Source organism: Pleurodeles waltl, chromosome 4_1 (genome assembly GCF_031143425.1).
Source record: "Pleurodeles waltl isolate 20211129_DDA chromosome 4_1, aPleWal1.hap1.20221129, whole genome shotgun sequence".
Classification (NCBI taxonomy): Eukaryota; Metazoa; Chordata; class Amphibia; order Caudata; family Salamandridae; genus Pleurodeles; species Pleurodeles waltl.
The window spans coordinates 673,571,687-673,643,775 of NC_090442.1; positions in this window are offsets into that span (position 1 = coordinate 673,571,687).

Below are 72,089 nucleotides of genomic sequence, written 5' to 3' on the forward strand. Positions count from 1 at the left end.
CCTCGTTTGAGTGGACATGGTTTTTGCAACCCTCTTCTGCATTGTCCCACTTTCCAAATGTGGGCAGAACTATTGTTCTTGCTTCACCATTTGTGTTTTTGTTCTGATGATGACCCTTCATTCATTACTGGTCAAAACGCCATTGACGACTAGAATAGGAACTGACTGTGGTGTTTTGGTACCCAGAATTCTAGGACCAAAACATACAAAAAACAATTGTTGTTCCTCGGTTTAACTGTATTCTACACACTATTGCACTGCACTGCACTGTGGGGTCCCCTTACTGTGTGATAACTGAAGGGCCTAAGACCTTTTTTCTGTAAATACATATGTTTGAAAAGTCTACTGATAGTATTTTCTTCATTCTTTGATATTTTGTTATTTTACCGCCATTTATGAACTTGCTTAATTTCGCACAGAATAGCCTCATAGTCTAAGTTGCGCATACCACAGGGAACCTACTATTCTTTTTTGACACTGCATGCCCCTGGTTCTAAGTGTTTTTTGGGCAGCCCCTGTGATCAAAAACAATTAAATAAGAAAGCAACATTACCTGGAAAGCCATAAAGGGTTTTTATCAGGAGCACTGTATCAGACTGTGCCCTGTGTTTCCTTGTTCAAATTACTACTAAGAACCTGATTATGTGTGGGCCGGAGTTTTCTGTCTCCTGCACAAACATGTTTTTGTGCAAGTTGTGCAGAGTTTAACACGCCTGCTAATTACGCACCAAACTCAGCATTTATGCAATTTATCCCACTCAATAAATCCCACACACAGGTGGGAGTTGGATTTTAGCAATTGCAATAAATAGCACCTACCCCTCGGGGGCATTTGTAATCAGATCCTTAGGCTGCTATTTACAACATAGGCCCTGATTACAAATGTAAAATACAATTGTAGTCCGGTCTCAATTCTGATTCTATGCAAACTGAAAGTCGCACAGAGATTAAAATTGCAAGTTGTGTGATGATGATCACAACCTCATAATTTCCCTTCAATAGATTAGGACAGGTCAAACCTGCCAAAATTTACTGTGGTGAAATCCCCGAAAGAAGGCAAAATATGTGGAATTCGGTGCGCTGAATACCGGTTCTGAATGTTATCTCTCACCTAACAGTTAAGAACACTGAACAGGTTTTACTACACCTGGTAAAAATACCTTGCAACGAGGTAATGGTCAAGCATGGTAAATATCCACACTATTCTACCCAACTTGTAGTTAGTGTCATAATGTTCCTACATCCTCTTCATACTTTGGATCAAATAGTTGATGTTATGTTAAAGTTCAATTTATTTATTTTAAATTATGCACACGCCAAGTGACAGTCACATACAATTACATTTTCTTCAAAGTGTACATATTCTAAACATTGACATTGGACTGAAACGGTACATTACATATATATGCTTCCATCACATTGACTCACACTCATGATTTTTCCCAGCTCCATCTGGGTACTGTTTACATTTCAAACCAGACTTATCCATGGTATGAAACCATGCTGAATTTAAGCAGAACTAGAATGAAATATAGTTTTGTGTTTTCATTAAAGATTGTGAGGATTAGGGATCTGACACTGAACTCTGTACGAATGATCAGACATTTTATGATGGTGGATGTCAGACCCCTTTCAGACCGCCATGAAGCAAGCAGGAGTTACTGGGTGGTTGAGGCATTTTACTCCAGGCATTCCGGGGCCCCACTTAATAGACATTGGCCCAAGTACTACCACTTCAGCACTTGACTCTCCGTAGTAGCACAGTCCAAGGCTGCTAGCTACCGAGGTAGATGCAAGGTATATACAAACTCACCACTCACAAAATGCTCAGCAACCCTAGTATATGAATGTCCCGTAAGATACTTTCTTTTGTGGAAAAAATAAGTATTTACATATGAACACAAAGTGAAATAGAGTACACAACAAATAATATACAGTCTTTGCAAGGCCGGCACACTAGTATTGTCCCAGTAAGTACCTGAATGCCACTTCCCTGTCTAAGGATGGTGGTTAGTCCCCATTCATGTTAGACCCAACTAAAAAGTTTTAGAACTTCCACAATGGCTTCTTAAAAGTCAAAGTGGTTGTAGCTCTTTCAGTCAGGACAAATTCACCCAGAGGCTCGATGGCCCAGAAGTCTTACCCACTCTCGCTGGAGCTGCAGTTTGGCACTCCCAGGCAATAGTCAGTGGTCAAAAGTCTGGATGCTGCGGGCAAGACTGGAGGCATCCACAGTGCTCTTCAGATTGGGAGACAAGTCTTTCTGCGTTCATCGGTTGGTCTCAGGTGGTCCTAGGTTTGGGTAATTTAATTGATGCTCTTCTCCTGCAGGTCACAACCTTTATCTTCACCACAACACCCACCTGCCATATGGGGGTCGCAAACAGCTCACTTGGGTGACAGCCCTTTGGGTTACAAAACTGCATGATCAATGGCCTACTTCTTGTCACAGGGATGCCCTAGGGCAACAGCCCTTATCTTTGCCACAGCCCCAAACTAACATACAAGGGGTCACAACCTGTACACATAAGGGAGCAGCCCCTTCAGGTAAAAACACTACACGGATGACAGCAGCTTCTTGCAACAGCGCTGCACCAGGGTTAAGGTCCATATCTTCACCATGACCCCCACTTAGCATACGGAGCTTGCAACAGCAGCACTTGGGCAGATGGCCCGATCAGTGCCACTGTACTCAATCTTCACCGTACCCCCACCTGGTTGCACACAGCAGCACTCAGGCTTACAGTCTCATTGGTGCAACGGTTTTCGATGCTGACCAAGAATATCACATTCTACTTCAGGGATCCTCTCAACCGGATCCCCACTAGATACCCCTACCTTCAGGAGCTCTTCTCCTCCTCACAGGGTCCTCCAGTCTCAACAGGCAGGCAGATACTAGTGCTCCAGGGCGAGCCATCATGATTCCCCTGGATGGTGTCCCCTCTCAAAGTAGGGAGTCTACCAGAACTTAGCTTCCAGTCCTGGTCATAACAGGCATAAGTCATGCTGAGCTTCTCCAAGCTGCTAGTTCAACAATTTAGGGAGGCTCAAGCTCCCCTTTTCATAATCCATTTTCAGACACAGATGTGATTTAGGGCCTGATTTAGATACTGGCGGACGGGTTACTCTGTTACAATGGTGTCAATCCCATGGTGTCAATCCCGTCAATCGAAATCCAAATCCCATTATTTCCTAAGAAATTTAGATTTCCGCAGACGGGATATCCACCACCATTGTGACAGAGTAACCAATCCACCAGTATCTAAATCAGGCTCTAAGTGTCTTAATCTTGGAAGCTTGTGATGTGGGGGTTGCCCCTTCGAAGTGCCCAGGCCTCTGTCCTTGCCACACACACAGGCCATGGGAGTGATTAGAGGATCACACCTGGATGTTAGCCTCACTGATATATGCCTATCAAAAGGTTACCAAGGACCCTAGCCCTATTCTTTATGATTCTTCTATCAGCCTCATCTCCTTCCTGAGATATGCCCAGGCTCCAATGACCTTTTTAGAATCAAAGAACTCTTATGATGTGCACAAGAGAGCCTGGCTCTCTCTTCCTCTTGTGTGTCCCACCCAGCTCTCAGGAATGCTGGAAATCCGCAAGTCTGTCTGGCATGTCTCCTTAAAGGCCATGGGATTCCAAACTGAAATCCACAGGCCTCCATGTACTGTACCATATACCGTCACACATACATTATTGCACGCACACACAATCAAACTCACACTGCACGTTGCACACTGCACAGCGCTACATAATAGCATGATGTAGGCCCAGAGTGAGAAAGGAACATAGCAGCTGAAATTTACATGAGTGGGCCGGTAGGCTTCACTACAATGACACTGTTAAAAAGGCCAGTTCACTTTACCCATCACTGTCACAAATAAATGGTAGGCTGCGACCAGCATGCTTGTGCTGCTTAACTCTGGGTAAGGGTCATACCCCTTCACCACTACCAGGGTAATGGTTTGTGCGCCCCTACCGATCAAAAAAGACCACAGTCTTTGACATATGCCTAAATCATATTGCACATGCATGATGTGTGTCCATCCATGACAGAAAATCGGTACCAGGGGTCCAGCTATCACTGCAACTGGGGCACTCAGGGCAGGAGTACACGTCCAACATCATGCAGGGAACTTTTCTATCCCAACAGTGGACTAATTAGACTATCGTTCTGTGCCTCTGTTTATCTGACAGAGCTGGGAGGGTCTAGAAACAGTCTAGTCACCAGTATCAAGTGCTGCTATCACTGTTGTGCTTAGAGTGTACTCAGACATATTACTCTCCCTTTTGCTATTGTGTTCACTCTCTCTTTCAGCAACAGACACATTTTCTCCAAGTTTCTGAGGACAATTCCTGACAAGCTATGACTCAACAGAGGAGTAACGTTTTCCTTACTGAAACATTACTTGCTCAGTCCGGCTACTAACTCTGTGTGTTCACAAAGATAAGATGGATCTACTGCGCCAAGCTGCAGAACGATGACCATAATCACTGCAGGGTCCAAGCAGCACAGTCTTGTCTTGCTCCATAAATGGGTCAGACACCAGACTGAAGTCACTATAAGTCAGATCACAAACTGTTCTCCCACGATACATTCAATGAAAAACATATATCATTATATGCAATATTCACAACAGTGCTCACTGCATGTTCCTCCACAGTGGTCAGCAAGCATAAGGACGCCCACGTTGTAGCAACAGTTGCGCTTACAAATAAAAATAATGGCTCTGACTCAGTCGTTTTACTTGGTGCTATTTTGGTGCTATTAAAAGAAGCCAAGTGGTACTAATAATGGAGATACGTTTGCGTGGTTTGCCTGGCAGCGTTCTGTCACAGACCAAACCTGGAAAACAATATATCACTGGTTTTGAGAAACTGTGAAAAGTGGTGGCCAACTGTCCTGAGCTGTGAGACAGTCGTGCATTAAGAAAGATATGTGAGAACTTCCGCAGAGCATATTGCCTCTGCCTGGAATACTGTTTCTTTTAGGGATCCCTTCTTAATGAGATCTCTGGGAGATCTAAGAGCTCTCCCAGAGAACACCCTAACAAAGCTGACAAGAAGAGGCTTCATTCTATAGAAAAGGAAATAAAACACTTACCTGGGTCAAGAGGTGGTAGTCTGACACTCCATCTTACTTCATCCTTGTTATTCTTTGGTCAGATTCTTTGGCTGAAGTAAGAAGACAAGTGAGATATTGGTTTAAAAAAGCACACTTATATTACACAAAGTGGTTACCTGAAAGCTTGTCTTTGCAACGCCCAAAGGCATGGACCATACCAAAAAGTGTAACACTGCAAATAGAAAGCAGCGTAGAAAATATTATGGGGCACATTTACAACACCCCTGAGGCACAATAACGCAGCCAGAGTGTCACTTTTCTGATGCTTATGCGGCACAGTGTGCCCGCACATATTTACAAGGTCACATAAAGTCACTTTATGTGGCTTTTCATGGCCTTGTAAATATGGCCCCCTTTCACGCATAACTCTGAATGAATGGGGCATTCCATGGGTGGGTGTTTCCAACACCCATGGAATCTGATGCATTCCCAGATTTACAATGTTGTGTTAACCTGGGAATGCATCAGAGTCCTACACCACCCCAGGGGTGGGGTAAAAGTGGCACAACGAGGAGAAATACCTTTATTTCTCATCATTCTTAGCTCTATTGCTCTATGTGTGCTGCATTCAGCAGCACAAATAGAAGTTGGAAAACGTCAATAATGATTATTTATGTGCAGGAAGGTGTCCCTTCCTACACATAAACAATCATCACTGCAACACAGGCACCCTTGCACCACGGTGCAAGGGTGCCTGCGTTGGTGCTAGGTAGCCAATTGTGCACCCGTTCAGAGGAAGGTACAAGGATGCATTGTATTGCTGTAAATACAACGCAACCCTGCACTTTTCTAATAGCGCAGCAAGCTGGCTTGCAGCACCAGGCTGCATCATTTTCTTGTAAATATGGGCCTATGATGCAAACCATAATAATTTGCTATCAGCTACCATAAAAACACAATCATTTTAACACACTATCTTGAGAATGTTTTTTGGCCGTGAGACTGACACCCAGAGGTCCCTGGTAGACTCTACTTGATTTCAAGTAGATTTCTGGGTCAAGTCATCCAATTAAAATGGGTGACAATGTTTTTAACTCCAGGTAATACCAGGCTGTTAATAAACACAAAAGGGTATGGGGTTCACTAATGATAAGGAGCTATAAGCACGGGAGATTATCCACAGACTCCTAGACCTCACTGGGTGTCAAAACATGGAGTGTGAGTACTGTGGGATGGTGATGGATAGGGGGAGGAGGTATTTCCTTTAAGGACTAGGTGGTCTCACACACTATATAGTGTCATGCTTCATCATTTGACCACCTAGCCCCACCCAGGTAGGACAGTGCCACCTGGGTGATCCATGTTTTGACACCCAGTGAGGTCTAGGAGCCAGTGGATAGTCTCACGTGGGCATAGCTCCTTATCATTAGTGAACCCCATTCCCTTTTGTGTTTATTGGCTTTATATGCAGGGAGCTAGTATGGGTCGATTCCTACTAAATACTTGGTTCCAATCCCCCTAAACTCTCTGGTTGTGTTATGATAGTTAGAGCAGCTCTGAGCTGCAAGAGTTCTTCTATGATTTTATTGATTCAGGAAAGCCCTGGGACAGAAACACTAACTGAGGAATTCTTTAAGAAAAGCAGGACCAACGTCTCTCCCCCCCCCCACACTCGTGGGATTTCATTTAGACATAGCAGTTTGGGTTCCCCCTGACAATGCTCACCAACATGGCAGAGGGACTCACTTTTGATGATGAAGAGGTGACAGCACTTTTGGCAGCACCATCGCTTCTTGGTGATGCAGCCCTTTCAAAAAGCCTGTCCCAACTAGGGGACTGGTATACACTAGTAGAACTTAAACGGACACAGGTGAAGACGATTCTACACGGGGCCGTTCTAACCGAATACTTACGTAGTATCACGGCACCCAACGGTCTCATCGTTTCTAATGAGCCACGTATCTTCCTAGAGGACCTAGAATTAAAAAAAGACTGGGCTCTGATTGCATGGAAATTAAAACAGCGACCAGATTGTCTGAAGCACTCTTGATACAGATAAAAACTAGTGAGAACAATCTAAAAACAGGTGTAAGCATCCTCTCCTTTAAGAAAAAGCTGGAAGAAACTAAGAACAATATGAATGAATATAGGAAATATCTCACCCAGCAAAAAATCTCTAAATTCCAGAAAGACCTGAAACGGTTCTCACAAGAGAAAGTGTACCCATACACTAATCCTGAATATGTGTCAAAAAGTAACATGTCTGATAATTCCTCCAATAGGAATACCAGTTTGAACCGTGACAGTGACTAGTTAGTTCAGACACAACAGCGCCGTGGGTGACGCGGCCAATACCTGGGGGAGAAGGAATTATCCACCTATGATGCCCTCCTACCCCCCCCCATCAACCAACAATGGGGCTGGCCAGCTCAGTATGGACCCCCAACTAACTTTCAACCCCCCCCTTTTTTCAAAACTCGGCACAATGGTCTTTACCTGATCAGCCTCCCCCTTTTTTAGACAGAGGCCAAGGGAGGGGAAAGGGGAAAAGGAAAGGGGTACATTGGAAACCAAGAGACAAACCACCAAAGACTTAATGAGAGAGCACCCCGGGAACAAGCAAAACATATCAGCCTCTGAGATAACTAACGGGAGGGATAATATTGTGAATTTAAGCAATAGAACTATTGACTACCTTGAGTCTAAGGCACTAAACAAAGGCCTCAATTTTGTCCCTACCTCCAAAATAGACCTCTTCAAGACCAGAACGGAAATTGCCGAGTTGTTCTGCAAAATCCGCCTCAAAACATTTTTTTCTTGAAATAAATTTTGTTGAACCAGATCGCAACACAGGCCTGCGTCCTAAATCCACCTTTTGTTCAGCTACTGGACAAATGCCTCCCGAAGTATTAGCCTTCGAGAAATCGGTGTCCCGCAAAATCAACGGGCTCGCAGGATCTGTGAATGACACATTTCACGACATGAGCTCAGACGAACTGGCAGCATTGAAACGTCTAACTTCAGACCCCTCCATTATCATAAAACCAGCCGCCAATTCTACCATTGACAATGTACAAAGAAGAGTGCCAGTGCCTACTAGACAATGCACAGCATTACAAACGTCTATCTCAAGATCCTACCCCAGACATCCAGAAAGAAATGTCCTTCCTAGTGAATAGAGGAATCGACAACGACTGGCTGACCAGACGTTGAAGCAGCATTTCTGACACAATCCAATCCCAAGATACCTCACTTCTACATTCTTCCTAAAGTACACAAAGGGAAGATCCCCCTCCCGGTAGGCCTATTGTGTCCGGGATTGGCTCTATTCTTGAACCACTGTCCCAGTTCTGCGATTTCTTCCTTCAACCATTAGTGAAGCAGATCCCCACTTACCTGAAAGATACTACAGATGTCTTGGTTCTCCTAGACTCAATGCCCCTTGACAAAAAACGCTGTACTCCTGATCACATTGGATGTCGAATCACTCTACACCAACATCCCTCAGGGAGCAACTCTAGGGGTCATATGCGAGCCTCTGGAAGCTAACAGGAGTGACTCATGGACACCCCCTGAGTTCATACTAGACCTAGCACACCTGGCTTTGACAAGGAACTATTTCAAATTTGAAAAACAGTTCTACCTTCAGATACAGGGAACATCCATGGGTAGTACCTTCGCACCTAGTTTGGTCTGTCTATATGTAGACAACTTTGAGAGACAGATGGTACTCCATGAAGAAAATCCCTACCTGGAGCAGATTAAGCTATGGAAACGGTAAATTGATGATATTCTGCTCATCTGGACAGGCTCAAGAGAAGAGGCGCATACATTCGTAGCCTGGCTCAATACGGCAAACCTGTTTCTGAAATTCACTATGAGCATCGGCGATGACCAACTGCCGTTTTTGGATCTCCTAATCCGTGAAAGTAATGGTTCACTGGTAACTGAGGTATACCACAAACCCACAGACCGGAACAATTTGCTACAATTTAAGAGCTATCACCCGAGATCCCTGAGGGAGAACCTACCCGTGGGGCAGTTCCTACGTCTACGACGTAACTGCTCAAATCTCTCGGACTATAATAAACATGCAAGTAATCTGTCCACGAAACTACAAGAAAGAGAGTATCCTGCACACCTTGTCAGGAGAGCATATAAAAGAGCACAAAATAACAACAGAGACCAGCTATTACAACCCCAGACCGGCAAACCCAAGACGGAACAGATAGTGTGTGTAACCACATTCAATTCACTATCTAATAAAATCCAGAAGATCATCAGAGATGATTGGGAGATTTTGACATCAGGCGGTCTCCCTTTCCAGCAACCACTACACACCTTCAGAAGAGCCACCAACATACGTGATATGGTGGTCCATGTCAGACCTACTAACAAACTCCCTACCAAACAGCTGACCCTCTGGCACCTACCTCCACCAGCCGACCACCACCCGTGTGGCCACTGCAGTGTGTGTAAATTCACACAGAAATCCACCACTGTGGAACTCGGTGTAAAAACACTGTGAGTACTAAAGGCACTCACAAACTGCAACAGGAAGAATGTAATTTACATGATTAAGTGCCCCTGTCAGCTTAAATACATCGGGATGACAACAAGAAAGGTCAGCACCCTCATTTGTGAACACAGGAGCACTATAAGGTGTAAACAGGATGCCACAAAACTGACAAGCCATTATGTCGCAAAAAACCATTCCCCAGACGACATGAGATGGATTGTCTTAGAACAGCTGACACCTACAACCAATAACATGCCACAGAAGTTACTCTATTACGAACCACGCTGGGTCTGGAGACTACACACAGACACCAGCGGTTTGAATGACAACATACCTTGGTCCTCACTCAATAAATGACCACACCTTTACTACTTATACTAGCAATAATTTAGTTAGTTCTAGGTATTCGTGGGCATAGAATCTCTTTCCTCTGCTTGAGTATCTGTTGACATTCCCCACTTCCCTGTGGTTCCCCTCTCCCTTCTTTCCATTTCTCCCCCTTCATTTCCCGTCTTTTCTCACCCTTTTTTCCTGCCCCCCGTTCTGTTCCTCTCTTTCCCTTTTTCACCCTCCCCCAACCCCCCAGCCCCCAAACCCCCCCACCCTAAACCCAAAGAAACCCCCCCACCTCTTTTCCTTTCTTTCGTTTTTTTCCTCTTCATGTCATCTCCCCATTTCTGTATTCTGCTTGCTGTTTTCTGCTTTCTTTTTTCATTCTGTTTTCTGTTTTCCCCTCCCCCTTCTTTTTCTCTTTTTCTTTTTTCCCCCTTCTTCTTCTTCTTTTTTCCCCTTCCCCTTTTCCCCTCCCCCCCTGTTTTTTCCTCTTCCCCCTCCATTGTGTTTGTCTTCCCCCCCCCCCATTTTTCCATACTTCCACGCTATACGCGCCAGGAGGCTGATTTTTTATTTTTGAGACTGGGGACTACGTTCCCCAGCCTCCTTAGCGCCCTAATGCACCGCGTCACGTGCCAGCCTCAACGGACACTGTGAACTCCAATTCCCAGCGTCCTGAGCGCTAAACCGCGTCATCCTGACGTGCGCCCTGTCTGCCGGTCACGGGTAACCGGCTGGAGCCGGCCCGGCACAGGACACGCGGCAGATTTCGAGTATCTCCTCATCACCTACACTATTTAAACCGCCCCCACGCTGTACCACGCACCTCAAGCGGTCCAGCGAGGGGTCGGGCTAGGCGCACAGCAAGCGCCTCCTTTGATGTAGTAAGTGCAGGAGCACTTACTTACCGGTCGCTTTTGAGATCTTCAGCTTCTGCCACACCACAGATAAGATTTTGGTTGGCTGAGATAGAGTGTGTGTTGTTCCCAGTAGTGTGTGCATTTTATTGTACTTCTCTACAGCTTGGTTTACTTTATTGCATTCAACTGTAGTTCTTTCATTTTAATGTGCTCTACGTCGCTTAACCCCGGCCAGGGGCTTAGACGCCATGCCCTGACCTCTGTTCCAGATATTTTTTGGTTACCGTTTTCCTTGCCTTGCTTTAGAATTAGCCTCACTACAGGTTCTTATTATCTGTGTGGATATTAACTGTTATCCTTCTGGCCATTTTTACAGAGGTACTCCCCTATCTTTACCTGTGGGAGTACACCTACGGACCATGATTCTGTTTTCTGATATGAACTGCTGTCCCTGCCTATGTCTTTATCTTTCCTCTTCCCCTCAGAGTGTGACTATAAGGGGACACTCCCCCTCCTGGAATCTGAGGCCACTAGCCTTAGATGTTGGGGTAAGGTATTATATTGTCGGTAGATATATGTTTCACCGCATACATTGCATGACTTTGGCTTGCTGTGGCACCCCTCATTGTGTGTTTTGCTGTGCGGTGTTGTTGTTTTTCACATAACGTTATCCACGTTTCTGTTCCTCCAGGCCTCCGCTAGGTATTTCCTTGCCAAAGGTAGGCTCCTTCAATTGTTATATTTCTCTTATTGATTGTGGATGTTTGTTTGTGCATTGCATAACATTTAGGGATCCTAGGCCCTGAAGAATGCCCCAGACCTTCCTTGGCTCATTGTAGAGGGCATAGATAGGTGACCCAGTGAGTCCTTACTCTCACTTTGGTTTCCCACCCTTGTTTTTAATACACCAGTAGACACCACTATTAAAAGTGTAGATTACACACCAGTAACTGTTTAGGTGTTTTTATATCTTCCCCTAGCTTAGCTGGATCCCACTAACTCCAGATATATGATAATTTACGCACTCGCTCCCGTTCCTTTAACGGTAAGGTTGAGTCCGCCCAGGTGGCACTGTCCTACCTGGGTGGGGCTAGGTGGTCAAATGATGAAGCATGACACTATATAGGTGGTCATTCTGACCTCGGCGGTAAAAGGCGCCTACCGCCGGTCAGAAATCCTCCATAATCCCGCCGCGGTCGCGGAAACCCGCCACGGTCATTCTGACCCGCAGAAGGCAAACCTCCGAAAATCCGACCGCCACAACAGACCGCCAGACCAGCGGTCGGCGGAAAGGTGGAGGTGACCAAACCTCCACCGCCACGCCAACAGAAATACGCCCATCCCATTACGACCCACGAATCCACGCGGCGGTCATTCAAACGCGGTATTCCATTGGCGGGACACACCGGCGCGGTCAGAATACACACCAACGAACAAAACTCACCCACATTGGACGATTTGAATCCCACACACCTGATACACATACACACACCACTCCCACACACACAATACAATATAAAACACCCACCCACATCACCCACAAACCCCTACGCTTACAAAATCGTAAAGAAGGCAAGAGCGAGACACCAGCATCCAAAACATAACAGCCACAGCCACTCAACACCATCACCCACACACTATCCACACACAAAACAACACACACCACCACACTCAACTCACTTAAATACACATACTCCACCCCACACATCATACACACCACCCCATGGCACCCCAAAGACAACCCCGCTTCACAGACGAAGAACTCAGGGTTATGGTGGAGGAAATCGTTCGTGTAGAGCCCCAGCTGTTCGGCACACAGATACAATACACCAGCATTGCCCGGAGGACGGAGCTATGGCAGAGGATTGTCGACAGGGTGAACGCAGTGGGACAGCACCCCAGAAATCGGGAAGACATCAGGAAGCGATGGAACGACCTACGGGGGAAGGTGCGTTCCATGGTATCCAGGCACAACATCGCCGTGCAGAAGACTGGCGGAGGACCCCCACCTCAACCCCCACAATTCACATCATGGGAGGAGGAAGTCTTGAACATCCTGCATCCTGACGGCCTCGCAGGAGTCGGCGGAGGAATGGATACTGGTAAGTTGAAGCTTCAATACTGCTTCCCCCCCACCTGCATGCCAAATCAGACCCCAACCCTCACCCCCATCCTCGAACCCCACCCTCACCCCCACCCTCACCCCCACCCTCACCCCCACCACCATCCTCACCCCCACCACCATCCTCACCCCCACCCCCACCACACCTATTCCCCGCCAATGTCTCACCATCACAACCCACTCATCCCAAAACCTAGGCCTGCATGCGTCCACTAAGCATGGACACCCATCACCAAAGCATGCCCAATGCATATACACATCCCCCCCACAAGCCACCCTCACCAAAGCCCCCACACACGAATGCCAGCACTTGGGGACACGAGAACCCACAGATACACCCATATGCGACACATTGAAACTATAACCATACCTCTATACCCCTGCAGGACCCGACCGTCAACACACCGCGGCGGAGGGGCCAGAATTATCCACACCCCCCACCCAAGAGGCCGTCAGCGATGACAGCAGCTCTGTCGATCTGGACACCGATGACCAGCCCGGACCATCGGGGACCTCTGGACAGTCGGTTCCCCTCACACAGGCACAGGCCACTATAGACCCTAACCCCTCTGGGAACACCAGCACAGCTCCCACCCAGCGGGCCCATGCCTCTGTCTCCAGGGCGCGTCAATCTGCGGTGTGTCTACCACTACAGGGCACCCAGGATAACCCACCACCCCAACAACAACAGGGACCTGGGGGCAGTGGTAGTGGGCACACCGGCCAGGGGGCAGAGGCCCAGGGAAACAGGGCAACTCGGCGGGCAGCTGTGCGACAGGGGGGGGAGGAGAGGCCCAGGGAACCCACTCTCCACGAGGTCCTCACCACCATCATGGGAGCATACAACCGCTCCCAGGAGACGATGGCGACGGTACTGGCCCGGTTCCAGGAGATCCAGGTGCTGCAGGAGGAACACTATCGGGGGTACAGGGAGGACATCCGAGCCATCAACACCACCCTGGTTACCATGGTAGGGCTGCTGCAGGACCTCGTAAACAGCAGGGCGGACACTGAACAACACCCAAGGGCCCCTGCCACTAGCCGGGACCAAGAACAGCCATCCACCTCCGCCGGCGCTAGTGGACAGGAGGCCCCCGCACAGCAGCAGCCCACCAGACCCCCACCTCCTGCAGGAGAAGAACCACCCCGCAAGAGGGCCCTGAGATCTCGCAAGACAGAGTAGGATGTCAAGACCCCCGCCAGCAATGGATACCACCTGATGTCATCCCACTGTCCCACATTGTCACCCTGTCCATCCTCGAACTGCCCATGCTCCATCTCTCCACAGGCCTCTGGACAATGCACCTGTGTGACTGTTACTCTGGACTCTGCCATGGACATTCCTTCACCATAGCCCCCACCCACTTGAAACCACCCATCCCATTTTGAGCACTTCAATAAACACCTATTTTGCACCAAAATATCAGGAGTCTGGCTGTGATTTCAATAGATTGTAATTGACATGACAGTGCAAATATGTCCTTGTACATGGTGAAGTCAACAAACAGCTGCCACAAAGCTGTAGTCCATGGGGAAACGAAGCACAGGACTCGTAGTGGGGACCCCAGATCTGAAATAGGGAGGGAAAAGCCAAAACTCAGTCATCATACACTGGGGCAAATAGACAGGCAGCAGAGATGCTGCAGAGTAGTTAACTTTTACTAAATTATCTTTGAAATGTTACCTGTGTCCTATTGGAAGTACTGTTCAATGATTCTGTCCCTGTTGTCTGTTTCAGCCCCGTCGTCTTCCTCCTCGTCACTCTCCTCAGGTTCCACCGATGCCACAACACCACCGTCTCGACCATCCTCCTGCAGGAAAGGCACCTGGCGGCGCAAAGCCAGGTTGTGAAGCATGCAGCAGGCCACGATGATGTGACACACCTTCTTAGGTGAGTACATTAGGGATCCACCGGTCATATGCAGGCAGCGAAACCTGGCCTTTAGGAGGCCAAAGGTGCGTTCGATCACCCTCCTAGTACGCCCATGGGCCTCATTGTACCGTTCCTCTGCCCTGGTCCGGGGATTCCTTACTGGGGTCAGTAGCCACGACAGGTTGGGGTACCCAGAGTCCCCCACTAGCCATACACGGTGTCTCTGTAGCTGTTCCATCACGTAAGGGATGCTGCTATTCCTGAGGATGTAGGCGTCATGCACTGACCCTGGGAATTTGGCATTTACATGCGAGATGTACTGGTCAGCCAAACACACCACCTGGATGTTCATTGAATGGTAACTTTTTCTGTTCCTGTACACCTGCTCCCTGTCTCTTGGTGGAACCAAAGCCACATGGGTCCCATCAATGGCACCAATTACGTTGGGAATATGTCCAAGGGCGTAGAAATCACCCTTCACTGTAGCCAGTTCGCCCACCTCAGGGAAAATGATGTAGTTCCTCACGGATTTCATCAGGGCAGACAACACTCTGGATAACACCTTTGAAAACATGGGCTGAGACATCCCAGAAGCAATTCCCACGGTTGTCTGAAATGACCCACTTGCCAAGAAATGGAGTACTGACATGACCTGCACCAGAGGGGGAATCCCTGTGGGTTGGCGGATGGGGGACATCAGGTCGGGCTCCAGCCGGGCACACAGTTCATGGATAGTGGCACGGTTAAGATGGTAGGTCAGGATAATGTGGCGTTCTTCCATTGTCGACAGGTCCACCAGCGGTCGGTACACAGGAGGATTCATCCGTCTCCTCGCCCAACCCAGCGGACGGTGCCTAGGAAGGACAACATGGAGCACACAGTCAGGCAACCCACAGGTACGTACTCACAGCTAGCACAGTATACGATTCTCTATGCAGTGAATGGCGTGTATGAGTGGCTATGCAAGGCCTAGGCCTGTGTGACGCAGTTGAAATTGAGCCATGTGGGCCCTGGAAATGGCGGCTGCCTGACCTGTGAAGTGTGACAATGGGATGTGAGGTCAATGCGCTGGCGTGGCACACCGCGGCGGGCGGCGGGCCAAGACCGCGGCGCGAAGCCGCATTGGTTAACATTGAAGCCTATGGGTTTCAGGAGCCAATGGCGAAGGGCGCCGGCGGTGGCGGGACACACCGCCGCGGTACGCACCGCCGCGGACGTGACCGCCATTTTCTATCTACTTATCCACTTGCGACTTGAACTTTCACAGGAGAGGACCTATACTGCAAGTGTTGCTGTGACCTCGGTCTGGAAGGGACAATGGCTGCTGCGACTGGGGAAAGGGCCCCTGCCTTCACTGGAGAGGAGTTGGAGAAACTTGTGGATGGGGTCCTCCCCCAGTATGCGCTACTCTACGGTCCTCCAGACCAACAAGTGAGTTTAATTCTATCTGGATTTGGGGCCACTGGCTGGCTTGGGGGCCTGGCGGGGATGGGGGGCATGTTGGGCCTGGCGGGGGGCCTGGCGGGGGGCCTGGCGGGGATGGGGGGCATGTTGGGGCTGGCGGGGGGCCTGGCGGGGGGCCTGGCGGGGATGGGGTGCATGTTGGGGCTGGCGGGGGGCCTGGCGGGGGGCCTGGCGGGGATGGGGGGCATGTTGGGCCTGGCGGGGGGCCTGGCGGGGATGGGGGGCGTTGGGCCACTGGAAAGGAAAATGCTGAGTAACTTGAACGTGGTATTTCTCCCTCCCTGTACGTGTCACATAGGTCCGCGCCCATGAGAAGATCGGGATTTGGCGTGCCATCGCCAAGGAAGTCCGGGCCCTGGGGGTCCACCATCGACGGGGCACCCACTGCCGCAAGAGGTGGGAGGACATCCGCCGCGGGACCAAGAAGACCGCCGAGTCTCTGCTGGGGATGGCCTCCCAACGTAGGCGGGGTGCCTGCCGTCAACTGAGCCCCCTGATGTTCCGGATCCTGGCGGTGGCCTACCCTGATTTGGATGGGCGCGTGAGGGCAGCACAGCAGACACAAGGGGGTGAGTACAAGCATCATCTACTCTGTTGTCGTGCAGTGGAGGTGTCTGGGTGGGGGAGGAGGGCTGTGGGTCCCCCTAGGCCAGGGCGATATCTGTAGGCTGGGCACCCCCGTAAGCCCCTGTGTCCCCAGCCACCACCCTCAGTAGTGTGTCAGTACAGCCATCCCTGGGCCGTGTCATCCATGGGTGCAGTTGACAACTCTAGGCGTGAAGGGCATGTTCCACGGAATGCGTAGCGGACCCCAAGTGCGCAACTTAGTGCAGGGGGCATCTGTGTCTGTCATGTCCGCTAACTGTACCGGAGATCCATGTACTCAATATCCCTTTATTTCTCTCTCCCCCCCCCTTTTTGTTTTTCTTTCTGTGCTTGTGTGCATCAGCATCATCAGGCGGAGGAGAAGTGGCATCGGGGCAGGAGGGAGCTGCATCTCACATGGCCCAGGAGGGCCATGCCACAGAGTCAGACTGGACCAGTGAGACGGAGGGCGAGGGGAGCTCCACGACGGGGACGACTGGAGCCTGCAGCGACACGGACACGTCCTCGGAAGGGGGCTCCCTTGCGGGGGTGGCACCATCCGTGCCCCCCGCCATTACAGGTACAGCCGCCACCCAGCGCACCATCTCCGCCCTCCCAGCAGCCCCTCCGCGTTCGCCCCGTGCCCGCTCTGCCAGGAAGCCGGGCATCTCCTTCGCCCCAGGCACCTCAGGCCCTGCCCCTGTTACCCCCGCTGCCCTCAGTGAGGAGGTCATTGACCTCCTCCGAACGCTCATTGTTGGGCAGACTACCCTTTTGAATGCCATCCAGGGGGTGGAGAGGGAGGTTCATCGCAGCAATGCGTACCTGGAGGGCATTCATTCGGGTCAGGCTGCCCATCAGCGATCGTTCCAGGCTCTGGCCTCAGCACTGACGGCAGCCATTGTCCCTGTCTCCTGCCTGCCTCTACTAACTCTCTCCTCCCAGTCTCCTGTTCCTCTGCCTGTCCCACCCACACCATCAGACCAGCCTGCACACACCTCAACACCCAAGAGAAGCTCATCCAAACATAAGCACCACAGATCACGCAGACATTCACACACGCAACATTCCGATGCAGACATGCCAACAGTCACTACCACCTCTGTGACCCCCACCTCCTCGTCTCCCTCCTCCCTCCCTGTGACGTCTACACTCACACCTCCATTCACCTCACCATCAGCCAGTGTTTCCATCACCAGCACACCCTCCACTCCAGTCCGCACACGTGCAGTCACCATCCCCACTGCCATTTACACGTCCCCTGTGTCCTCTCCCACTGTGTCTGTCACCCCCTCTTCCACACCACACAAACGCAGCCACCCACCCACCCAACAGCCATCCACCTCACGACAGCCTATCCCTCCTGCACCTGCACCCAAAGACAGCAAACGTGACTCACCTACAACCACATCCTCTCCCTCCACTCCCATTCCCACTGTACCTACCACTCTCCATTGTCCCAAGAAGCTCTTCCTCGCCACTACTAACTTCTTTCCTGACCCTGAGCCCCCCCCTCCTTCTCGTCGGGGTAAGAAGAGCACCTCAGCCACCACCAGCCCTGCAGCCCCCTTGACAAGGGTGCAGGGGTATTGGAGCCCGCCAGCCCGCATGTCTGGATCTTCGCCCAGCAGCAAGGGGACAGCCAGCCCACCCCCTGGGAAGAGGAGCAGAAGGCGGAAGGGGCGCCGCAGGAGCCCGCCTTCTACATCCCCCCCGGACACCACCCAGAGACAGTCACCTGCCACAGCTCCAAAGGGAGGAAAGGGCCACAGGCCGACGACTAAGGAGGGCAAGGGCAGCAAGTTGGAGAGGTCAGGCAGCAGGCCTGCTGCCCAGGAGGAGCCCACAACCCCCATAGCCGCTGCCCCGGGAGGAACCGGCACAGCTGCCCCGGGAGAGCCCACCAGCCCCATAGCCGCTGCCCAGGGAGGACCCAGCCCAGCTGGCCAGGAGGGCCCCACCACCCACAGCCCAGGTGGGCAGTGAAGGAGCACCATCCCCGCTGCCCAGGAGGGCACCACCAGGCATTTAGCAGTTGGCCATAGACCGTCCGCCGTCTCAAGAACCGCTGAACTGGGCCCTTCAAGGCAAGAACCGCTGAACTGGGCCCTTCAAGGCAAGAACCGCTGAACTGGGCCCTTCAAGGCAAGAACCGCTGAACTGGGCCCTTCAAGGCAAGAACCGCTGAACTGGGCCCCGCCGTCTCAAGAACCGCTGAACTGGGCCCTTCAAGGCAAGAACCGCTGAACTGGGCCCCGCCGTCTCAAGAACCGCTGAACTGGGCCCTTCAAGGCAAGAACCGCTGAACTGGGCCCTTCAAGGCAAGAACCGCTGAACTGGGCCCTTCAAGGCAAGAACCGCTGAACTGGGCCCTTCAAGGCAAGAACCGCTGAACTGGGCCCCGCCGTCTCAAGAACCGCTGAACTGGGCCCTTCAAGGCAAGAACCGCTGAACTGGGCCCCGCCGTCTCAAGAACCGCTGAACTGGGCCCTTCAAGGCAAGAACCGCTGAACTGGGCCCCGCCGTCTCAAGAACCGCTGAACTGGGCCCTTCAAGGCAAGAACCGCTGAACTGGGCCCTTCAAGGCAAGAACCGCTGAACTGGGCCCTTCAAGGCAAGAACCGCTGAACTGGGCCCTTCAAGGCAAGAACCGCTGAACTGGGCCCCGCCGTCTCAAGAACCGCTGAACTGGGCCCTTCAAGGCAAGAACCGCTGAACTGGGCCCTTCAAGGCAAGAACCGCTGAACTGGGCCCCGCTGTAAGGAAATGCCTCCTTGGCATGGTTGCCCCCTGACTTTTTGCCTTTGCTGATGCTATGTTTGCAATTGAAAGTGTGCTGAGGCCTGCTAACCAGGCCCCAGCACCAGTGTTCTTTCCCTAACCTGTACTTTTGTATCCACAATTGGCAGACCCTGGCATCCAGATAAGTCCCTTGTAACTGGTACTTCTAGTACCAAGGGCCCTGATGCCAAGGAAGGTCTCTAAGGGCTGCAGCATGTCTTATGCCACCCTGGAGACCTCTCACTCAGCACAGACACACTGCTTGCCAGCTTGTGTGTGCTAGTGAGGACAAAACGAGTAAGTCGACATGGCACTCCCCTCAGGGTGCCATGCCAGCCTCTCACTGCCTATGCAGTATAGGTAAGACACCCCTCTAGCAGGCCTTACAGCCCTAAGGCAGGGTGCACTATACCATAGGTGAGGGTACCAGTGCATGAGCATGGTACCCCTACAGTGTCTAAACAAAACCTTAGACATTGTAAGTGCAGGGTAGCCATAAGAGTATATGGTCTGGGAGTCTGTCAAACACGAACTCCACAGCACCATAATGGCTACACTGAAAACTGGGAAGTTTGGTATCAAACTTCTCAGCACAATAAATGCACACTGATGCCAGTGTACATTTTATTGTAAAATACACCACAGAGGGCACCTTAGAGGTGCCCCCTGAAACTTAACCAACTATCTGTGTAGGCTGACTGGTTCCATCAGCCTGCCACACTAGAGACATGTTGCTGGCCCCATGGGGAGAGTGCCTTTGTCACTCTGAGGCCAGTAACAAAGCCTGCACTGGGTGGAGATGCTAACACCTCCCCCAGGCAGGAGCTGTAACACCTGGCGGTGAGCCTCAAAGGCTCACCCCTTTGTCACAGCCCAGCAGGGCACTCCAGCTTAGTGGAGTTGCCCGCCCCCTCCGGCCACGGCCCCCACTTTTGGCGGCAAGGTTGGAGGGAACAAAGAAAGCAACAAGGAGGAGTCACTGGCCAGTCAGGACAGCCCCTAAGGTGTCCTGAGCTGAGGTGACTCTGACTTTTAGAAATCCTCCATCTTGCAGATGGAGGATTCCCCCAATAGGGTTAGGATTGTGACCCCCTCCCCTTGGGAGGAGGCACAAAGAGGGTGTACCCACGCTCAGGGCTAGTAGCCATTGGCTACTAACCCCCCAGACCTAAAACACGCCCTTAAATTTAGTATTTAAGGGCTACCCTGAACCCTAGAAAATTAGATTCCTGCAACTACAAGAAGAAGGACTGCCCAGCTGAAAACCCCTGCAGCGGAAGACCAGAAGACGACAACTGCCTTGGCTCCAGAAACTCACCGGCCTGTCTCCTGCCTTCCAAAGATCCTGCTCCAGCGACGCCTTCCAAAGGGACCAGCGACCTCGACATCCTCTGAGGACTGCCCCTGCTTCGAAAAGACAAGAAACTCCCGAGGACAGCGGACCTGCTCCAAGAAAAGCTGCAACTTTGTTTCCAGCAGCTTTAAAAAACCCTGCAAGCTCCCCGCAAGAAGCGTGAGACTTGCAACACTGCACCCGGCGACCCCGACTCGGCTGGTGGCGATCCAACACCTCAGGAGGGACCCCAGGACTACTCTGATACTGTGAGTACCAAAACCTGTCCCCCCTGAGCCCCCACAGCGCCGCCTGCAGAGGGAATCCCGAGGCTTCCCCTGACCGCGACTCTTTGAACCTAAAGTCCCGACGCCTGGGAGAGACCCTGCACCCGCAGCCCCCAGGACCTGAAGGACCGGACTTTCACTGGAGAAGTGACCCCCAGGAGTCCCTCTCCCTTGCCCAAGTGGAGGTTTCCCCGAGGAATCCCCCCCTTGCCTGCCTGCAGCGCTGAAGAGATCCCGAGATCTCTCATAGACTAACATTGCGAACCCGACGCTTGTTTCTACACTGCACCCGGCCGCCCCCGCGCCGCTGAGGGTGAAATTTCTGTGTGGACTTGTGTCCCCCCCGGTGCCCTACAAAACCCCCCTGGTCTGCCCTCCGAAGACGCGGGTACTTACCTGCAAGCAGACCGGAACCGGGGCACCCCCTTCTCTCCATTCTAGCCTATGTGTTTTGGGCACCACTTTGAACTCTGCACCTGACCGGCCCTGAGCTGCTGGTGTGGTGACTTTGGGGTTGCTCTGAACCCCCAACGGTGGGCTACCTTGGACCAAGAACTAAGCCCTGTAAGTGTCTTACTTACCTGGTTAACCTAACAAATACTTACCTCCCCTAGGAACTGTGAAAATTGCACTGTGTCCACTTTTAAAACAGCTATTTGTGAATAACTTGAAAAGTATACATGCAATTTTGATGATTTGAAGTTCCTAAAGTACTTACCTGCAATACCTTTCGAATGAGATATTACATGTAGAATTTGAACCTGTGGTTCTTAAAATAAACTAAGAAAAGATATTTTTCTATATAAAAACCTATTGGCTGGATTTGTCTCTGAGTGTGTGTACCTCATTTATTGTCTATGTGTATGTACAACAAATGCTTAACACTACTCCTTGGATAAGCCTACTGCTCGACCACACTACCACAAAATAGAGCATTAGTATTATCTATTTTTACCACTATTTTACCTCTAAGGGGAACCCTTGGACTCTGTGCATGCTATTCCTTACTTTGAAATAGCACATACAGAGCCAACATCCTACATTGGTGGATCAGCGGTGGGGTACAAGACTTTGCATTTGCTGGACTACTCAGCCAATACCTGATCACACGACAAATTCCAAAATTGTCATTAGAAATTCATTTTTGCAATTTGAAAAGTTTTCTAAATTCTTAAAAGACCTGCTAGGGCCTTGTGTTAGATCCTGTTTAGCATTTCTTTTTAGAGTTTAAAAGTTTGTAAAAGTTTGAATTAGATTCTAGAACCAGTTGTAGATTCTTAAAAAGTATTCCAACTTTTAGAAGCAAAATGTCTAGCACAGATGTGACTGTGGTGGAACTCGACACCACACCTTACCTCCATCTTAAGATGAGGGAGCTAAGGTCACTCTGTAAAATAAAGAAAATAACAATGGGCCCCAAACCTACCAAAATACAGCTCCAGGAGCTTTTGGCAGAGTTTGAAAAGGCCAACCCCTCTGAGGGTGGCAACTCAGAGGAAGAGGATAGTGACTTGGAGGAAAATTCCCCCCTACCAGTCCTATCTAGGGAGAACAGGGTCCCTCAAACCCTGACTCCAAAAATAATAGTCAGAGATGCTGGTTCCCTCACAGGAGAGACCAACACCTCTGAAATCACTGAGGATAACCCCAGTGAAGAGGACATCCAGTTAGCCAGGATGGCCAAAAGATTGGCTTTGGAAAGACAGATCCTAGCCATAGAGAGGGAAAGACAAGAGATGGGCCTAGGACCCATCAATGGTGGCAGCAACATAAATAGGGTCAGAGATTCTCCTGACATGTTGAAAATCCCTAAAGGGATTGTAACTAAATACGAAGATGGTGATGACATCACCAAGTGGTTCACAGCTTTTGAGAGGGCTTGTGTAACCAGAAAAGTGAACAGATCTCACTGGGGTGCTCTCCTTTGGGAAATGTTCACTGGAAAGTGTAGGGATAGACTCCTCACACTCTCTGGAAAAGATGCAGAATCTTATGACCTCATGAAGGGTACCCTGATTGAGGGCTTTGGATTCTCCACTGAGGAGTTCAGGATTAGGTTCAGGGGGGCTCAAAAATCCTCGAGCCAGACCTGGGTTGACTTTGTTGACTACTCAGTGAAAACACTAGATGGTTGGATTCAAGGCAGTGGTGTAAGTAATTATGATGGGCTGTACAATTTATTTGTGAAAGAACACCTGTTAAGTAATTGTTTCAATGATAAACTGCATCAGCATCTGGTAGACCTAGGACCAATTTCTCCCCAAGAATTGGGAAAGAAGGCGGACCATTGGGTCAAGACAAGGGTGTCCAAGACTTCAACAGGGGGTGACCAAAAGAAAGGGGTCACAAAGACTCCCCAGGGGAAGGGTGATGAGACAACCAAAACTAAAAATAGTAAAGAGTCTTCTACAGGCCCCCAAAAACCTGCACAGGAGGGTGGGCCCAGAGCCTCTTCACAAAACAATGGGTACAAGGGTAAAAACTTTGATCCCAAAAAGGCCTGGTGTCATAGCTGTAAACAGCATGGACACCAAACTGGAGACAAGGCCTGTCCCAAGAAAGGTTCCACTCCAAACTCCCATCCAGGTAACACTGGTATGGCTAGTCTCCAAGTGGGATCAACAGTGTGCCCAGAGCAAATCAGGGTCCACACTGAAGCTACTCTAGTTTCTGAGGGTGGGGTGGATTTAGCCACACTAGCTGTCTGGCCGCCTAACATGCAAAAATACAGACAGCAACTCTTAATTAATGGGACTAGAATAGAGGGCCTGAGGGATACAGGTGCCAGTGTCACCATGGTGACAGAGAAACTGGTTTCCCCTGGCCAATACCTGACTGGAAAAACTTACACAGTCACCAACGCTGACAATCAGAGAAAAGTACATCCCATGGCAATGGTTACTTTAGAATGGGGAGGGGTCAATGGCCTGAAACAGGTGGTGGTCTCCTCAAATATCCCAGTGGACTGTCTGCTTGGAAATGACCTGGAGTCCTCAGCATGGGCTGAGGTAGAACTAAAAACCCATGCAGCAATGCTGGGTATCCCTGAACTGGTGTGTGTGAAAACAAGAGCACAATGCAAGGCACAGGGTGAACAAGTAGAGCTGGAGTCTGGAAGAATGGCCCAGCCTACCAAGAGAACAGGAAAGTCAGCTGGGAAACCAACTGCAACACAGCAAAAGAAAGGGAACCTCTCTTCTCAGGAAGAAGTTCTGCCCTCTGAGGGAACTGAGCCTTTGGAGCTTGAACCTTATCAGGTTGAGCTCTTAGGCCCAGGGGGACCCTCAAGGGAGGAGCTGTGTAAGGGACAAGAAACCTGTCCCTCTCTTGAAGGCCTTAGGCAGCAAGCTGCTGAAGAGTCCAAAGGCAAGAAAAATGGAACGCATAGGGTCTATTGGGAAGATGGACTCCTGTACACTGAGGCCAGAGACCCCAAACCTGGTGCCACTAGGAGAGTGGTAGTGCCTCAGCTGTTCAGGAAGTTCATCCTAACATTGGCCCATGACATTCCCCTTGCTGGACATTTGGGACAAACCAAGACGTGGGAGAGGTTAGTCAACCACTTCTACTGGCCCAATATGTCCAACATGGTTAAGGAGTTTTGCCTCTCCTGCCCCACCTGTCAAGCCAGTGGTAAGACAGGTGGGCATCCAAAGGCCCCCCTCATTCCACTTCCAGTGGTGGGGGTTCCCTTTGAAAGAGTGGGTGTGGACATAGTTGGTCCACTAGAACCTCCCACAGCCTCAGGAAATATGTATATCCTGGTAGTAGTGGATCATGCTACCAGGTATCCTGAAGCTATTCCCCTTAGGTCGACTACTGCCCCTGCAGTAGCCAAGGCCCTCATTGGTATCTTTACCAGAGTGGGTTTCCCTAAGGAGGTGGTGTCTGACAGAGGTACCAACTTCATGTCAGCATACCTAAAGCACATGTGGAATGAGTGTGGAGTGACTTATAAATTCACTACACCATACCATCCACAAACTAATGGCTTAGTTGAGAGATTCAACAAGACATTAAAGGGCATGATCATGGGGCTCCCAGAAAAACTCAAAAGGAGATGGGATGTCCTCTTGCCATGTCTGCTTTTCGCTTACAGAGAGGTGCCACAGAAGGGAGTAGGATTCTCACCCTTTGAACTTCTGTTTGGTCATCCTGTAAGGGGACCACTTGCCCTTGTTAAAGAAGGCTGGGAGAGACCTCTCCATGAGCCTAAACAGGACATAGTGGACTATGTACTTGGCCTTCGCTCTAGAATGGCAGAGTACATGGAAAAGGCAACCAAAAACCTTGAGGCCAGCCAACAGCTCCAGAAGTTTTGGTATGACCAAAAGGCTGCACTGGTTGAGTTCCAACCAGGGCAGAAAGTCTGGGTTCTGGAGCCTGTGGCTCCCAGGGCACTCCAGGACAAATGGAGTGGCCCTTACCCAGTACTAGAAAGGAAGAGTCAGGTCACCTACCTGGTGGACCTGGGCACAAGCAGGAGCCCCAAGAGGGTGATCCATGTGAACCGCCTTAAGCTCTTCCATGACAGGACTGATGTCAATCTGTTGATGGTAACAGATGAGGATCAGGAGGCAGAGAGTGAACCTCTCCCTGATCTTCTGTCATCAGACCCAAAAGATGGCACAGTAGATGGAGTGATCTACTCAGACACCCTCTCTGGCCAACAGCAAGCTGATTGTAGGAGAGTCCTACAACAGTTTCCTGAACTCTTCTCCTTAACCCCTGGTCAGACACACCTGTGTACCCATGATGTGGACACAGGAGACAGCATGCCTGTCAAGAACAAAATCTTTAGACAGTCTGACCATGTTAAGGAAAGCATCAAGGTGGAAGTCCACAAGATGCTGGAATTGGGAGTAATTGAGCGCTCTGACAGCCCCTGGGCTAGCCCAGTGGTCTTAGTCCCCAAACCTCACACCAAAGATGGAAAGAAAGAGATGAGGTTTTGTGTGGACTACAGAGGGCTCAATTCTGTCACCAAGACAGATGCCCATCCAATTCCAAGAGCTGATGAGCTCATTGATAAATTAGGTGCTGCCAAATTTCTAAGTACCTTTGACTTGACAGCAGGGTACTGGCAAATAAAAATGGCACCTGGAGCAAAAGAAAAGACAGCCTTCTCCACACCTGATGGGCATTATCAGTTTACTGTTATGCCCTTTGGTTTAAAGAATGCCCCTGCCACCTTCCAAAGGTTGGTGAATCAAGTCCTTGCTGGCTTGGAGTCCTTTAGCACAGCTTATCTTGATGATATTGCTGTCTTTAGCTCCACCTGGCAGGATCACCTGGTCCACCTGAGGAAGGTTTTGAAGGCTCTGCAATCTGCCGGCCTCTCTATCAAGGCATCCAAATGCCAGATAGGGCAGGGAACTGTGGTTTACTTGGGCCACCTTGTAGGTGGAGGCCAAGTTCAGCCACTCCAACCCAAGATCCAGACTATTCTGGACTGGGTAGCTCCAAAAACCCAGACTCAAGTCAGGGCATTCCTTGGCTTGACTGGGTATTACAGGAGGTTTGTGAAGGGATATGGATCCATTGTGACAGCCCTCACTGAACTCACCTCCAAGAAAATGCCCAAGAAAGTGAACTGGACTGTGGAATGCCAACAGGCCTTTGACACCCTGAAACAGGCAATGTGCTCAGCACCAGTTCTCAAAGCTCCAGATTATTCTAAGCAGTTCATTGTGCAGACTGATGCCTCTGAACATGGGATAGGGGCAGTTTTGTCCCAAACAAATGATGATGGCCTTGACCAGCCTGTTGCTTTCATTAGCAGGAGGTTACTCCCCAGGGAGCAGCGTTGGAGTGCCATTGAGAGGGAGGCCTTTGCTGTGGTTTGGTCCCTGAAGAAGCTGAGACCATACCTCTTTGGGACTCACTTCCTAGTTCAAACTGACCACAGACCTCTCAAATGGCTGATGCAAATGAAAGGTGAAAATCCTAAACTGTTGAGGTGGTCCATCTCCCTACAGGGAATGGACTTTATAGTGGAACACAGACCTGGGACTGCCCATGCCAATGCAGATGGCCTTTCCAGGTTCTTCCACTTAGAAAATGAAGACTCTCTTGGGAAAGGTTAGTCTCATCCTCTTTCGTTTGGGGGGGGGTTGTGTAAGGAAATGCCTCCTTGGCATGGTTGCCCCCTGACTTTTTGCCTTTGCTGATGCTATGTTTGCAATTGAAAGTGTGCTGAGGCCTGCTAACCAGGCCCCAGCACCAGTGTTCTTTCCCTAACCTGTACTTTTGTATCCACAATTGGCAGACCCTGGCATCCAGATAAGTCCCTTGTAACTGGTACTTCTAGTACCAAGGGCCCTGATGCCAAGGAAGGTCTCTAAGGGCTGCAGCATGTCTTATGCCACCCTGGAGACCTCTCACTCAGCACAGACACACTGCTTGCCAGCTTGTGTGTGCTAGTGAGGACAAAACGAGTAAGTCGACATGGCACTCCCCTCAGGGTGCCATGCCAGCCTCTCACTGCCTATGCAGTATAGGTAAGACACCCCTCTAGCAGGCCTTACAGCCCTAAGGCAGGGTGCACTATACCATAGGTGAGGGTACCAGTGCATGAGCATGGTACCCCTACAGTGTCTAAACAAAACCTTAGACATTGTAAGTGCAGGGTAGCCATAAGAGTATATGGTCTGGGAGTCTGTCAAACACGAACTCCACAGCACCATAATGGCTACACTGAAAACTGGGAAGTTTGGTATCAAACTTCTCAGCACAATAAATGCACACTGATGCCAGTGTACATTTTATTGTAAAATACACCACAGAGGGCACCTTAGAGGTGCCCCCTGAAACTTAACCAACTATCTGTGTAGGCTGACTGGTTCCATCAGCCTGCCACACTAGAGACATGTTGCTGGCCCCATGGGGAGAGTGCCTTTGTCACTCTGAGGCCAGTAACAAAGCCTGCACTGGGTGGAGATGCTAACACCTCCCCCAGGCAGGAGCTGTAACACCTGGCGGTGAGCCTCAAAGGCTCACCCCTTTGTCACAGCCCAGCAGGGCACTCCAGCTTAGTGGAGTTGCCCGCCCCCTCCGGCCACGGCCCCCACTTTTGGCGGCAAGGTTGGAGGGAACAAAGAAAGCAACAAGGAGGAGTCACTGGCCAGTCAGGACAGCCCCTAAGGTGTCCTGAGCTGAGGTGACTCTGACTTTTAGAAATCCTCCATCTTGCAGATGGAGGATTCCCCCAATAGGGTTAGGATTGTGACCCCCTCCCCTTGGGAGGAGGCACAAAGAGGGTGTACCCACCCTCAGGGCTAGTAGCCATTGGCTACTAACCCCCCAGACCTAAAACACGCCCTTAAATTTAGTATTTAAGGGCTACCTTGAACCCTAGAAAATTAGATTCCTGCAACTACAAGAAGAAGGACTGCCCAGCTGAAAACCCCTGCAGCGGAAGACCAGAAGACGACAACTGCCTTGGCTCCAGAAACTCACCGGCCTGTCTCCTGCCTTCCAAAGATCCTGCTCCAGCGACGCCTTCCAAAGGGACCAGCGACCTCGACATCCTCTGAGGACTGCCCCTGCTTCGAAAAGACAAGAAACTCCCGAGGACAGCGGACCTGCTCCAAGAAAAGCTGCAACTTTGTTTCCAGCAGCTTTAAAGAACCCTGCAAGCTCCCCGCAAGAAGCGTGAGACTTGCAACACTGCACCCGGCGACCCCGACTCGGCTGGTGGCGATCCAACACCTCAGGAGGGACCCCAGGACTACTCTGATACTGTGAGTACCAAAACCTGTCCCCCCTGAGCCCCCACAGCGCCGCCTGCAGAGGGAATCCCGAGGCTTCCCCTGACCGCGACTCTTTGAACCTAAAGTCCCGACGCCTGGGAGAGACCCTGCACCCGCAGCCCCCAGGACCTGAAGGACCGGACTTTCACTGGAGAAGTGACCCCCAGGAGTCCCTCTCCCTTGCCCAAGTGGAGGTTTCCCCGAGGAATCCCCCCCTTGCCTGCCTGCAGCGCTGAAGAGATCCCGAGATCTCTCATAGACTAACATTGCGAACCCGACGCTTGTTTCTACACTGCACCCGGCCGCCCCCGCGCCGCTGAGGGTGAAATTTCTGTGTGGACTTGTGTCCCCCCCGGTGCCCTACAAAACCCCCCTGGTCTGCCCTCCGAAGACGCGGGTACTTACCTGCAAGCAGACCGGAACCGGGGCACCCCCTTCTCTCCATTCTAGCCTATGTGTTTTGGGCACCACTTTGAACTCTGCACCTGACCGGCCCTGAGCTGCTGGTGTGGTGACTTTGGGGTTGCTCTGAACCCCCAACGGTGGGCTACCTTGGACCAAGAACTAAGCCCTGTAAGTGTCTTACTTACCTGGTTAACCTAACAAATACTTACCTCCCCTAGGAACTGTGAAAATTGCACTAAGTGTCCACTTTTAAAACAGCTATTTGTGAATAACTTGAAAAGTATACATGCAATTTTGATGATTTGAAGTTCCTAAAGTACTTACCTGCAATACCTTTCGAATGAGATATTACATGTAGAATTTGAACCTGTGGTTCTTAAAATAAACTAAGAAAAGATATTTTTCTATATAAAAACCTATTGGCTGGATTTGTCTCTGAGTGTGTGTACCTCATTTATTGTCTATGTGTATGTACAACAAATGCTTAACACTACTCCTTGGATAAGCCTACTGCTCGACCACACTACCACAAAATAGAGCATTAGTATTATCTATTTTTACCACTATTTTACCTCTAAGGGGAACCCTTGGACTCTGTGCATGCTATTCCTTACTTTGAAATAGCACATACAGAGCCAACTTCCTACACCCGCCGTCTCAAGAACCGCTGAACTGGGCCCTTCAAGGCAAGAACCGCTGAACTGGGCCCTTCAAGGCAAGAACCGCTGAACTGGGCCCTTCAAGGCAAGAACCGCTGGCCCTTTGGCAGACGTGGCAGGGCAGGATCTATCTCGGGCAGGGCTGCAGGATGTCCTCTGGCCAACTTGCCTCCTCCAGTGGCAGTGGGGTCTGTTATGGACTGTTTGGACTGTGGCTTTGCTCTCCCCAGGATGGCCCAGTGGGCAGGCCACCCACTGTATGGACTGTATGGACTGTGGCTTTGCTCTCCCCAGGATGGCCCAGTGGGCAGGCCACCCACTGTATGGACTGTATGGACTGTGGCTTTGCTCTCCCCAGGATGGCCCAGTGGGCAGGCCACCCACTGTATGGACTGTTTGGACTGTGGCTTTGCTCTCCCCAGGATGGCCCAGTGGGCAGGCCACCCACTGTATGGACTGTATGGACTGTGGCTTTGCTCTCCCCAGGATGGCCCAGTGGGCAGGCCACCCACTGTATGGACTGTTTGGACTGTGGCTTTGCTCTCCCCAGGATGGGCCAGTGGTCATGGAGTCCCCTCGTGGATCTGGCGTCGTGTACTCAAGTGGCTGAGGTGCCCCCCCTTCCCTTCCCCCTGAGGTGCCTGTCCTATTTTCTTTCTGATGCCCCTGCAGTGTTCTCTCCGTGGAGTTCTTGTCGTGGGACTGGGCCTTGCCCCTTTGCACAGGACCCCTGTGATCCACGGACAGTGGTTGGACTACATTTAGTAGCTGTATATATTTTGTACATAGTTTATTTATTTATTGGGATTAATGGCGTACATATTTCAATATATCTGCCCGTTTATGATCTCTTCTTTTGGTCTTTGCATTATTTCGGAGGGGGGTGGTTTGTGGGTTGTGACAGTGATCTGTGGGAATGCATTGATGTGTGTGTTGTAGTGGGTGTGGGTGGGTGGGTGTGTGCCGGTAATCTTTTCCCTCCCCTGTGTCGTAGGTGCAGTACTCACCGATGTCTTCCGCGCCGCCGGGCGTGCTCCTGGTATATGAGGAGGAATAGGAGTGCGGGGATGACCTGTAACTCTGGCTCCATACTGCCGGAATCTCGCGTGGAGTGCGTAGAGGTGAGCGTTTTCCCGTTCGTAGTCTGTTTCCGCCGTGTTCTTATCGGCGGTGCTCCCGCCCCGGAAAAGGTGGCAGATTGGTGGGTCGTAATAGGGTGGGCGGTACTTTGTCTGCCGCCGGGCTGTTGGCGGGAACCGCCGCGCTGTTTGTTTGTACCGCTGTGGCGGTCGGAGTGTTAAGTTGGCGGGCTGTGTTGGCGGTTCCCGCCAGGGTCAGAATGCCATTTTTAATACCGCCGGTCTGTTCGCGGTCCGACCGCCGCCTCTCCGCCGACCGCCAAGGTCAGAATGAGGGCCATAGTGTGTGAGACCACCTAGTCCATAAAGGAAATATCCCCTCCCCCATCCATCACCATCCCACAGTAATCACACTCCATGTTTTGACACCCAGTGAGGTCTAGGAGCCCGTGGATAATCTCCCGTGGTTATAGCTCCTTATCATTAGTGAACCCCATACCATTTTGTGTTTATTGGCTTTATATGCAGGGAGCTAGTATGGGTCGATTCCTACTAAATACTTGGTTCCAATCTCCCTAAACTCTCCTGTTGTGTTACAATACCAGGCTGTTAACTGGTGGCTAACAATAGAATGGGGTTTTTATCTGCACTCCTATAGACAGGCATGATTGAAACTGCATCATGATTCTGAGGTATACGAAGGATGGGATCCCCCAGGCTAGTGGTTCCCCAGTACATGCGTAGTCCCAAGAATGTGGGTTGCCATGTTATACTTGAAATAGTGGTCTCAAATTTCACCTTCATGTCCTTGCAATGTCTACTTCTCTCCTCCTTTCTTCGCAAACCAGTTTTGCTAGGTTGGCATGTGATGGATTGAATTCACAAATTCTCAATGGAAGATGGAAGGATTCATTGTGTTTACCTCTCTGGGTGAGACATCTGTTTATGTGTCATATTGGCAGACAAGGAAGCATCACATTAACAAGGCTGTGGACAAGAACACGGCCACAGGAAACACCTGAAAAGAGTAGATGTACCCATCTCTGCTCCCTGCAGACAGCCCTAAAAGTATAGGATTCAGCTTAGCAAAAGCTCCACACTGGCTAAAAGAGTAGGATGCAAACTCCTTGGATACCTAGTGATATTTATGGGTGAACCAGAACCCCAAGAACGTTAGGGTATAATTGTTACCAAGAAAACAACAAACTGAACTTGGAGCAAGGTGTGCGTGATCAAACAAAAACTCAGGTTCTACACAAGGTCTGAGGACCTGTTTGCCCCCCAAAGCCAACCGCCCTGCATGAGAACATACACTGGTCCTTTGAATCAGAAAAACGTGTTCCCCTTGACTTCCACCTCATCCAAAGAGGATTTGTACCAAAGAGAGGAAGACTAGTTGATCCTCCCTAAACAACACAATATTCAAAGACCTGAGGAAAAGGCGTGTGTTACAGTGATCTGAAGGTGAAAAAAGAGGTAGAATACTAAGCATGCCGAGAACCTGCGTTGTCATTTTAAGACTTCACAGCCCAGCTGTCCAAGTGCTGCCATTATCACCAATACCAAAAGCATGGGAAGCTGTTGATAGCAAAAATCTATGCCCTGCCCATCATGACCCCAGGTACAACACCACAGGGAACAGCTATCACCATCATCTACCAAGGAAAAACGAAGTGGAGATCACAGAAATACTTCCAGTACCAACCACTGTGCCCTACAGCTTGGCCAACATGGTCGTTCTTCTCTGAACTCACCATTTCTGTACCATAAAGGACTTGGTAGTGTATAATCTGCGGTTCCCTCAATGCTCATCCACCAAGACTGCAAAGATTATCCCCCTGAGACCAGGCACCCCCCTCCCGTTGTGCCACAGAAGGGCTAAGTGCTTCACCAACCAAGGATCACAATTGTACAAGCACCCTCGTGGTCAGGGACTTCACCAGTTGTAACCCAGCTGCTACCCATGACCACCAACAAAAACTCTCTAACTGCAAGTATCTGAGTCTTGGAGCCGCTACAAGCACGATGAATCACTAAGCACCAGCCCAAATAGAAAGGAGGACTCTAGTAATGCCGGTCCAAACATTTCTGGACTATTTCCATGCAGACCACACACCACAAATGCTCTTCACTATACTTCTGTCTTCACTCGAGCAGAAATCTTAATGTATGTAGCGTTCCTGGAATACCTGCAGGAGCTGGACTATCTGAATTTAAGTATACTGTACATAACTTCCTGTGGGCTCAAGTGAAAAATTTCAACCATGCTATGGAACTTTGCTTGTGAAAAGAATTTTTACAAAAGTCATATTACTGTCTGTAATTTTAATTATTTAATTAAGTTTAAGTGTTTGCATCATAACAAAACGCCCAATCAGTTCTATTTTTGTAGGTGGATGTATTTATTTTTTCATTACAAATGTTGTTTTAATTTATAAGCCCCAAATCTGGTGGGTATGTTACATTTTGCGCATTTCAGTGGTTGCACGGAGATCGGAATTCTGAGTCAGCAAAAATCACGAATCCCACACCCTGCGTCCCAGCGACCCTGTCCCCCCTTAACCACTTCCCCCTCCGCCAACCTCCCCCACTGAAACTATTTTCCCTGGTGTAATTTGGCAGGGCAATCCTAATACCGTAAATTTTGACACATGTATAATTGGGAGAAGAAAGCACAACAGGGAAAACAGCTGCATCCGCCAATATTTTTTTCAAGTGCAGTTCTCAAGCCAAAGATTCATTAACGTTTTGGGCTCATCTGTCAAAATATACAAAATGTTAACCCTTCAAATTTGCCTAACATAGTTGTGTGACACAAATAATATCTCATAAACTACGAACGGATTTCTACCAAACAGGGCCCATTTTAAGTACGAGTATATCCTTATACAAAGTTAGGTATATTTGTTTCAGCCAAAATCCCAATTTCATTCTGTGGAAAAACATTTGATGTGGGGGGGGGGTGGTTGGTATTTTTTTTTTAATTACAGGGTGTGACAGGTGCCCACAGGGGTGGAAAAAGTCCCTTACATTTTACATTTTCAGATTTACATGTTTTTAATGGCAAAAAAAATGATATTATGATTTTAAATATGCAAGTGATGACTAGAAAAACAGAGTCTCAGATTAAATTTATAGATTTTGTTCCAGGTGTTTAGGGGGAACATAACTGGACAACCCAACACGGAGCGTTAAAAGCCATATAAAATGGGTTCTCAGAGCATGGGCAATGGGCATTAGTTGTGGACCAAAAATCAGGGGCGTAGCTTGGCCGGTAAGATTTTTTTTTTGTTTGGGGGGGGCACAATTAAAAAATAGGAGGTTGTAAGCAAATGAAGGGTAGGAAAAGAAAGTATTGTTCAGAAGGTTCGGTCAGTCCGTGTGGTAAGTCTGGGTTGACTAATTTGGAGCCTTAGTTAATTGTGTGGTGGTATTACCTGAGTCTGTATGGCATAATGCCATGGTCTAGTGTACTCTGTGCATACTAAGAAAATGGTAGATACTCATGGAAGAGGATAATAAACCCCTGTTAACAGTGTCCTCAAGAAATGATAGGGGAATCAGTGATGAAAAAAGGAGAGGAAAGAAAAAAAAGTAGGGGGACCTTCAGGATTGAAGCCGGGTTAAGATGAACCAGAAAGGGGCATGGTCATTAGGGGTAAACAAGATGGATTTAGTGATGTATTTGTGGGCTCGGGGGGAGTCTTAAGCAGCAGGATTGCACTTGGGAGGTCAGGGAGGTGTGGAGGGGGAGGGTCGCCAGCTATGAGGTCTTTGAATTGCTGCAGCATAGAATTCCAGGCAGGTGCCATGAGACATCTGCATATTCGTCTGTCTTCTGTCCAATGTAGTGCAGAACTTTCAGCTTTACCCCAGAGTATTGGGGATAGGCTGGCAGACTGGGGCTCTCCAATGCATGGTGAGGAGACATATGGCCAGCAGGAAGGCAAGATTGGCAAACTGGGCTCTCATTTTGTGGTTTTAACTTCCGGAGACAATATGCAGAGCCATGGCCTCCCAGGAGTTTAGCCCCATAAGTTTAGTAACAGTGGCTAGTGTGGAGTGTATGGTGTGCGAGAAGCTATGTGTTGGCAGGACTAGAACATGTGTCAAAGGTCGGCTGTAGGGGCTTGACACCTGGGGCAAGCTAAGTTAGCTGTGGGAAGCATGTGGTTCAGGTGGGATGGCGTGAGGTAAGCCCTGTGAAGGACCATATATTGGATATTTTTAAGGTGGGCATTCCTGAATATATTTTGAGAAGATTCCAGAGCCCTGGACCATTCTGTGTCATTGAGGGGTCCTTCCAGGTCCTCTTCCCATAATTGTCGAAGATGTGTCAATAAAAGGCCCGTGTGTTCCCTTTGTACATTATGAAACCATATGACAAGATGTAGTCGCTACCCCATGGGGTACAGAGTGTGAAACACAGCATGTGTCATGGTTTTTCGGCTGTTTCTCCCCAAAGTGAGTACAGGGTGGCTAGCAGTTGCCCATGTGTCAGGAATTGGCCAGGAGGGATGTTATAGTCGAGGCGTAATTGATCAAATGTAAGAATGTGGGAATCACGAAAAAGGTCACCCACTGTGGCTAAGGAGTGGGAGTGCCAGTTTGCTAGTTGATCAGCCACAAAGGGACCCAGAGGTCCAGGAAGGCCCTGGAGGGGAAAAAACAGACGCTTCTTCGTCTCCAGGGAAGCGGTGTGTTGTTGTTGCTAATGTTGGTCAACGGTTCCCAGAAAAGTTTGACTCCACCCAGTCCCAAGGTGAGTCAGGCTCAGTGAAAAAGTGAGTTTGCTGATTATGCAGAACCTTCAATTTAGCAGGAATAAGTAAAGAGTATTGTGTATTTAGGTTTCATGTCCGATGTTTCACAACCAGAAAGGAGGAACATTGATGGTGAGTTTGCATGGTGTAGTCTGGAAATATTGAAATCCTGCGATTTTCATATTCAAGAGGAGATGCCTCACTGCCTGCAGTATAGCATCTCTGTCCTTTAAGTGAAGTAATTTTGTGACTACATGGTGTGAAGGAGCCCCTGCGGGGAGGCCTGCAGGTGGGCGTGCAGTGTGCCATTTTCATAGAGAAGTGGGACGAGATGGACAGGGCTGGTGTGAAGTATTTCATCCACCCACTCTTAATCAATCAATCAAAATATTTATAGAGCGCACTACGTACCCGCTAGGGTTTCAAGGCGCTGAGGAGGGGGGGTACTGCTACTGGTCGAAGAGCCAGGTCTCGAGGAGTCTCCTGAAGGTGAGAAGGTCCTGGGTCTGCTGCAGGGGGGTCGGGAGGGTGTTCCAGGTCTTGGCGGCAAGGTAGGAGAAGGATCTGCCGCCGGAGGTCTTGCGTTGGAAGCGGGGGACGATGGAGAGGGTGAGGTTGGTGGAGCTGAGATGGCGGGAGGGGACGTAGAAGTTGAGTCTGTTGTTCAGGTAGGCTGGTCCGGCGCCGTGGAGTGCCTTGTGGGTGAGGAGCTTGAAGGTGATCCTCTTGTCCACGGGGAGGGAGATGTGGCATCGGCGGGGTACGTCGAGGACCAGTCGGGCGGAGGCGTTTTGGATGCGTTGGAGGCGCCGGATGTCTTTTGCTGGGATGCCTGTGTAGAGAGCATTGCCGTAGTCTAGTCTACTGCTGGCGAGGGCCTGGGTCACCGTTCTTCTGGTTTCCGTCCGGATCCATTTGTAGATTCTACGGAGCATGCGGAGAGTGTTGTAGCAGGAGGAGGAAACTGCGTTGACCTGCTTGGACATGGTGAGGGCAGAGTCGAGGACGAAACCCAGGTTGCGTGGGTGGTTGGCTGGCGTAGGAGGGGGTCCCAGTGTGGAGGGCCACCAGGAGTCGTCCCAGGCCGAGGGGGTGCGTCCGAGGATGAGGACCTCCGTCTTGTCGGAGTTCAGCTTCAGGCGGCTATTTCTCATCCACTCGGCGATGGACTTCATTCCCTCGTGGAGGTTGGCTTTGGCGGTGTGTGGGTCTTTGGTGAGGGAGAGGATGAGCTGGGTGTCGTTGGCGTAGGAGAGAATGTTGAGGTTGTGCTGACGGACCTGTTGTGCGAGGGGGGCCATGCAGACGTTGAACCGCGTCAGGCTTAGGGAGGAGCCTTGGGGTACGCCGCAGATGATGTTGGTGGCTTCGGAGCGGAAGGGTGGGAGTCGGACTCTCTGGGTTCTGCCGGAGAGAAAGGAGGAGATCCAGTTGAGGGCCTTTTCTTGTATTCCGGCTTCGAGGAGGCATGTTAATAGGGTGCGGTGGCAAACCGTGTCGAAGGCTGCGGAAAGGTCCAGATGGATGAGGGCTGATGTTTCACCGTTGTCCATTTGCTGTCTGATGTCATCTGTGGCGGCGAGGAGAGCAGTCTCGGTGCTGTGGTTACGTCTGAAACCGGACTGGGAGGGGTCCAGGATGGAGTTGTCCTCGAGGTGATGGGTAAGCTGAGCGTTGACGATCTTCTCGTTGACCTTCGCCGGGAAGGGGAGGAGGGAGATCGGACAGAAGTTTTTGAGGTCGTTGGGGTCTGCCTTGGGTTTCTTGAGGAGGGCGTGGATTTCGGCATGCTTCCAGCTTTCTGGGAAAGTCGCGGTTTCGAAGGATAAGTTGATGACCTTTCGAAGTTGGGGGGCGATGGTAGAGTCGGCTTTGTTGTAGACGTGGTGGGGCAAGGGTCTGAAGGGGATCCTGAGTGGATGGAGTTCATGATTTTGCAAGTTTCAGCGTCGTCTACGTGGGTCCAGGCAGTTAGGCGGTTGGTGCAGGTGGAGTTGTCGGGGGTGGGGTCTGGCAGAGGCGTGGTGTTGAGGCTGTCGTGTATGTCGGCGATCTTCTGATAGAAGAAGGTGGACAGGGCGTCGCAGAGTTCTTGGGATGGTGGGATGTCGTTGACGTTGGCGTTGGGGTTGGAGAGCTCCTTCACGATGCAGAAGAGTTCTTTGCTGTCTTTGCTGCTGCAATTCAGTCATTGATCAGGATCCTTCTGCTCCCTCTGGCATGCCCACTACATGAATGTTATTTCAACAGACCTGCCCCTCTGCATCTTCTGCTCTATGCTCCAGATGCTACAATCAATCATGTAGATCCCGTGTTGTCTTTTCTCGGTCTGTTAAGTGGTGTTTTAACTCCATGAGGGTGCGCTCAGTCTCTGTGACTCTGGTGGCCAGTTTTCTCCAGTCACCACAAAGAAGTACAAATTCCACATGGATTTCTGCTTTGTGCACTTCAATTGATGCATGTGAGGATTCAATGGCCTGCAGTATGGTGTCAAGTTTGGTTGCAGAGTCTTGAGGTGGCGGAAGGGGCGAGTCCCCTTTTTCACGTCAGGTTGGTAAAGGGGGAGTCAGTGAGGGTGGATGCGAATGGGCCTTAGCTGATTTTTGTGTTCCTACTGTAGCTGGTGTTAGATGTAGCGAAGGGCTTTCTGATTGTAACAGGCCGCACAAGCATCCTGCCCATTATGGAAGCATACCTGGGTTGGCTTTGTAGAGGTCTAAGTTGTGCACTGCTTCCCGTTGGGGACAGGAGCCCTGGAATCTTGTAGAAGAGGAGGGGTACTCCTCAGAAGTCGGGTTCTGATGCTGGTTGGCAAGTCTCAGCACAGTGTGTGCATTGCTGCCTCAGGTCTACCCGCTGCTGGGAGTACATTACAGAGGCTATGATGTAGTTCAGCAGAGATAATTAGGTGGAAAACTCGGCAGGATCTCTCCCATCCCTGCTGCGGGTGGTAGGATCAGGGCTTGCTGTTAGTAAATGTAGATGTTCCCGAGGGCATTCGGGGGACACCCCCGGACTATCATCCCAGGCTCCCCATATTGCGCAGGAATCGTGTAAGCTGCAGGTTTCGGTAGGCCACAGGGCCAGGCAGAAGCGAATGCTGTGGGCATTCTGTCGGTTGGCAGGTGGCAGAGAGCAGATGCATAGCACCACAAAAAGCTTTTGGAACTAGTGTGGGAGACGGGTAGACGTTCAGTAGACTATCGACCATGCAGCATCCACTGATGGAGGGAGGCTTGGGTGCACCTACTTCAAATTGTCCTATGCTGCAACACAGCTACAATGGCCAATGAGTTGGCTTTCCCAGGCTGTCACCCCAGAACAAATAGCAGCTCGGAATGTGGTGGGAGACTCCAACATATTGTAATGGCTGGCAGACCACAAGACCCCGCCTTCCACCTGAGCCACTCCAGATGCGAGCAGCCCGACAGTGCTGAATATGATACATTTATAGAACGGGCCCATCCACTCCATACTCAACTTTGATACCAAATGATCAAATACCGGGCATGCGCTGCCTACTGCTGCAGCACGATTTTACACCCTGGCGTGCGGCGGGATTTACCGAGGTGGGAAGCTTCTTCCGGGAGGTCTCATTACTATCTTTTCAAAGCATTAGGAATTAACACAATGTTAGCCCAAGATTGTTCCTTTCTTATTATACCATCAAATGCCAGCTGCAAGTAACATGGGGCGCAGGGGAGAAGGAACCTTCATTAAAGACTGCCTTACACCTACTTACATGGGGGAACCACATGCTGGGCAGTGTCCATGTTATATTCCTCTGTCTTAATTGTGCTGCTAACCACGCTCACCTGGACGAGGGCCAGGTGGGACAATGCATTAAACCCTCTGTTAATGGATAATGCTTGGATGCTCGCACTCCAGAAGGTTAAAGAAGTATCCTCAAACCCCCAATTTAGATATACGCAATTCAACTTCATTCACCAAACAGATCTGTCCCCACACAGTATTGGCTGCATGTTTCCAGATGCACACACTGAGTGCCCCCGTGCCGGTTACCCAATGCCGGGTTTCATGATATGGTGTTGTAGTGCCCCCCATTACGAAGGATCTGGGACAAGGTCACAATACTCACTTATGAACTGGTGGACCACATTTTATCTCCTACTCCTGAATCTTGTTTGCTGGGAATCAGACCCAAGGCTCCAAACATTTACATAGATTTGTCAATCTTGCATTTGTCCTTTTCAAGCGTCAGCTCTCCATGAAAGGGAAAGCCCCAGTGGTGCTAGACATGAGGCAATAGTTGCGGACCCTGTTGTTGTTGGCCCGGACTGAGGCAAATACACTTCATGCTCTACACAACAGGGGCTTTCTGAGAACTGGTATGGTACAGTAGGACACCCACATTCTGTGGAGGCCAAAAATGACACCTACCCACCCTGTATAACGAGAACTGCCCCTCCTCTCAGACGGTCAAGAGTTGATAGGGTGATTTGTGTGCTGTCCTGAGACATCCCTTACATGACATTGAGATCTGTCGCTGGGCCCCACGATGTGGTATGTGTGGACCGACCCTGGTGACCGCTACAGCTTGCGCCCAACACGTACCAGTCCCAAGCCGGCTCTGCCGTTGCTTGACTATCTTTGGAGCCAATATTATCCTCATAGTCTCAACCAAGCTCCCCGCTCTACTTTCACTGTTCTCCTACTTAATGTTTGTGTGTTTCGATATATCCCTGGAGCTCACTTATGACAATTGTTATGTATACCCGAAATGTGGATATTTAGCACCCTCTCAGATATTATGTAATCCAAGTCATTTAAGTGCAAACATACTGGTTGGATGCTCTCATGCATTATTAAGTTGATGAATCATGTGTTAATCTTAATAAAAAATAATGAATAAAAAAGCACCGCAAAAAGAATGGGGAGCATTGAGGGACCTGGAGTATGTCGTTTTACCTTTGGTTACTGCCCAGATGGACCCAGAGATGTTCCCAGGGGCCTGCACCATGACCATCCACCAGTCAGGACCTGAATATCAGGCCACACAGAGTTCAGACTGTCTCTTAGTTGACCACCAGGTGGCCAACTCCACGGGTAGGCCAACACTTGGGGCTAGCACCACTTCCAGGGATGTGGGACCTGAGGTTCCATGGGCAATGTAGGTTAGTAGCGATTCACCAAATTGTGGCCAACAAGTCGTGCCCCCCAAGGGCACCAGTCATCAGTGCTGGATGTATATGTGGGGTAGCACACACCAGAGAGTTTTGATGGAGCTCAAGGTGGGCCGATGCGGCCACCATGCACTGACTGCTCTCCTACGTGGGCCTTTGGTCGTGACTGGTGTGAGTATGTCATGCCACGGCAGACCTTCATGGAGGTTCTTGTAAGGAGAGGGCCAGTTCTTCAGGTTTGCATGGTCCACAGTGCATCCCGGGGTGCTGCAACTGTCGAGAGTGGACCCTGACTCTCCAATGACAGCTCCCAGGTTGCACCGGCCCCACAGAGGCCCCATGGGCAGCAGGCACCGTCGGCGGACACTCAGGTGGGGGTGGAACATGCAGTCGAGCCCCCAGGGCACCCAAATCCCAATCAGGCAGCTCAACTGTCTTCCTCTGGCTACTGCCAATGCGGCCCTGGTCCCTCTCCAGCACCAGCCCAGGCTGCCAATTGCCCTCCAACCCCACAAGCTCTGGGTAGGGGCCTCGCAGCTGCCTGGCTATTCTCACAGTGATCAGCCTCTCATTTTCACAGCAACTTTGCCCTCGGGGGCCGCCGTGCAGGTGTCGGTGGCAGGCACAACCGTAAGCAGAGCGCGAGGTGGCTTCAGGCATCCCCGGGGGAGAGAGCCCACAGGACCCAGCCACAGGAGTGTGGAGCGGTCACTGCCGGTGTCCCGTCAGATTGAGTCTAATGGCCATTTCTAAATATCACCATCTCCGCATCCATGCCAAAGAGCTCTAGGCATTGGTGGCTCAACATGCCCCGTATAATAGTAGGGTGAATGTGGGGCCTGCCTTGCCAGAGCTCTCGCACCATCTTCGGCAGCTAAACCACACCACCAAATGACACTGCACATACCCGACTAGAAGCACCTGTACCCAACTATTTACCACAAAATACATTAATTGGGGGGTTAGCACCCCAAACACCCCCTGAACCTGCCCCCCCTCCCAAGAATGTTGCTGGTGCTCAAAGTTCATGTGCAATGAGTTTTAGGGCGAGAGTTACTTAGCCCATGCTATGGCTTCCAACCAGATGCTATAGCTGGTGCCCATGGCGTACTGTACGCAGCTGAGGACCATGCACAGTTGGATCTGGCACAAATGCATAAAACCTGTGAGCATAGACTCGTACATGCGCCAGACCCTTTGCTCACACTCAAGGGCTCTGTACAGTGAGTTTTGGTGCAATCGGCTCTGGCCGGGATATGGAAATAGCAAAATCTGTTTACCCCGGCCACCACACCATTGATGGCTATGATCACTGGATTACTGCATAAAAACTACTACATCAAAATAACAATTTTAGAGTCAACCACTGCAGAAATTACCGTAGAATCTATTTACAGAATTACAAAAATATTTTGTGACGTGTAATTAATTTTTATAAAGGGTAATAGTTAATGAAATAGTATTTATTAAAATGAAAATGGACGACTGTAACTTTTATAAATTAATTACATTCACCTTAGGGGTTAGGGTCGGTATTACAATTATGTTAAGTACAATTATTACACCTAAATTAAATGAATTTAAATTATTTTACGGTTATGATTAAGGGTAGTGTAAGGATAAGTTTAACGATAATTATTTAATTACAGATAAAAAAAGTTACGGCTTCTTTTAGGGTTAGTAAGGGAACCAATTTAATTTAATATTTGATCACTAGTGAAGCTGGGTTTAGAGGTTGTATGAAGGACACGGCCCAAGACAGCGCCCGCTGCACAGCTTCCACGGTGCACAGCTAACTACCTTGCACAGTGAGGGGACTGGACCTGAGCCCAGAGTTAGCAGCTCATGGTTCGTCGGAACAGCGGATAGACGCAGGGTGTAGGATGTGACCTGCACCAGTCCTCGGCACACACTGCTGAAGGCTGAGCACACTGGGCTCTGCTTGACGCAAGTCAGGCTGCAAGTCTTGGCCGACACTGCACCCCTGAGTCCGCTGTGAACAGTCAGGCCACGCACAGCGGGTACCATGTGCGTGAGGATGTGTACAAGACATGGCCTGCAGCGCTTTACACACAGCAGGGCCACGCACTACGTTTTTTGCTTTGGTAGGGGCCTACACTATATAAGTGCAAACGCCTTAAAATTTACAGAACAAAAAGTAAAAACTTTGCTTATGAGAGCTAGCATTAAATACCCAAAAGTCAAATAAAGATTGTTAACATAAATCATAGAACTTTCTCTAAAATGTCCAGAAGAAGGGACCTTACGTTTATGAAATAAAACCTAAAAGCCAATGAAATTCAGCAATTATGGCGAGTGACACTCATTAACTACCACACATTCCATGCAAGTCTCATACCTCATATTAGTATCACATATGACATCAGAAATTACACAATCAAGCTAGAGAAACAAACTTACATATGACATAACAAATAACATCAAGCCATAAAAACATAACGTTCCACCATCTTAAAAGACAAGGAAATTTCAATACGGAACATTTTTGCCACAAGCTATTTTCTATCAATTCCACATTGATAACACAAGCAGCCATCATATTAGTATTCAGTTCTTTTTACATTTAGTCCCTTCTCCTATGTGAATTTCTATTGATCACTATTTTCCGTACTGTGTTGTTACTTGCAACATCTCACAGCCTTTGCACAAGTACCCAACATCTTGCTCCCCGAACTGTGGCAATAGGCTTCAGTAGAGAAGTTTCACGCTTTGCAGATTACCTTTTTGAGCTCTTCGGTCTGTGCATCAAACCTATATTTCATACGTCGGACATTCAAATGTGTGATGTGTTCATGTTTCCTTGTAAAGAATTTACAACAGTGTACTGCTATATGATTCTTTTCTAATCCAGTTAAATCTACCATTACCATCCAATTTTTCAGCCAATTGTCCTTAGCTCCGTTGACATTCTGTGCAATAAAATACGTCTTTTTTTTAGAAACTGTCAAGGTATCATCTCAAATTGTCGATAAATGATTAAAAAAAATATATGTTTTCTGCTTCTGCCATGATTGGTTCTCTTGGGTTTGGCAAGGACAGTGTCAAGAAGCAAACTGCATTGCTTCAGAGCATTGCTCCAGAGGGATTGCTCTCAGTCCACTCTTCACCAGATGTACTCCGGTTGTACCCCATTGATCCATTCAAATCCCACAGTCAACACTAATGTTTCACATTACACGCCGTCCTGTAAATAGCCTCTTGCTGCACCTTCTCCCGCGGGTCCCCTCTGCCGCTTCAAGGATGAGTTTCCTCCCAGTATATTCCAAACATACATTTTGAAGACTGCACTAGTCCCTGTTGCTCCTTGCTATACTGGAGTGTAGAAGCTCAGTAAAATAAGAGGCAGGAACCCGTCATGAAAGAAAGAAAAAATGTATTAACGTGACACGGGGACAGTTGACTCAAGAGGCCAAGTCCAAGAGTCCAAATCGTGGAACTCCTGTAGAATCTTTTATTTCTGAAAACCACAAAAGGCATATCTAGGTGTTTCATCAATTATCCAAATAATCTTCAGCACATGTTCATTTCTCGAACATTACGGTTAAAATTCCAGTTAAGCTTTCATAACATCCATACATGAGGGACAATGAAATAACAGGCAAAGAAATTACAAAATAATTGCCTACGTGCCCCACATGATGACAATGGGGACTTTCCATATTTTTGATATACCGTATGTGCACAGGATAGTAGATGTCTTACTATATGTTACTTAAGCTACCATGTCAAGCTTTCTTATCAAGCCGTGCATCATAACGCATTCCGAGCATAAAATGAAAGAAAACAATAAACATGGTTCATGAAGTTCATGAACTCCAATAACAGGCCTTGCTCTCACTGAGTATCACAGGGCAGAGCACAACAAATTGATCCCATACTTGATAACCAAAAATTGCAATTCCACAGGAGAACCTGCCCTGGGAGTTCAGGCTGGACTGTTCCCATGGGGAGCAGGGTCAAGACTGATTTGCAGATGGTTGGATCCAAACTGGAATGGCGTGGTGAACAATGACGGATTTAGACCCAGATCTGTGACTGGGGGTGAATGTTAGACAATGTTCAACATTCTGTCCATCATCTCCTCTCTTGTATTTGTCGTCCTAAGTGAGATGGGTATGCCCAGACGTGGGTCCTGTGCTTGCTATGCCACACGATTCAAGATAGCCAGGCTGATGAGGGGTGAAACCCCGAAACCGGTCCCACAAAGCTTGTTTCCAGTCTAATGAGGACCTGGCGGTGAGGTTTGGGCTGGACTTTTCCCATGGTCAAGACTGGGTCAAGACTGATTTGCATATGGCTAGATCCAAATTGGAATGGTGTTCAGCATTCCATGCATCATCTGTTCTTTTTGCCTTGCTACACTGGAGGCAAGGCCAGGTTTCCTAGATTTCAGTGGCCATCCTTCTTCTTTAACAATTGTATACCTGCTTATCAAAGAAGTGGTTCTGAGCCTCCAGAGCTGCTGAAAACCACCCCAATCGGGAAATTGTAATGCTGATCCAGGAAACGGGATATGGTGGAAGAAGATACCCTGTGCAAGATAACTGACACTGGATCCACTACACAGCTTGTACAGTCTCAACTGGCAAAGTTAGAACGCTACAACCCAAACTCCTCAAAGGGATAAAGGGAGTCCATAGAGGAATACATGTCCAATATCTAGATGTATAAATATATGGGCCACATAAGAGATTCTGGTGGTCAGCACTTTATTCTGTGAGGAATGGCAGTGTCCTTCTGGCCTGCACTGTCCCTCCTGTGGGCACCAATCTTGGATGTACTTCTTTGAATACATCCAGGCACAGTACTGTGAGAGTAGCTACTGTCCTACCAGTCAATGAGATGATAAGAGGCTTGTTTCCTCCTCTAACGTGCCGTTCTCTCACAGCTTTGTCTGTAGGAGATTTATTCCCGCTGGGAGGGCCTGGTTGTGATCCTTAGGAGATTGGGCCCAGGACTATGAAAGGGTTCTTTGCTTGTTGCACTGAGCTTTGTAGTATTATCTGGACTAATCCTATTACTTGATTTTGCAGCTTCACCATCTTACTCCAGTCCAGCCCTCGCTGCCTGCCCTCTATCCCCAATGATCTCTTTACACTGTGCCATATCTTGAGCCTTATATTGAACAATGTATTGTCTTCTATACTGGCTCTTTGTATATTATATAAGGATTTTGGTCAGCATTACCCCTTCGGCCTTGCAAGAGGTGTCTTCCCAGCAATCTCTAGGCTAGTGCTCTCTTTCACTTGTTAGTTTCACTGAGAAAGATTTGTAGGTTAAAAGCTGACATGCTCCTGGTGGCACTCTATAATAGGACAGGGAGGAGAACACCGACAGGGTGAAGGGCCACTTGCTTCTTATTTGAGTGGCTGCTGCCCAAAGTGGCTCCCATTTTACACTCACACAGCACAAATAAACAAACCCGAACAAAGAAAAAAACAAACCCATGACTAATATAGTCACTTAGTTCTTGGTGCAAAGATACAGTGAAAAGATCTGGTTGTGCAATGACTGTAATATGTTTCAGGCAATATTTTTGTGGTTGTTTTGCTTGTTTTACAACCACAATTTCCATGTATACTTGCTGTCGCTGCTATCTCAGAAATATTGATAATAGTAAGTGTAAATCCATTCCAAACACAATTTCAATTAGCTTTAAATCAGCTCTGAAGTAAACAAGCAGTGGCAATGCCAATAGGCCGTACCTATGCAACACTATTGGCTTTGCCAATGTCGTTTAGCCATTGTGTACAGCAGGGTGGCTGCTGTTCAACATGGCTAAAGGTTAGTGGCATAGCATAGAGTGTTGTAGAGTAGAGTGGCACAGAGTGGTGAGGCGTAGAGTAGAATGGCAAAGAGTGGACTGGAGTGGTGTAGAGAAGAGTGGGGTAGAGTAGAGTGAAGTCACATAGAGTGGGAAGGTGTAGACTGAAGTGGCGTACAGTGGTGTAGGGTAAGGTGGGTACAGTGTGATTAATGGAGTGGAGTGGAATGGCATAGAGTCGGTAGAGTGGAGTGATGTACAATGAAGCTGAGTGGCATAGAGTATATTGGCATACAGAGGAGTGGCATAGTGGCATGGACTTGGAGTGGCATAAAGTGGAATGAAATTACAGAATGGAGTGTCATAGAGTGGAGTAACAAAGAGTGAAGTGGAGTTGTGCACAGAAGAGTGGCGTAGAGGAGAGTGGTATATAGTAGACTGACATGGAGTGGAATAGCGTAGAGTGATATAAAGTAGAGTGGAGTGCATTGGAGTGGCATACAGTGGCGACCGTGGTATAGAGTGGAGAGACAGAGTGGCATGGAGTGGCTTAGAGTGGAGTGGCGTAGAGTGGAGCAGAATAGAATGGAGTTGGGTAGAGTAGAGTGGCAAAAAGTAGAGTGGCGTGGAGTGGAGTGGTATGATGTGGCATAGAGGGAAAGAGTGGAGCAGAGTGGAGTAGAGTGGAGGAGCATAAAGTTGAGTGGGAAAAAAGGAGTGGCATAGAGTGGAGAGGCACAGAGTGGGTGGCGTAGAGTGGAGTGGACTGGCATAGAGTGGTGTAAAGTGGAGCGGCATAAAATGGAGTGGCCTAGAGTGGCACGGAGTAGAGTGGCGCAGAGTAGAGTGGTGCAGAGTACAGTGAAATCAAGTAGAGTTGCATAGAGTGGTGTGGAGTGGCATGGAGTGAAGAAGAGTGGTGTACAGTGGAGTGAAGTAGCATGGAGTAGAGTGCCATGGAATTGGGTAGAGTGGTACAGTGTGAAGTGGAGAGCAGAGTGGAATAGAGTAGAGTGGCGTAGAATAGAATTGAACAGAATGGAGTGGCATAAAGAGGAGTGGAGTAGCATAAAGTTGTGGAAAGTGGCATAGGGTGTAAAGTGGCAGATGGTGGAGTAGAGTGGCACAGAGTTGAGTAGATTAAAGTGGTTTAGACTACAGTGGCATAGATTAGTGTTGAGTGAATAGAGTGTGTATAGCGGAGTGACACTGATTGGTATAAAGTGGGGTATAGTAGCGCAAAGTGTGTAGAGTATAGTGGCACAGAATATATTGCCATAGATGGGAGTGGCATAGAGTGGCATGGAGACGAGTGGCATTGGGTGAAGTGGAATAACGTAGAGTGGCATAGAACAGATTTGTACAGAGTGGAGTGGCAAAAGTAAAGTGATGTAGAGTGAAGTATGGCAGAGTGGAGTGTTGTACAGCGGAGTAGTGTGACATGGTGTAGTGTCATGCAGTTGAGTGGCGTAGAGTAGAATTGATTGAAGGGGTGTAGAGGGGTGTGGCATGAAGTGGAACAGAGCAGAGTGAAGTGGCACAGAGTAGAGCGGAGGGGTGTAGAGTGGTGTGGCATAGTATCAAGTGGAGTGCCTTAGAGAAGAGTTGCACAGAGTGGGGTGGAATGGAGTGGCTTAGAGTGGACTTGTGTAGAATGGAGTGGCGTAGAGTGGAGTACAGTGGAGAGGCACATAACTGCTCAGACATAGAGTGGAGTAGAGTGTCATATAGTGGCAATTGGTGGAGTGGCGTAGAGTAGAGTGGCATAGAGTAGAATGGTGTAAAATAGAGTGCACAGGTATAGAGTGGAGTGGAGGGGTAGAGTTGTGTAAAGTGGTGTAAAGTGGCGTGGAGTTTTACAGAATGAATTGGAGTAGTGTGAAATAGAGTGTAGGGGTGTACCGTAGATTATAGTGGAGTACTGTACAGTGGTGTAGAGTTGAGTGGCATAGAGTGACGCAGAGTGGTGTGGAGGTGCGCAGAATAGAATGGCATACAGTGAGTGGAGTGAATTAGAGTGGTGCAGAGTGGCTTAGAGTGACATATAATAGAGTGGCATAGAGTAAGGCAGAGTGGAATAGAGTGTTGTAGAGTAGAATGGTGTAAAGTGAAGTGACAAAGAGTGGGGTGGCATAGAGTAGAGTAGTGTAGAGTAGCATAGCATGGAGTGGCAAACAGTAAGGTGACATAGAGTGGAGTAGCATAGGGTAACATGGTGTAAAGTGGCATAGAGAGGAGTGGTATAGAGTGGAGTGGCATAGAGTGGCATTGTGTGGAGTGGAGTGGAGTGGAACAGAGTGACATTGTATAGAGTGAAGTAGCATGTAGCATGGAGTGGAGTTGCTTAGACTAGAGTGGCGCTTGGTGGATGAAGTGGCATAGAGTGGAGTGAAGCAGCGTAGAGTAGATTAGAGTGGAGCTGTGCAGGGTAAAGTGGAGTGTTGGGGAGTACAGTGGCATAGAGTGGAGTGAAGTGGCATAGAGTACAGTGGAGTGGAGTGGCATTGATTGTAGTGGTGTAGAGTGTGATGGAGTGGAGTGGCATGGTGTAGAGTGGCATGGCATAGATTGGAGTGAAGTGGCATAGAGTGGAGTGCTGTGGAGTGGATTTGCAAAAAGTAGAGCGGCACAGAGTGGAGTGGTGTAGAGTGGCATAAAGTACAGTGATGTAGACTGGAGTGGGGTGGAGTGAAGCGGCATACAGTGGAGTGGTGTGGAATGGCACAGAGTGGCATGCAGTGGAGTGGTGTAGAGTAGAGTGTATTGGAGGGGCGTAAAGCAGAGTGGAGTGGCACAGAGTAAAGTAGAGTGGTGTAGAGGAGAGTGGCTTAGAAACAGTGGTGTAGAGTGGCTTGGTATTACTTAGAGTGGAGGGGCAGAGAGTAGAATAGCACAGAGTGGCGTAGAATGGAGTGGTGTAAATTTGCATATAGTGGAGAGGCATAGAGTAGAGTGGCATGGAATTGAGTGGTGTGGGGTGGTGTATAATGGAGTTACAGGGTGGATTGGTGAAGAGCAGAGTAGCAGAGAATGGAGTACAGCATTGTGGAGTAGCATAGAGTAGAGTGGAGTGGATTGGAGTGTCACAGAGTACAGAGGCACAGAATAGAGTGGTGAAGAGTGGAGTGGCACAGGGTTGTGTAGGGTGGTGTAGAGTAGTGTAAAGTGGCATAGAGTTGAGCAGAGTGGCAATAGAATGTAGTAGAATGGCATAGAGTGAATTGGAGTGGCGTGAAATATAGTGACATAGAGCAGAGTGGCGGAGAGTGGACTGTAGTGGTGTACAGTGGCGAGGCAGAGAGAAAGTGCAGTGGAGAGGCATAGAGTGGAATGACCTAACGAGGCATAGCTTATAGTGGCATGGTGTAGAATGGCATGGCATAGAGTGGAGCGGTGTGGAGTGGAGGTGCATAGAGTGGAGTGGCATATAGTAGAGTTGCATTGAGTGGAGTGGCATAGAATAAAATCGAGGGGCATAGAGTAGTACGATTGTGAGTGAAGGTAACCTTAGCAAGGTATCAAACAAAATCAACGCAAATGTATGTGACATTATTGGGGTGAAGGGTTGAAAGGCAACAAATATAGACGTTCGACTGCAAGCATGATGAAGGTGTAAATGAGTTGTTAGAGTGGCAGTTATACATTATAATAGCTTGATCCAACCTACATAAAATGTATTTTTTTGTTGTTGTCTGAGTAAGCCAAAAAAATCACCAGTAGACAAACAAATTAAAAAAACTAATGGACAAAGCAGTATGAGAATTGGAAACAGAGGAAGTGTCCTGAAACGTGTATCTTAATCACAGAGTCTTCAGCAGATGGACAGTAATTAAGTTAAATCAATCTGTGCTTTTTCCATGCTCCACAGAAAGAAAAGGAAGTGAAGCCCGGCATAGATTTCAAATATTAAAACAGTAATTCACAAAAAATACACAAACAAGTACACACCAAATTACTAAAGATATAATTATCTTATATATCGAAAACATATGCACGAATAAAAAAAAATGTAATGGGAAGCTTGATGCTGCATCTCAGCGACTAACTTTTCAATGTTTTGTTTTATTTAGGAAAGCTGAATCCTCAGGTCAGATTCTACATTTCCCAAGTGATTGTTGTTTTTAATTTTAGGTACATAAGATCTGGGAATTTTTTTTCACATTAATATGTGGTGGGGAAAGGAAGTAAAACCATGAAGGCCTCTCACCTCTCCATAGCCTCTCTGTTGCACGTAACTAATTTGTTTTATAGCACCTCTCATATCAGTGTAAGGTGTTGGAGCACTTTACAGGGGACTACAAGTTGTAGAATTCACATGTCATCGATACCAGCAGGCATTTTCTGAGAGTGCTTGGTCTGGAGAAGCACAAACTCCAGATTCAGAAAATAACATAGTGGTTAGCGTTGACTTTAATAATAAGAACGTATTTCTACGCAAGCAAACCTTTTTACCAGCATAAGGAAAATGAAAGACTGCTGAAAAAAACAAAACTTCCTAATTTGTGTCATGCAGTTGGCCTGCAGTTCTTTGATAGCAGTTCATAGCTCACTGTGCTAGATTACGATTAATTTATGAACTGCACAGTAAAAAAAGAATGTCTGTGACAAAAGCAGTAACCCACTTTGCTATGCCCATAAAATACAGTTTTTTGCATGATACATGTTCTTTGCAACAGGCATATTAACCATCTACGCTATTTTAAATGAGTCAATATTGCCACTATACAAAACTCCTATCTCTCTCCAGCAGGTACATTAATCATCGGAGTTATAATGATGCTTTTATTTTTGCCTGAAAGCAGAGGGATGTACAAGGAACTTTGAAGTGCTTTCAACACTGCTGCACAAAGGAAGTAATAAATATAAAAACATGCATGTGTTTTGTGTTTCGAGAGGCCCCAGCTGGAATATGTCACAGACCCCTGGGGAGCCGCAGACCACAGGTTGGGAACCACCGTTACAAACAATACCCCTCGCAAGTGTGAGTGCGTGCAGCTCGTGTGCTGTCACAGGCGGGACTTAAAAAGTGCACAAAATCAATTTACTCCTAGTTTTACACTAGCACTGGTATTTAAATAAGGGTTGGTTTTATGTAGAGGAAATGGTCAGGTTTGGTTCCCTTAGGTCTAGTGTGACAAACAGGACAGCCATAGGAAGGAAGTATATACCTATGAGTAGGCATGCTGAGTTCCCCTAGCCTTTTCAGCTATATTAACATGGGTAAATATGCTGTCAGACTGTCATCTTCAAGAAGAATTTAAATGCTCTGAGATTATGCAACATTTTTATTTCCATTATGTGTTGAATACCTTAGAATATCTAGGCCTCTTGAGAGACAATAAACACAGATTAAATATATTTTCTATAGTTGGGATTCACCAGCAGTTCAGTGTTGCAGGCCCAGGCTTTGACATATCCATAGCCAGCGCAAGTCATTGATGGTATCAACTTATGCCATTCAGCTTAGCAGGTTATGTCTAAATTTATTTGCTTGCGTTAGCTTCAGATAAGTAATTTGCAACTGCCCTGAAACCCTTCTGGGCTGACCCCACTAGCAAAATACTAGCATGGCATATTGAAGGCAATTTTTGACAGGAAGGAGAAAAACTCGTGTCCATGGGAGGAGAAATCATGACAAAATGCTGACCATGACATAATAGAGATAATGATTGATATAAGGGTCATCCATGGTTTATGGACTGCACTAATGGCAAATATTTGGCACTAGCATATTGTATGGAACTATAAGACTAAAGGAACACCCATGCCGTAATGGGAGCACATATGACAACATGGCGCAGTGGATATAATTTTAGACATACGGGGCATCTGTAGCACATTTTGGAAAAATTAAGGTCAACTCTTGGGGAAAGTCGGGTTAAACTGGCCTAACACACCATGAATAAGGAGTGCTTTTTCAAAGCCTGTGACTTTTTAGATAATTTACGTGGAAATTGTGCTCTAAAATGCACTATCCAATCCCAAGTTTTCAAAATTGTCTTAGGGGTAGACCCTCCTCCCCTGCAAACACTGACTATTAGAAGTCAGGCTCACTTGCTTGCTACAGTCATGAGCAAATACTTCCAAAAGTCACCAGCCTACACTACAGAACAGAAGTTAAAGAGTATCTTGATGAGCACCATTTACTTGCTGCAGCTTCCACTGGAACTGAAACATTACACATCCGGGTTTGTAAATTCAGTCAATTCAGCAGTACAAAATGCACTCTTCTGCTTAACTAAAAGGATAAACTGAAAAAGAAACATTTTAAACAAGTTCTTTCTTGTGAATACATGGACTATGGTGTGTCTGAATAAAACTGTCACCCCTGCGCTTTACACCAGTAGTAGAACTTTGCAAATAATCTTAAATCAGAATATAACAATAAGGAATAATTCAGGACAGTAATATAGTTCATATTCATAATAAGATGTAAATCAACTATTACATGTAAACATAACAACTATTGTTTTATTTAAATCTCTTCTTCCTCCCTATGTCTTATCAATACATTTCTTGTGGCTGTACATACAAGGATAACCATTAAATCATGACAGTCTGTGGTATAAATAATACATGTCCTCTGTGCTGTTCCATGTTTTGTGGCACTGTATAATCTTCAGATGAATACATCATTTTTCATTTAATACTTAGAGAAACGAGTAATGTTCTCCTTGCATAACATGTCAACACCCTAATACAGGTGGTATTTAAAACACACATTTGTCAATGTTATCTGTGTTATTATATCAATCATACAGTTATAGTTGAGCTTTAGCTATGTCAATTATTGTGATGTCATCAGGGTTATGGTCATGTGGCATCACTTCCTAGGACGATTGGGCGTCAAAGGTAATATAATGTCACTTCCTATGACGTCATTAATGTCAGGGTTGTGTGATGTCACTTCTACACCTGGCATTTTTGAGAATCCAGGTCAACAGCAAACTCCTTATGACAAAGTATAGGAAACGTTTGAAAAGTTTGTTAAACGTTTGAAATAAATTAGTGAAAATATTTCATATTAAATATTATGGTAAATTAAGTTATTATATTTATTTTAACCCCTTAAAAGAGGGTGTCGGCCAATAGACGACACCCGCTCTCTGTCCCCAGTGTGTCTGTTGGCCATTGGTTTAAACTGTGGAGGGGTTATTTGATTTTTAACTTGGCTAGTCAGGAAGAGCTTCACAAGCAGCCCAGGATGTATGTTTTACTTTCTGTAATGACGATTAGCACACAACGCCAAAGGGCTTGTTTTACTTTCATTGCATCAGTGCTTGAGGGGCATATTTCAGTCTCCCAAAAACCAATGAAGGTGGGGGACGTATCATTGGAAAGTGAAGAGTACCCCCTTTCAATGGTATTTCTACCCAGTGGATCCCTGCTTGGGGATTGCCACATGAGAACGATCCGCATACAGGGATCCACCTACCAGACACCAGGTATATGGGGAAGCAACCTTTTAGAAAAAGACATTTCCCCCTCCACTGCCCAAAATGTCATTCTTTTTGCTCCCCTAGGGAGTGGATAGAGTGAGTACTCCAAATCTGTCCCCCAGGGGAGAGGGCAGAAATTCCACTACACACAAGGGAAAAAATAGGGGTGGGGTTGCCCACCATGGGCATGGCCATACTCCAATTCAGAAAAGGGCTGGCAGTCTTTCTGCCCGCCTTGTGGGGTTGATGAGGGCAATTACTCATAATCTCCCTACCCTTGGGGACAGAAATCCTACTAGACGCCAGGAATAAACATTTAAAAAACAATAGGGGTGGGATCCGCCCACCATGGGCATGGCCTCCTGGGGTCGGATGGGGCCAATTTCTGCCATTCATGCCCGTGCTCTCCCTACTCCAGGACCCAGTAGAATTTCTGCCCCCAGGGAGCGGATAGGGGGGTATTCACCCTCAAACAGTCCCCCCAGGGGGAAGGAGGGAGTCTGGAAGCTCACAAGACACCAAGAACTGCATTTCTGCAGTATTTTGTGTGGGTGGGGGGACACCCACATTGGCGTGAGCCCATGCTCTGCCCTTCCTTGGAGTTCAATAGACTTTGGCCCTCCTTGGAGGGTGCATTGAAATATTCACCCCAAAGTTGCCCCCCAGGAGGAAGAAATCCCAGTAGACACCAGGGACTGCACATATGTAATATTTTTTGGATGGGAGTAAAGCCCCTAGGCATTGGGTCATACTCCTCTGCCACTCCTGGGGCCAATTAGTCCTTCTGCCCATCCTGGGGGATGGATAGGAGTATTTACCTACAGTTTGCCCCACCAGGGTCCGCATTTATGCAGAATTATGAGCCCATGCCCCTCCCTATCCTGGGGCCCAATAGACTTTCTGCCCCCCTGGGGGGATGAATAGGTATATTCGCCCCAATCTGTTACACTGTGGTGGCAGTAAGCCCATTAGACACCAGGGACTGCATTTATGTAGTATGTGTAGGCTTGGGCCCATGCTCCCCTCCACCCCCAAACACAAAAGACTTTCTGCCCCCCCCCCCCCAAGGTATGGAGGTGGTGCTTACCCTCAAATTGCCCTTGGGGTGGGCAGAAAGCTCACTAGACACCAGAGAGTTCAAAATGGAATCAAAATACACAAAAGAATGGGGCGGTCTACACTTGCATCAAGCCATGCTCACGCCCTAGTAGGGGCAATAGTGTTTTCCTTTCCCCTGGGGGCAGGTAGGAGGCTTGTTACAACTGGGAGGTTGCCCCAAATCTGCCCACTTAAGGGTAGAAAGTCCACTCTACAGCAGAGATTTTGCATTTAGGACAAAAGAAGTGGGGGCAGGCATTGCACTCTAACATTAGCCCATACTCCCACCCCCAAAGGGACAAACTAGTACTTTAGCCTCTTTGGAGGGCAGAGAGGGAGTTTGCCCCCAACATCACCCAGGATGCACAAAGTCTACTGGATAGCGGGGCTATTTTTTATAAAATAATAGGGTTGGGTCTAGCATCTGGCACCACCCTCACTCATCAGTCTTTCTGCTCCCCTGCGGACTAAAGCATCCCATCCCACAAGCAATTGAAGGCACTTAACTGTTTTGTGTGTTGTTTTTACATATGGGTCAGGGTCTAAATCCCAATATAGTCCCACTTGCCATGGTGAATGTCTGCCCTTTTCGGGTTTGGGGAGGCTGCCGCCTGGAGGAAACTACCAAACCCAGACATTTTAGAAAACTAGACATTAAGGGGAGTCCAAAGTGGTATGGCTTGTATGGAACCCATGACGTTTTCTTACTCACAATGCACTGCGTAGCTCAAACTCTGCCTAAAATCATGAAATTTCCTTGAATTTCTGTGACGTAATCTTCTGGAATCCAGAGGGATCCATAAAATTCCTATCACCCAGTGTTCCCCCACTTGTCCCGATAAAAGTGCTACCACACTTGTGTGGCTGGGCCTAGTGGCTGCGGCAAGAATGGATCAAACCACAGTCAATAGGAGTCCAACAGTGTAACTCAATTGACCTTGGCTTGATCTGTTCCTGTCACGGGAACTAGGCCCAGCCACAAAAGTGGGGCAGCGTTTTTATCAGCACAGGTGGGGGAATGGTGGGTTGTAGGAATTTTGTGGATTCCTCCTGAATATGGAAGTTTCCTCTACAGAAATGCAGGGAAAATGCATGATTTTAGCCAAAGGTTGAGGTTTGCAGTGCATTGGGATTCAAGCCATGCACACCAGCGTGGAATCACAGGGGTTTCTAGTTTTCATAAATGTCAGTGATTTGTTGGTTTCATGGGTGGTGGCACAGCTTGGCCCCAAATATTGCACCTACCCCTGTAGCTGATCTCTCCATGTAGCGCTTTAGGGCCTTTTGTGTGGCAGTCACTTGGCCCACCCACACAAGTGGGGTACCATTGTTATCAGGAGACAAGTGGGAATTCGGGGTGGCCTGCAATTTGAGGTTCTCACAGATTCCAGACCTTTTCTGCACAGATATGTGAGTAAAGTGTGTGTTTTTAGCAAATTGTTAGTTTTGCAAGAGCTTCTGGGAAAAAAACCTGGTGAGAGCTATACAAGTCACCTCCCTCTGGAATCCCCTATGTGTCTAGTTTTCAAAAATGTAAATTTTTGCTTGGTTTTCCAGGTAGCTGGCTGAGCTAGGGACCAAAATCCACAGCTACCTACATTGCAGAAAAAAAGGACAGTTTTAGTGACAAAATGAGATGTCTCCATGTTGCGTCTTGAGCCCTTTCCTGCTGTGGGCACTAGGCCTATCCACATAAGTGAGGTACAGTTGCTAGCAGGTGACACTGGAGAATGCTAGTTGGTAGGAGGTTTGTGAAACCCTGCATATTCCAGAACTTTCCATCATATAAATGTGAGGAAAATATGTTTTTCAGTCAAACTTTGAGGTTTGCAGGGGTTTCTGGGTACAACAGTCTGGTGAGAGCCATGCAAGCTACTCACTCTTGAGTCCCACAGGTGCCTAGTTTTCAAAAATGTATGGGGTTGCTAGGTTTTCCTAGATGCCGGCTGAGCTAGGGCCCAAAGTCCACAGCCCCTGACATTGCCAAAAAAGGGTCAGTTTTCAGTGGAAAAATGTGATGTGTCCATGTTGTGTTTTGGGACCTTTCTTGTTGCGGGCACTAGGCCTTCGCACACAAGCGAGGTACCATTTTTAGTGGGATACTTGGTGGAATGCTAGGTGGTAGGAGGCCTGTGGCTCCCCGCAGATTCCAGAACTTTCCCAACAGCCCAACAGAAATGTGAGGAAAATGTGTGTTTTAGCCAAAATTGAGGATTACAAAGGCTTCTGGGTTAGAACCACACACGTCACCCAACCCTGGATCCCCTGAGTGTCTATTCTAGTATTAAAAATGTGCAGGTGTGCTAGGTTTCCCTAGGTGCTGGCTCAGCTTGGGTCCACAATCCACAGCTATACCTATTGCAAAAACAAGAGTAGTTTTTGGTGGAAAAATATTATATGTCAATTTTGCATTTTGGGCTGTTTCCTGTCCTGGGCACTAGGCCTACCCACACACATGAATTACAATTTTTACAGTGAGCTACGAGGAAATAAAGAAAATAGGAACATTTATTATTACCAATTGGATTGCACTGCATTTGTGCCTTCCAAATGCAAGTCATTGTGCAAGAAGGAATACATTTTGAAAAATGCTCTCTAAATTACATGCTAGTGATTTCAGAGATGTACACACAACTGCTGCTCCTAAACTCCATGTGTGGTGGCCATTTCAGGAATGCACAGGTTTACTTAATAGCCATTTCTCAGTTTACATATATCACCATATGAATTTGTCTATACTCTGTACATGATGAAAAATCATTGTGAGGTACAGCTCAGTTGTTGGCTTATAACTTAGACATCCTACAAACCCCATATAAACCAGCAGCCGGAAGGGTGTAGCAGAGGTAATGAAAGGTTTGCTGTGCTAAGCTCAACCTCTTTCTAGCTTTCAGGGACATGCAGAGCTGGATCAAAAAAACTATTTTTCTAAGGGATAGTCCATTTTGCTATTTTCTGTGCTTTCAACCTACTTCCAGTTTGTGGAGAAAACCTGTGTGAAACCTATGGGTGTTCCTGGAAAGCTATTGATTTGTAAAAAGTAAACACAAATTTTGAATTCAGCAAGGGGTTGTATCTGTAGATCTCTCAAGGTTTTCTCAAGTAAACGAGCTGTTGCAATAAGCAAATATTGAAAATGAGTAGGAAAAAAATTGCCATTCGGGGACAGTGTTTTCATTTGTAACTGTTTGTCACAACAGCTGATTTACAAAATCAATATACCATAAATGCCTTTTTTTTTTTTAAAAAGACACTTTTTTGTGGAACACTTTTCCCCAAAAATTCTAAATGAAGCTATATTTTGCCTATTTTCTCGATCCCCTCCAGGGGAACCAAAAAGTCCCCTGCATCTCTAGAAATCCTAGGACATTAGGAAAAAAGGAGCCAAATTTGGCGCAGATACCTTATTTGGGGAAAAAGATTATTGAATCCTAAGCTCAAACTACCCCAAGTAGCCAAAAAAGGGCTCAGCATTGGGGGAGGGGAGGAGATAGAGCCTCAGAAGTTAAGAGGTAAATGTAGGCAAAATAAAAAATGGTACAGCACCATTAACTTAATTTTGAATTAAATATTTAATTAATTTAAATGTATTAAATTAACAATAAATTATTTTTTAAAGATTTCTTGAGAAAGATCCCACCTAAAATAAAATGTCTAAATGTATTTATTATGTAACAAAAATGACGAAAAGTTATGGATAGCAACAACATTCTTTTAAATTAAAAAAGTTATTACATGTTATAATAATATTTATGTTTTATTTGTATATAATGTATATTGTAAAATTAATAAAATGTATATATGCTTTTAAAATGTCAAAATAAATTACTTTATTGTAGCATTCTTTCCTATAGGGTTCTATTTTAAGTCCCTCCCTCGATTTTCTATTGGAGGATGTTACAGCCCCTGTGAGTCATCATGTGTGGTGCTAGACTTACTCCAAGGCTTGGTTGGAGTACATTTACAACTGCTTTGTTTTGTGTATTTGCGGCTCCCTTCCTAAACTTTCTTAACCCCTCCAGTTTTATAGTAGATTTTCTTCATATTCCACCCCATTCCGCCGGCCCCGCCCATATTTACTACTATGTAGTAAACTGACATGTGTAGGGAGCTCCCCTTAGAAGATAGGAGAGGTAGAGATTTATACCTCTGTGTTTGTGATTAGTAGCTTGTAATATGTAGTGCCAGTGTAGTACTACTTTACATACAACAAACTGAAGGTTGCGAATTGGTCTCTGTTGGTTTAGCGTGTTTGTGTGTGTGTGTGTGTGTGTGTGTGAGACAGCCAGAATAAAGAAGGCTAGTGGTATTCATTTTTATGCACCTGGCTGGGCCTTGCACATAATTAAAAGTAAGCACTGTGCTCCTAGGCAGTGGGAGTTTACTGCTCACATTCCTGTACCTGAACCGAGGAGACCTATATTTTAAAGTCAGGGGAGTGGAGGAAGAGCTCCTTTACATATTCTATGAGACTTTTGGCCAGCAAGGAGCTTTTTGTTAGACTTCCTGAACACTGCCATTTGCGGCTGTTAGGGATGAGGGGAGGGACTGTGGACTCTGTTAAGAAAGATGAGGAAGGCTTTTCAGTGAGCCCTGCCCTTTTGTATTTTCCTGATTACTATTTCAACTGGGCTTATGACAACCAGATGTAGAAACCTCATGTAGAGCCTGCAAGCTCAGCGTGGAAACCAGTAGCTCATAAAGCAATGGAAAGCCCTTCAGGGCTCACAAGTGTCTGGATGCCCCCAATAATGGTGCTTATGGGTAGGCCCAATGTACCCCAAACTTAAGTTGTATCCTAGAATAATGCAGTGTGACAAAGGAAGTCACACGAATTCTATGAGAATTCTACATCTCGTAAGAACTGGCAGCCATCTTGAATGCAGCTGCTATTTAAAGATGTGTCCATGTTCTGTCCTGCTTGCCATCATGAGATTCACCCAAGAAGCATTGCACGAGCTCTTCTCCTCCAGTTGCCTTTGATCACACTCTTCATGCATCAACTCTGGAGGAAGCTTATAAGCAGAAGGAACTGTTCAGAGCAATTAGCATTACAGGCGTTAACGCATATGCACTATCTGCACTTGAAACTAGACTTACCTAAGATACTCTCGGTTCATTGTAGAGTTGCTAACTTGATCCCCTGCAAAACAAAAGTCAATAGACTGTGAAATACCTGAGAAAATAGTTTCATCCAATGCATATAATGCTATACAATAGGTAATTGATTCAATGTTGTAAGCACATTGTGACCATTATTACTGTAATCTTCAGCTTTTGGGTGTAAAGCACTATGGCCCTCATTACAACCCTGACGGTCAGTGATAAAGCGGCGGTAATACCGCCAACAGGCCGGCGGTAACAAAAATGTAATTATGACCACAGCGGAAACCGCCAACACAGACAGCCATTTTAACACACCGACCGCCATGGCGGTAGCCAAAAACCAGGCAGAAGACAAGGTTCTGCCCACTGTATTATGAGACACCAATCCGACAGATTTTCCGGGGCAGTACCAAAGCCTTCAAAAGCACGGCGGAAACAGAACACAGAAGGGAAACGACTGACCTCTGGACTCTCAAGGAAGAACCACAACGCCATGGAGCCCGAGTTGCAGGTGATACCCATGCTGGTTTACCTCCTCCTACACCAGGAATACCAGCAGTGGCGAAGACAACCACGGTGAGACCCCACCCCTAGCACACAAGGGAGGGGGGAGGAAAAAGAGAGTGACACACATGCAACACGCATCACCCCCAACAACATACACACAAACAGATGCAACATTACATATCCACCTCGTACCCCTCAGGAAAAAATCAAGGACAAAAGGAAGTGATTAAAGTCAGTGTAATAAGATAAAAAACTAGAAATGCGTACACAGAGCACAAAACAGTATCCACAATATATACAAATGGAGGTACACTGCCCAGACCATAATGTCCGTGGGCCACAGGGCCACATCACATAGGCCAAGGCCCCACTTGACTCCTGCCTCAATACGGAGAGAACACTGCTGGGGCATCAGATCAAAAATACACAGGCACCTCACAGGGAAGGGGAACGGAGGTCACCTCAGCCAGAAGATGACAACACCACTGCTCCTGGAGGGTGCCACATGCCCATCACTCTGTCCTGGGGAGTGCAAAGCCACAGTCTCCCTAGGGGGTTGTCTGCCCACTGCTTGGTCCTGGGGAGTGCAAAGCCACAGTCTCTCTAGTGGGTGGTCTGCCCACTGCTTGGTCCTGGGGAGTGTAAGTCTCTCAAGTGGATGGCTTCTCCACAGGTTCTGGAGGGGGCTTTGTGCCCAGTGTGCTTCATCCTGGCAAGGAGGGGGCGAGTGGATGCCTTCTTCCACTGGTTCTGGAGGGGGCTTTGTTCCCTGTGATGCAGATCTTGGGGAGTGCAAGGTCACAGTCTCTCACCAGGGTGTCACACTACAGGATTTGCAGGGGCCAGGACGCACTACAGCCCATGGAGGCACGACTACACACTGCCTGCTGGCGGTGACACCTGCTCAGTGGTGGCAGTGGCGGGGCTGGTGAGGGTGCTGCCAGTGGTGGAGGGAGGCTCCAGCCCTTCCCCTGCAGCCTCGGACGGCTGACCACTGGGGCTGCTGCTGCTGCCAGTGGTGCTGGAGGCAGTGCAGGTGGCGGTGCTGGCGGAGGTGCAGGTGGTGGTGCTGCCGGCGGTGCTGCCGGTGGTGGGGGGAGGCTCCAGCCCATCCCCCTGCAGCATCGGACGGCTGAAGTGCCATGGCTGGTGTTGTTTGCTCAGATGCTGATCCAGCACCAGCTTCCATATCCATCCTGCCTGCGGCATCTGTGCCTTTGTCATTGCCCTTTGCAGATGGTGGTCCCTTCTTGCCCTTGGCAGCTGGTGGCCCCTTCTTGCCTTTGCCAGCTGGTGGTACCTCCTTGCCTTTGCCAGCTGGTGGTGCCTCCTTGCCTTTGCCAGCTGGTGCTCCCTTTTTGGCTTTGCCAGCTGCTGGTGCCTCCTTGCCTTTTCCAGCTGGTGGTGCCTCCTTGCCTTTGCCAGCTGGTGCTCCCTTTTTGGCTTTGCCAGCTGGTGGTACCTTTGTTCCCTTGGCAGCTGGTGCAGGCACACTGGCTGTGCTGATGGGTGTCTCCTTGGAGCCTCTCACAACTGCAGTGGCTGCAGAAAATACAGTGGCTGTGGACTGGGTGGCTGAGGTGCTAGCCTGGGTCCTGACCACCCTGGCCCGAAGTGAAGGACGGGGGGGAAAAGAGGGGCAGGGAATAGGTCAAGGGTGGAGAGGAAACGCTTTTTAGGGACACTGGGGCTGGAAGAGGGTGAAGGTTTGGGAGTGGAGGAAAGGGAGAGGGAGTGGTGGTAGGAGGTGTCTGACTGCTGTGTTTGGGTGCAGGTGCATGGGCTGGATGCTATTGTGAGGTAGATGGCTGTTGCGTGTCTGAATGCTTGCGTTTGTGTACTTTGGGGGAGGGGGAACAGACATAGTGGGAGAGGACACAGGGGAAATGTGCTTGGATGTGGTGGTGGTGACTGCCAGTGAGGGGCGTGTAGTGATAGGTGTGATGTTGATGGGGGTAGTGGATGAGGATGTAGTGCATGCAGGTGTGAGTGGAGACACTACTGGGAGAGAGGTGGAGGAGGAGGAGGGGGACACAGTGGAGGCAGTGGATGTTGGTGTGTCTGCATCTGGGTGATGCTTGTGTGAGTGCCTGTGGGATGAAGTTTGGTGCTTGTGTTTGCCTGAGCCACTTCTGCGTGTTGATTTGGGAGCCTGCTGGTCTGATGGTGTGCTTGGGATAGGCTGGGGTTGAGGGTAATGGGACTGGGTAGAGGAAGCTGGAGGGGGGAGGCTAGAGACAGGAACAATGGCTGCAATCAGGGAGGAGGCCAGAGCCTGGAATTATCTCTGTTGGGCCGCCACGCCAGAGTGAATGCCCTCCAGGAATGCATTTGTTTGTTGCAAATGCCCTGCCAGACCCTGGATGGCATTCATTATGGTTGACTGCCCAACAGAGATGGATCGCAGGAGGTCAATAGACTCCTCACGGAGGGCATCAGGGCTGACTGGGGCAGGGCCTGAGGTGCCTGGGGCGAAGAAGATGCCCACCCTCCTGGGTGAGCGGGCACTTGAAACATGCTGAGGGGCTGCTGGGAGGGCGGTGCTGGTACGGGGGTGGCGGCTGTACCTGTAGTTGAGGTGGGCACAGAGCTGTCCTCCACCACCATGTAGCTTCCATCGGAGGAGGTGTCACTGTCCGAACTGTTCCCTCCCGTCTCTGCCGTGGTGCTCCCCTTGCCCTTTGTCCCACTGCTGTCATCACTGTGGGCCTCTTCAGTGGGGGGACTGTATGTTGCAGGCACCTTCTCTCTGGTGACGTTGTGTGGGGGTCCTGTGGGGATGTAAATGCAGTGTTATTGTTTCTGTGTGTGCCATCTTGTGCATGGGTATGTTGCCCTCTTAGATTGTTATTACCATGGCAGCTTTGCCTTGTGTGAGTTGTTATTTGGTTGGCTAAGTGATTGTCTCTAGTGTGCATGCTGTGGGGATGGTTGTCGATGCAGGCCTGTGATGGGTGCCCATGCATTGGTGTTGCATGCAGGGCTTGGTATTGGGATGGGTGGGTTGTGATGGTGGGGTATATGGGAGGTGGTGGAGTGATGGGTGTGAGGGTAAATGTGGGGGTATGTGTTGGCATGCAGGATAGGGGGGTGAAAGTAGTAAAGAGTTGACTTACCAGAGTCCAGTCCTCCTGCTACTCCTGCCAGGCCCTCAGGATGCAGTATTGTTAAGACTTGCTCCTCCTATGTTGTTAGTTGTGGGGGAGTAGTTGGGGGTCCACCGCCAGTCCTCTGTACGGCTATGTGGTGTCTTGCAACCACGGAACATACTGTAAGGAAATGCCTCCTTGGCATGGTTACCCCCTGACTTTTTGCCTTTGCTGATGCTAAGTTTTGATTTGAAAGTGTGCTGAGGCCTGCTAACCAGGTCCCAGCACCAGTGTTCGTTCCCTAACCTGTACTTTTGTTTACACAATTGGCACACCCTGGCATCCAGGTAAGTCCCTTGTAACTGGTACCCCTGGTACCAAGGGCCCTGATGCCAGGGAAGGTCTCTAAGGGCTGCAGCATATCTTATGCCACCCTGGGGACCCCTCACTCAGCACAGACACACTGCTTGTCAGCTTGTGTGTGCTGGTGAGGACAAAACGAGTAAGTCGACATGGCACTCCCCTCAGGGTGCCATGCCAACCTCATACTGCCTATGCAGTATAGATAAGTCACCCCTCTAGCAGGCCTTACAGCCCTAAGGCAGGGTGCACTATACCATGGGTGAGGGCACCAGTTCATGAGCACTGTGCCCCTACAGTGTCTAAGCAAAACCTTAGACATTGTAAGTGCAGGGTAGCCATAAGAGTATATGGTCTGGGAGTCTGTCAAACACGAACTCCACAGCACCATAATGGCTACACTGAAAACTGGGAAATTTGGTATCAAACTTCTCAGCACAATAAATGCACACTGATGCCAGTGTACATTTTATTGTAACATACACCCCAGAGGGCACCTTACAGGTGCCCCCTGAAACCTTAACCAACTACCCGTGTAGGCTGACTGGTTTTAGCAGCCTGCCACACTCGAGACATGTTGCTGGCCACATGGGGAGAGTGCCTTTGTCACTCTGTGGCTAGTAACAAAGCCTGCACTGGGTGGAGATGCTTATCACCTCCCCCTTGCAGGAGCTGTAACACCTGGCGGTGAGCCTCAGAGGCTCACCCCCTTTGTTACAGCACCACAGGGCATTCCAGCTAGTGGAGTTGCCCGCCCCCTCCGGCCACGGCCCCACTTTTGGCGGCAAGGCCGGAGGAGATAATGAGAAAAACAAGGAGGAGTCACTGGCCAGTCAGGACAGCCCCTAAGGCAACCTGAGCTGAAGTGACTCTGACTTTTAGGAATCCTCCATCTTGCAGATGGAGGATCCCTCCAATAGGGATAGGAATGTGACCCCCTCCCCTTGGGAGGAGGCACAAAGAGGGTGTAGCCACCCTCAGGGCTAGTAGCCATTGGCTACTGCCCTCCCTGACCTAAACACACCCCTAAATTCTGTATTCAGGGGCTCCCCAGAACCTAGGAACTCACATTCCTGCAACCTAAGAAGAAGAGGACTGCTAAGCTGAAAAACCCTGCAGAGAAGATGGAGACACCAACTGCTTTGGCCCCAGCTCTACCGGCCTGTCTTCCCCCTTCTGAAGAAACTGCTCCAGCGACGCTTTCCCCAGGACCAGCGACCTCTAAATCCTCAGAGGACTGCCCTGCTCTAGAAGGACCAAGAAACTCCAGAGGACAGCGGCTCTGTTCACCCAAGGCTGCAACTTTGTTTCCAAAGAAGCAACTTCAAGACAACTGCGTTTCCCGCCGGAAGCGTGAGACTTGCTACTCTGCACCCGACGACACCGGCTCAACTTGTGGAGAAACAACACTTCAGGGAGGACTCCCCGGTGACTACGAGACCGTGAGTAGCCAGAGTTGCCCCCCCTGAGCCCCCACAGCGACGCCTGCAGAGGGAATCCCGAGGCTCCCCCTGACCGTGACTGCCTGACTCCCAGATCCCGACGCCTGGAAAAGACTCTGCACCCGCAGCCCCCAGGACCTGAAAGATCGGAACTCCAGTGCAGGAGTGACCCCCAGGAGGCCCTCTCCCTTGCCCAGGTGGTGGCTACCCCGAGGAGCCCCCCCTTGCCTGCCTGCATCGCTGAAGAGACCCCTTGGTCTCCCATTGATTTACATTGGAAACCCGACGTGTGTTTGCATACTGCACCCGGCCGCCCCGGTGCTGCTGAGGGTGTATTTTCTGTGCTAATTTGTGTCCCCCCGGTGCCCTACAAAACCCCCCTGGTCTGCCCTCCGTAGACGCGGGTACTTACCTGCTGGCAGACTGGAACCGGGGCACCCCCTTCTCCATTGAAGCCTATGCGTTTTGGGCACCACTTTGAACTCTGCACCTGACCGGCCCTGAACTGCTGGTGTGGTAACTTTGGGGTTGCTCTGAACCCCCAACGGTGGGCTACCTTGGACCCAAACTTGAACCCCGTAGGTGGTTTACTTACCTGCAAGAACTAACAAACTCTTACTCCCCCTAGGAATTGTGAAAATTGCAGTGTCTAGTTTTAAAATAGCTATATGTGATTTATTTGAAAAGTATAGATGCTATTGTGATTATTCAAAGTTCCTAAAGTACTTACCTGCAAAACCTTTCATTTAAAGTATTACATGTAACATTTGAACCTGTGGTTCTTAAAATAAACTAAGAAAATATATTTTTCTATACAAAAACCTATTGGCCTGGAATTGTCTTTGAGTGTGTGTTCCTCATTTATTGCCTGTGTGTGTACAACAAATGCTTAACACTACTCCTTTGATAAGCCTACTGCTCGACCACACTACCACAAAATAGAGCATTAGTATTATCTCTTTTTGCCACTATCTTACCTCTAAGGGGAACCCTTGGACTCTGTGCATACTATTCCTTACTTTGAAATAGTGCATACAGAGCCAACTTCCTACACATACCTTCCCCCATAGGTCGTTCCACCTCTTCCTGATGTCTTCCCTTGTTCTGTGGTGCTGTCCCACGGCGGTGACCCTGTCCAAGATTCTCCGCCATAGCTCCATCTTCCTTGCAATGGATGTCTGCTGCACCTGTGATCCAAATAGCTGTGGTTCTATCCGGATGATTTCCTCCACCATGACCCTTAGCTCCTCCTCTGAGAACCTGGGGTGTCTTTGTGGTGCCACGGGTGTAGTATGTGTGTGGTGTGTGGCATGATGTGTTGGGGTGTGTGCTGTGAGGTGTGTGGATGGTGTATGGGTTATGGTGTTCTGTGGCTCTGGTTCTGTGGGTGCTCCTGCTGTGGCTCTCTCTCTGTTGTAAATTTTTTGTAGTGTGAAAGGGTTGTGGGTAATGTGTGTGTGTGTTTTATAGTGGTGTGCGGGTGTGGGCTTGGTGTGTGTATGGGTGTCAGGTGTGTGTAGTTTGAATTGTCCAATGTGGTGTTGCTTTGTTAGTGTGTGTGTATTTTGAGCGCGGCGGTATGTACCGCCAATGGTTTACCGCAGTTAAATCTCCACAGCGGTGATTCGTGGGTCATAATGCTGTGGGCGTAGAGCTGTTGGAGTAACGGTGTGGGTTTTGGTACCGCCAGTTTATCACTGACCTTTGGGCTGGCGGACTTGTGTGTGTGGCTGTATAGTGGCGGATTTCTATGTGTGGGTCATAATACGGGTCGCGGTATGTTGGTGGCAGTCAGCACTTACCGCCAATGTCATAATGAGGGCCTATATGCCAAACACTATTATAACTTGCAAAGAAAGTTATTGTGAACCCGAAGTGACAATGTTTAGTCTCGAGTTAAGAGACTGTGGACCTCATTATGAGTCTGACGGTCCGAAATCCGGGCTGCCAGATTGGTGGAGAGGAGATAGCGGAGTTGGCAGCCTCCCCCACCAAGCCCTATTACAAGGATTCCACTGGGCTGACCAGTGGAAACCTCAGAAATATGAAGTTTCTGCCGGTCAGCCCAGTGAAAACCATGTGGCGGCATTGGCCTAGGCTCCTCATGGAGCCCAGGCCAATGCTGTCGCACAGAGGATGCTCCCAGCACCCTCAGAATGCACACTGTCTGCTATGGGAATAGTAGACAGTGTGCATTCCGAGGGTGCTGGGCAGGGGGGGCCTTTGCACTGCCCACGACATGGCCATGGTCGTGTGCAGTGCAGGATCCACCCTGTAGCCCCCTACACTAGGTTTCCACCAGACTTTTCATGGCGGGGTTCCGTCTTAAAAAGGCTGGCAGAAACTGGTCTTGTGATCAGCACTGCAGCGCTGAACTCAGCTCTGCTGTGACTGACCACAACTCCAACTGCCGCCACCCCGTCAGGAACCTTGTTCCTGGCAATGGCGGCAGTCACCAGGCGGTCCGACCACCAGAGTCGTAATTTAGTAGTCACACTGCCACCATGAGTCTCGTAATGAGGCCCTTTATTATGTATACTGCTCCTATCATTAGATATATGATAAATATTCCAGTCAATTATTAACTGAAACAAAATGAATCAAATATGTTCCCCTTTTCAAAAGTATCCTGACGAATTCCATGACAGTCAGTCTTTCAGAGGGGGTGGGACCTTGCCAGAAGTCAGAAGGAATGTGGTTGGTGCAGCACTTGCCAATGTATCACCCAGAGAGACTAACTTGTTTTGATTACTGAGCGCAGCTGTGTAATAATGATTATTAGAACATTGGAATGTTGGCGGCTCCATTGAAAACAATGGAGTGTTCCGGGCTTTTACTGGCCGGTAAAAGACTGGAGAGCCAATATTCCAATCTTCTTTGTTCACAGCAACAGCTGTGAACAAAGCCTCACGGAACCTGAGGGGATTTTAATCCCCTCCGGTTCCGTTAAGCCTTTGTTTTATTTATGAGAACATTCTGCTCTCTAATGGCAGAATGTTCTAATAGCCTTAGAACCCGCCGTAGTAGGCTCTACCGGCTATTAAAGGCCCTCTCCCTTGTTAAAGGGCCTCGCCTTCGGCTCGGGCATTTAACGCGGGAGTGGGCCTTTAATAGCCGGTAGAGCCCCCTACGGCGGGTTCTAAGCCTATATCAGAACATTGGACTGTTGGGGGCTCCTTTGGAGACAATGCAGTGCTCTGGGCTTTTACTGGCTGGTAAAAGCCCAGAGCGTCAACATTCCAATGTTCTCTGTTCACAGCAACAGTTGTGAACAAAGGCCTCACGGAGCCCGAGGGGATAGTCCCCTCGGGCTCCGTGAGGACTTTGTTTTATTTATTAGAAGATTCTGCCCTCTAGTGGCCTCTAGTGGCAGAATGTTCTAATAGCCATATAGCCCTTCTTAGCTGGGCTACAGCTGCATCAGCGCCCTTGTTAAAGGCCTGAGCCGAACGCTGGAGCAGCCCTTTAATGGCCGGTAAGGCTATATTGAGTGCCACTGTGTTCTTTCATTCTTGCAAAGATAAGCATTGGGCTGAACATTTGCCTTAATAAATCTATTGATTGATTGATCAAATCGAGCATCTAATATCTCTCTGAAATGTCTGTGATGGTTCGCCCACAGATGGTTAGTAAACATTTCTTCAGGTGGAGTCCTGTAAATCCATTGTTCAAGCACTCATTAAGTCGAGGCTAGACAATGGCAATTCAGTGCATTTGGGCATCAGTTTAAGAGTGCTGGCACAACTTCAAAGTAGACAAAAATCGACCTCCAGGTTGACCTTAAATTACCCTGGTATGTCCGCTACACCTTTTTCTTCGGGAGCTTAGATTGGGGAAAAGCCCTATTTTAAAACCTTTTAGCCTGGTCCATAAATCTTTAAATGGAAAAGGTTCCAATTACCTTCTAGGCAAAATTCAACCTTATCTTCCCAAAAGGCCACTACATACAGCAAAGACAAGATTTCTGATAGTCCCACATGTCTTTCGAAGTTGCTGAGGAGGGCACACCTTCTCTTACCTCACCCCTAAGAAATGGAAGGAACTTCCTCCCCATATACGTCTTGAGGCAAACTTTCTGCAATTTAGGAAAAAAACGAAAAACCTTATTATTTTCCTCTTGTAGTCCCTTCCACTCTGCTGAACTCTGTAGTCTATAGCAGGAACACTCTGCCCTTGGTAGTAGTGCACTTCTTTACAAGTTAACTTACCAAAGATGACATCATATAACACACACTCATCTAGTATGGTCATTGTGGCAGGGACACCTATTTTCTACCAGGTAAGGGAAAGACGTACATTTCAATGAGAAACTCCATTTCAGGCTAGCTCTTCCACACATCAACCAATCATTAGGCACTAGCTGCATGAACCCTTTGCTGTGGATATTTGTAACGTCTTATGTGACGTGGTCCCTACTTCACTATCCCTTTCTTGTGTTTAAGGCATAGATTTGCTCTGAGATGGATCCTTCTTGAAGCAAGGTTCAGACACTCAGGAGGGCATTTAGGCCTAGGCAAGCAGCCTATCAGCTCGCCATGTTAGTGAGTGACCTCACCACTGCCTCTGCTCCTGTTGGTGTACCACCTTTTCTATTGAGAGAACAGAGCTTTCTGGCAGAGATCTCTATGAGGAAGGCGCACACATGACTGCAGCAGCTACTCATTTGTCCCAGATGGATGACAAGCAGGATACAATGTTGATGGTGCTCGCTCGATAGTCTTATATCCTTTCAAAAATATTCTATCAAAGTGATGTTTTAATTCTGATAAGCAAAAGAAAAATATATTTTTTTAGACAGGGAGATTCCTCCCAGCACATCAAGGATTCTCTTGTTTACTGCATGCGCAGGAAAAATCAATGATGAATGCGCTACTCCAAATGTGAGCCATTGTGAGCCACCATGTCAAACTTTCCAGATGACAATACCAAATGAGGCACCACCTCAGCAATCCAATGGTTCTTCCACTGCGAAATGGAGCCAGAAAACCATGGGTTTGGCAGAGCAAGAGCTCCGCTAGTTTATGCTCCACCAATCCCAAAATGATTCCCTAAGGCCCAAGGTCCTTAATGAAAAATCTTGATGCATAAAACAAATTAAATACACTTTAACTCCTGAACTCATACCCCAGTAATGCATACTTACTTCAACTAGTTAATGCAATCACTAACAAAAACCAGGGAAGTAAACCGGTCCCTTTGCTGATGTGCAGACCAACATTTGTAGCAGTTGTTTTGTGGGTGCAGGCAACTCTGAAAAGTTTGCACCCCAAACCTTTAACTCATCAGAACGTCCACAAATTGATGAATGGGAGACCGTGTTAAACCTTAATTTTATGAGGCAGTGTGCCCCTAAAAAAGGCACCTCCAAATAACTAAAATACAGTAACATGAATAAGGGGCCCACACAATAACTGAGTACTAGGTCAGGAATTAAATTTAGGAGATATATTACAAAATTCAAAAAGAATACAATGCAGAGTCAGCATGAGAACTTCACCATGAATGCTATTAATAATTACAGAGCGGGGCAAAATCAGAATTATTCTTAGTCCTAAGTGAGCAGCAAAAGAAGTAGAGAAAATGGACAGCATCCCAAGTAGCATCAGAAGGTTTTCAGGGAAGGTCTGTCTCACCCTCAAAAGCAAGGGTTTACATAGGAAAGCTTCTCACAGAACAGAATAAAAAGTGCTGATTCCACTTGGTGTGGGCAAAAGTATTACATTATTAACAAATCAGAGCGCAGTTTAATGAAACATCATACTGCCTTAGCACCTAAGCACTATCCCACTACATGATAATTTATTCTGCCCACTCTATGCTATTGTCATCTGGACATGGCAGGAGAAACTAGTTCCATGACCAACAGCAAACTATTATGAATGAACTGAGCCCAATGAGATAGTGGAAGGTCCTTGAAAAAGATGCAGTATTGTAACCAAGCTAGGAAAGTGTCATCAAAATGGCAAGAAAAACAGCAATGGAAATAAAGAAACATGACTCTGCTTGATTGTATTTTGTAGAAATAATGAACAGTGAAAAGTGCAGTAGCATTCCTTTTGGAAAACATGACAACTGAAGATAAATTGAGGTCTAGTTAACAAGAGCTATGATAAACACGTCTACATGACATAGGAATTTTGTTTCAACTATAATAGCGCTATATCAATGTATACGTGTATAATCAAGAGTAAATCTACATTCTGCACTTTCTTCATGATGCACAAAAATATAAAAGC